The 62,340-nt window shown below is 34.5% G+C and overlaps 1 protein-coding gene, 3 long non-coding RNA genes and 1 pseudogene across 6 annotated transcripts; 1 reads left to right on the top strand and 4 right to left on the bottom strand.

Moving 5' to 3' along the window:
- Positions 1-13,793: 13,793 nt before the first annotated feature.
- LOC115965309 lies at positions 13,794-17,267 on the bottom strand. Its single transcript, XR_004086020.1, has 3 exons — positions 16,953-17,267; positions 15,461-15,639; positions 13,794-13,972 (listed from the first exon to the last, which is right to left on the bottom strand). It is a non-coding gene; the product is annotated as an uncharacterized LOC115965309 (long non-coding RNA).
- A 3,712-nt stretch (positions 17,268-20,979) lies between these two features.
- LOC115963206 lies at positions 20,980-24,340 on the top strand. Its single transcript, XR_004085744.1, has 4 exons — positions 20,980-21,371; positions 22,419-22,492; positions 23,263-23,392; positions 23,940-24,340. It is a non-coding gene; the product is annotated as an uncharacterized LOC115963206 (long non-coding RNA).
- Positions 24,341-35,363: 11,023 nt separating this feature from the next.
- On the bottom strand, positions 35,364-36,364 carry LOC115964568 (annotated as a pseudogene).
- Positions 36,365-39,951: 3,587 nt separating this feature from the next.
- Positions 39,952-45,860, bottom strand: LOC115963391. Of its 3 annotated transcripts, none has more exons than XR_004085812.1 (4): positions 45,522-45,860; positions 45,246-45,362; positions 41,552-42,462; positions 39,952-40,209 (listed from the first exon to the last, which is right to left on the bottom strand). It is a non-coding gene; the product is annotated as an uncharacterized LOC115963391 (long non-coding RNA). The 3 variants fall into 3 exon arrangements; XR_004085811.1 differs by lacking the exon at positions 39,952-40,209 and adding an exon at positions 43,882-43,932 and having other exon boundaries at positions 41,399-42,462; positions 45,522-45,854; XR_004085810.1 differs by lacking the exon at positions 39,952-40,209 and having other exon boundaries at positions 41,399-42,462; positions 45,522-45,846.
- An 8,488-nt stretch (positions 45,861-54,348) lies between these two features.
- LOC115964567 lies at positions 54,349-56,309 on the bottom strand. Its single transcript, XM_031083853.1, has 4 exons — positions 55,667-56,309; positions 55,398-55,577; positions 54,925-55,322; positions 54,349-54,864 (listed from the first exon to the last, which is right to left on the bottom strand). The coding sequence occupies exons 1-4, from the start codon at positions 56,307-56,309 to the stop codon at positions 54,349-54,351; spliced, it is 1,737 nt and encodes a 578-aa protein (XP_030939713.1).
- Between the last annotated feature and the right edge of the window lie 6,031 nt (positions 56,310-62,340).

Below are 62,340 nucleotides of genomic sequence, written 5' to 3'. Positions count from 1 at the left end.
TCGAATTAATTAGTCCAATTAGATGCAATATTCAACCAAAGCAAAACCTTATTGCTAATCTAGAGATTAATGCAGCGGAACATAAATTAGAAACTACGGGTGATATATGGGTCATTCTCTTGAAAAATCCACCAATAAGATTACAAGTAAAATGAATTAACACAATTCCAAATACCTATCTACAGTAAAACCTACTAATCCTAGCTCAGCTCCTACTAGGTTGGACTTACTTTTTAGTAGACTTTTTCGATAGCCTGGGATCTGCCAATTGATGTAACTAACTTCAAGGTGCATGGATCTACCAATCGATGTGATTGACTTCTCAATAGCAATTCGAGATTGTTGTAGCGGTTGGTGCAAATATCTTTGCAGCAACAAGCTTCAATGGCAAACTGGAATTAGCTTCCTAAAAAAACCTAGGCACAGAGAAACTTCTCTTAATGTGTATCTCTTATGTCCTTATATCAAGCTAGGTATTTTGGGTTGAAACAAAATTTTCTCATCAAATTTCCCATAACTCGATAAGTTGAGGAGTCTCAAGCTAGGTATCAAGATTAACTAAGCCTCGATACGTTAAGTAGGTATCGAGGTACAATTGAGGTGCTTGTTTCGATTGTCTATTGAGCAGTTTTCTTTTCTCTTCAGTATGAATCTTTAACACACTTTTGGACACTAAAAACTAAGGCTTAAAATACATCATTAAGTGAATTTTAAATCAGATTAGCCAATACTGAAAAATATGACCCTAACATGTGCAATAATCCATGTGGTTAAAGAGTATTGATATTCTAGTATAGTAAAAGATTTTTGTTGTAAGTTTTCTACTGGTTTGTAGAGTCTAGGAAAAGATTTTTGCTCAAATGTAAAACTTCTCTTATCATAGTGGATTTTCTTTGTTATTGAAGGCTTTCCTCATAGTAGTTTTTCCTTTGGATTTTTCATATATTTTTCACTTTGTCATCATATTTCTATCTCTTTATGAATGATTTTGTCACTTTTGTGCAATTGGTGACACCTTATTGAATTTGCATTTACGTGCTTTAAATTGCCTAACTCATATATTATAAATTGGCAAAATTGGATTGATTAAATAACTTGGTTAATTCACTTGTAATTCAATAATCAAGATCTAAAACTTAACATATTCCAATTTCTTTAAAAATAATCTAATAAAGAAGTTTCCCCAATTTCACATAGGAATTACCTCTTGTACACTTGAAATCCAGGAGCTTACAAACTACTAAACATAATACAACGTTATAAACTCTAACAGGTTAGTCTAATAGTTCTCGACCTCTCATGGGATTCATGAAAGCCTAAATTAAAAATTCCTACCCAATATCTTGGAAACACCGCCAATAAATTTATTCCTATAATTGCTTGATGTATAGAATAAAGGATTACATATACACGAAGGAATAATCTAGAAATTGAAGAGGTTTGGGGGCTCATGTTAGCACCAAAAAAGAAAAAAAAAAAAAAGACATTGTTATAATGAATTTAATATTTTTATATTCAAATAAATAAATAGGGATAATCGTACAAATCCACCATAAACAAATGGGTACTTTCACTTTGCACTCCAAAATATAAAAAACTTTTCATTACCATCCCAATCAATCATCAAAAAATATATAAAAGTAGAAACCTTATGTGAGAAAGCGTGAGGTTCTAGCAAGTGGTGCATTATTTGTAAAGAGAATTAAAATATTCTCAAGTGCCACATCTGAGATAAGAACAAATTAAATAATGACTTTTTTGTTTTATTTAGTTCAATGTTTCAAGACTTTTCTATTAAAAAATAAATATTCTTCGTTTTCTTTGGTTCAATATTTCAAGACTTTCCATACAACACACATACATACAAAAATCTTCACATTTTAATTCACAATTTTCATCTCTTGCACTTCTACCCCATTATATATACCCACCCATAGCCTTTCATGCCATCTCATGTCAAATACACACATGACTAAAAACGATGTCATTTACCTTCAATCTTTTGATGACACTTACCTAACTCTAACATTGCTATTTCATCTAATCCTAATTCGTATGAGTTGGCTACAACCAAGGAAGGGGGTTTGCATTTTGTAGACACCCAATTTTATAACTTGCATTTAACCAACCGGTAGATCTTTAGATTTGTGATACAAAACAAATCTTGATGTTCTAACGATCATAATGGTATGTCATGGGTTTTGATCGGACCACCTAATCAAAAGTTATCATACAAACAATTTTCAATGATCATGGCTTGCCTACACGATGGGCCTGATCGCATCCTATTCTAAACACTTAATTTTGATTGGTTCTCACAAGAATTAATTTAAAATTAATCAAGTGTGATTTTTGATTGGATTTCATTTTATTTCAATTTTTTAAAGAAAATAATAAAAAAATATATTTTTCTTTATGGCATCTTATCTGCTCTTTTGAAAAAAATTCCGGAGATATGATCCATGAAAAATTCAAAAAAAGAAAAGAAAAGAAAAAATGCTCAAAAAACGTCATTATCTTCAGCAGTAACTTGAATCGCATTTTTGGTCAGAACAACGTTGAAATTTGGATTTCTATATTTCTATAAAAGTTGTAGAGAATTAAATGTCCTTTCAAAAAACATCAATCCCGAATCAATTGGAATTTTGAGCAGCAAGTTATGGCCAAAATACGAAACAGGTGCAGAAGACAACACAAATTCAGCATTATCTTCAATTTTCTCTCAAAATTTCAAATGAGTTCAACGTCAAATCTGTTCAAGCCTATCCAATAGACTTATCCTTTCCCTTTGCTTCAGAAGAAATATTTTTGAAAAATAAATTGGGTAAAGAAACAGATACAGCCTATGAAAAAAATTCAAAAATGCTCAAAAGACGTTACTATTTTCAGCAGCAATTTGAAACACATTTTTGGCATGGATAACGTTGAAATTTGGCTTTCTCTATTTCTGAAAAATTTGTAGATAATTGAATTTCCTTTCAAAAACACCCACCTTGAATCAATTGGAATTTTGAGCGGAAAATTAGAGCCAAAATACGAAGCAGGTGCAGCATCATTTCAAAATTTGAATGGAGATCAACACCAAATCCGTCCCCAGATCATTTGAACAGGTTATCTCCTCCCTTAGCTTCAGAAGAAAGCTAATAAGTTAGCTTTAAAGCTAAGCCATCTCTTCCCCTATAAATAGAGAAGACCTCTTCCATTCTCTAGACCCCGAATTCCCTCTAAAGAGCTAGTGAGAAAGCAGGAAAAAAAAAACTATTGAGCAACTATTGTTTTTACTTTGGTTGTAGTTGAGTATTTCCTTGCTTTCTCCCTAGCCCTTTAGGTGATCATTTCCCCTTTTAATTTATGCTAGTAAGTAGTTAACTTTTTTTTTTTTATTCTTTATACATGCTAGAATAAATGCTTACAAGTCATTATTCACTTCTTTTATGCTATGCTTGGATGAACATGCCTATGTCTTATTGGTTTTCTCTTACATGCTTAGATGAACATTTCTAGGCCAATACACAATTTTCTTTTGAATGCTTAGATGAGCACTTCTAGGTTAAAACACAACTTTCTCTTTAATACTTAGATGAACATGTCTAGGTAGTTGTTTAACATTTTTAAATGCTTGAACAAACATGTCAAAGTATTTTGATTTTGTCTAGATAAACATGTCTAGGGTTTTTCTTTTACTTCTCTTCATAATTGCTTAGATGATCAAATATGCTTAAAGGTTTTATTTTTATTTGCTTCTCTTTGCAATTATGTTGATGACAAATAACATGACAATTTTGTTTTCCCTCACATGCTTAGATGAACATGTCTAGGCTAGGAATTCTTTAGTTATATTGATCTCTTGAATGAACATGCCATTACCTTCATTTTTTTTTTACATTAAAATTGTTATCTAACATGTTTTATTTTATTTTATTTTTTTTTTGTTTGTTTCTCTTTATGTCAAATTCCCTTAACACATATTTATTTACAATTCCTACAAATCACATGTTTATATGACATATTCTTTGTATTTGTTTGACATGACATGACATTGGCCACCTTAACCTAGGAGACCAGTTTTACCGGGCGAGATGGGTGCTTAATCCCTTCCCATCTCGTAAATTAGCCTTCGTACTAAGATCAAGGATTCTAGACTATGCTCTTGTATATACAATTTTACTTTTTTAGAATGTAACTAGGAAATGAAGCAATGTAATTTACTTTTCTTAGATTGTATCTAGGACAAAAAACTATTGTAAATTTTTGTTACAAAATTTGATGTAAATTGTCATATACATTAATACAACAGAAGTATTTTTCATTAAAGGTTTTCTTTTTTTTCCTTTTAAATTAAATAAGTGGCGACTCCATGTAAAACCCTCGATCTAGGGGGGAGCACATTTTTATAGTGGCTACTCCGCTGGGGATGTTGAAGGCTAGACTCTAGTTTAGGTTATGGTGGCCAACCATGTCATTTGTTTATTTATTGCTTTTAATAATTTGTCATATTTGCTTGTCATAACATCATTTGCATAATTGGAATTGGATATGAATTGTATATGCTGCTCGGAAACCACGGTAATTGTAGCCATGGATCGCGGTCCTCCTGGATTCATGTACTCGGTGGTGAACCTACCACCCCATCGCCTAAGACTTGCTTGATCTTTCTTGCGTTTCGTAAAGGACAAACTCTACCGTTTGGACAAACGTGGCGTTCATACGTCACAAGTTGGGAGGTACAATGTCCTAGCTTTTGGGGAACGTATTAGCCTACCTTTTACCTTCATGTAAGAAGCCATAGAACTAATCTTTAGGTCAATCCCATAAAATACATTGCATCCCATGCATGTGTTTGACTGTTGTTTGATCCATGATGTGCCTTAGTCCAATGCTTAGGCCCATCATAATTGTTTAAGATTTCTTAAAAAAAAAATAAAGATCTAACTTATGCATTTTGATTGAGACCAAAGAATCTTAATCAGGGTTCAAGCCCACCAAGTTCAAAGCATATCTAAAAGCTCAAGATCATCAAGCTTAAAGACATCAAGATTAAAGCCACCAATCTTAAAGTGCAAGGCCTTAGCAAACATCAAAACCAAGGCTTCCAATTAAGAAATGGCCAACAACCAAGAAGATCGACACATGAATGATCACAGGGAACAACCGTCTCTCACCACTCAAGATTTACTCAACACTTTGGTAGCAGGTCAAGCCCAACTCCAAAAGGACTTCCAAGCATTGATCCAACAAATGGGGAACAAAAACTCTCATGAATCCTTGAGGGCCCAAAATGATAATGGAACCAGAAATTCTAAAGAAAGCCACGGCTTGGTGTTGACTGAAAGTGAGAAGAAGATGGTTGAACGAATGGACCAAATGGAAAAGCTCCTAATGAGATCTAGAAGGGTCGAAGAAGCTATGGATCTGCATTCACTTTCGCTCTTTCCTCAAGCAAGGGCCCCACCAAAGTTTAAGATGCCAACATTGGACAAGTTTGATGGCATGAGCTGCCCTAAAGCCCATCTGAAAATGTACATAAGAGCATTGCAACCCTTGGGAGTTGATGAAGAGTTACTGGCCCAAATGTTTCAAAATACACTCACCGGAGCTGCCCTACGTTGGTTCCTAAATTTGGAGGATTCTCGAACTCGAACTTGGGAAGATATGTGCCATGAATTTTACAAGCAATACAAGTACAATACTAAGGTGGACATCACTCGGCGAGACCTTGAGACAATCAAGCAAGATTCTAGTGAATCTTTTCATGCATTCATCACAAGGTGGAGGACAAAAGCAGCCCAGATGACTGTTAGGCCCAATGAGGAAGAACAATTGAACATGATTATGAAGAATCTCCTCCGGACCTACAACAAGTATCTATTTGCTCGATACTTTTCCAACTTCAAGACCCTAATTGCTGCTGGAACCCAAATTGAAGATGCCATCAATAACCGTGGGATAATCGAAGATCTCATGGACCAACAAATCATTGCTGCACCAACATCTATCAATCAATCCAACTCTACTTCATGAGTTGCCAAGCCATAATGGGTTTTTCAAGAACTTTTTTTATTACAAACTTTGTCTGTTCCTTACATGTTTCCATTTTTCTCTTATCTTAATTTCATTTCTTGTTTGATGCATTTTGTTGTTCATGCTTTGTTTGATGCAAAAATTCAAAAAAAAAAAAAAATTTCAAAAACTCAAAAAAAAAATTTAAAGAAAACTTTGGACTAGGGGCATTGGGATCTTTAGTGACATTTCCGACACCTTTCAAAGCCCAATTGAAAATGGTTTCCTTGAGGCCTACAATTTCTGTCAAAATGGACTTGTTCATGATAATCCTTCAAAAATTACAAAAATGCTTTTCTTCAAAAAGAAAAAAATAATAAAATAAAATCAAGGAAAACTTTCAAAAAAAAATAATATATATCTTCCAACCAGGGGCATTGGGCCCTTTAGTGGATTTTCAAAAATGATGTAAAGCTTAACCTTCTCATCAAAGCCTAGTCCACTTGGAAAGAGTGTGAGAGGTCAAAATTTTCAAATGTTATTTTCCTCAAGTACTACATGGGAATTCCTTTGGCAAAGCTTTCGCAAATCATAATGCTTAATGGGCCAACCAATCAATGGCACCAAGAGAGAATTAATTTCATTTGATTCATGTAAGGATCTTTGCTGAATCACTTAGAACATAAGAAGAGAAGGTCCTAAAAGGCAATCAAAGAAAATCCAGTTATTAGGAAATCCCAACAAAAAAAGATTCCACCGATTAAAAATTCTCAAACAATGTACACTCAATCCAAATCTTAGAACATTTTTTTGTGTCACAATATTAAAGCATTCATAATTTTTATTCCAAAAGGAAGTTACTAAAAGAGTTCAAGTTACCGTGCCTATAAATAAGCCTTACTAGGGATAGGAGGCCATCTTTGGTTTAGCCACATTATTCCTTGACACCCATTACATATATTATCCATTGCTAGCCCATTTGAGCTATTAAACAGTTAGCCTTTTCTTCATGAACCCATAACAACCTAAACCTAAGGTGGGAAAATTCAAGTGTGCATACTCAAATTTTATGCTAAGGAGGACAATCTCATAGCTTCAATGAAGACATCAAGAAAAGCAGAGTCCATCAAGATTAGAAGAAAAAATGAAGATCACATTTGAGAATGCATATGATAATACTCCATCAAGGTGAGAAGACAAGACTTCATCCAGTTGAAAGCTAAGAGATTCCATCATACAGAAAGAGATGAGAGCTCATCAAGTCAGAAAGCATGAAGCATAAAAAAAAAAAAAATAAAATAAAAAAACAATGGTAGATTGAAAACCTAAAAGGGCAGTCTACACAAAAGGAAAGCAAAAATCGAGTGTGAGAGAGCCTGCTAGATTGAAAACCCGAAAGGGCAGTCTAGGCAAAAATTAAGGCACAAAAAATTATTTTGAACTACGGATGACTTGATCCTTCTTTCAAAAGAGGTACGTAGGTAGCTTTTTCAAGCACGGTCATATCAGATCAAAAAATTCATTCATTCATTTGCTATCAAAGAAAGAGGAATAAAAAAGGACAAAAGAAGTCCAATTGATCGAAAATCGAAGAGGCGGCCTAGTCACAATTGCCAAAAGAAGAGAAAAAGAAAAGGCGACCTTGTCATAGGTTTCAAAAGAAGAGAAAAAAGCAGAACAAAGAAGGTCGAAAACTGAAAAGGCGGCTTATTCACAAGTTCCAAAAGAAGAGGAAAGATTTGTCAAGATGAAATTCTAGAGATTTGAAAAACAAGCATGAAAGCACATTCATACAATAAATCAATGAAGAGAAAGGCAGAAAAATTCAATCACAACAAAGACCTCAGCACAAATTCAAATCAAAGAAGAAAATTTGAAAGCTCAAAAAAGAGTTGCCTAAGAAGGATACAAGGCAAACAAGCATGATATAACATTGATACAAATGATCCATGATGACCAGTGAGTAGATGACAAGAATGATGAGAATTTCGGCACAATGTCAAGAAAGGGAGAAACAAGAAAATCCTTCTAATGCCTAACTTTTCAGTATTGCACACTTGAGGGGAATATCTACAGGGGATTTTTAGGCTTTTTATACTATTTCTTTCATAACCTGAACCTAGCCTACATTACAACCCATGCATAAAGCCCTCCTTGAAGTTTTGCTAGTCATAGGCACACTCTTAACTCTGGCAATATTTTCTCTTGGATTAAAAAGGAAAAATGCTTGAGGTTATCAAGCCCATTGGCAAGTAATCTCCATGATACAATTCCTTAAATTCTCAAATGACTTGAAAGAATTCTCTAATTGAGGGCACTCCCTTTTTGTTTGTTTCCAACAAATGTGACTCCCAAATTTGGGGCACTCCTCTTTGTTTCTATCCCAAAAAAAAAAAAAAAATGTCTCCCAAACTTGAAGCACTCAAAAAAAAAAAAAAAAAAAACTCTCAATCATCTCTACATTTCATTTCTTTGATTGTCCTTGAAGACCTAATCCAACAATGTTTAAAAAGAAGCAAATTTGATTACATGCATTCAATGACTTTGATCTTTTTAGTCAAAAAGATTGACTTGACTCTTAAACAGTATGATATGCTAAAATAGTTGTTGAAAGGATTATCTCATGATCATTTGGGAAAGAAAAAGAATTTTCTCAAAAGGCACCACTATTCACCAAATGGTTTTTCAAGAAGAAAATCAATTTCTTTCAAAAACAAAATTTTTCATGATCAAGTCCATTTTGAAAATGCAATGCAAGGTTTGGTTGAAAGCCATGATCATCTTTTGGGTGGACTAGATGTCTTCCCTACAAACTTGAACTATGTCTAACCTAGTCCTCCTGAAGAAAGTTGCATAGGCAACCTATTAAAGGCTCTGTAAACAATAGGCACCAAATCAAGACAATTACCCAAAGTTGTTTGCAGATGGCTTTAAACTAGGTGCATTGGCCCATTTGCTTTTTTATCTGCATTAAGCATGCCTAAATTATGAGCATTGGTCCATTAGTTTTCATATGCAAGCTTTTCATCTATTTTTCTATGCAAGCATGTTTATACTAGGGGCATTGGTTCAAATTAACTTGTTTCTAACAAGCTTGATCAAGGAAAATTTTCATCTTTGCAGGAATTAAGCAAAAATCTCTCAACATTCAATAACAACTTCAAGTCCAGATCACCAAATCAGCTAAGAAGTCTCACATCTCACATGGATCAACTAAGAAGTCTCCCACATCACACAAGGCTCAACTAAGGAATCTCTTGCATTCATTGAAGTTGACTAGTATTAGGGTCCAACATCTCAGGCTCTAGGGTTTGACAAAGTTTTTTTTTTTTTTTTTTTTTCTTGAAAGTCACAAAAAGTTTTTAGAAAAATCCAATAAGATTTTCAGAAAATTCATAAATTTTTTTCAAGGAAACCTGAAAATTTTTTCAAAATTCTTACAAATTTTCAACAAAACCCATCAAGGTTTTCATACTTTATTTAACAAATTTTCAAAGAATAAAATTCTCAAAACCCGACAAGGTTTGTGAACAAAATTTTCAAAAAAAAACCCAACAAGGTTTGTCAACAATTTTTCAAAACAAGGTTGTCATGACTTTCTCAAAAAAAATCAAACAAGATTTTTAGAAAATTTTAGCATCTATCTCAGAAAACCAAACAAGGTTTTCTAATAAAATTCTCAAAACCCAACAAGGTTTGTGAACAAAATTTTCAAAAAAAAACCCAACAAGGTTTGTCAACAATTTTTCAAAACAAGGTTTTCACGACTTTCTCAAAAAAATCAAACAAGATTTTTAGAAAATTTTAGCATCTATCTCAAAAAACCAGACAAGGTTTTCTAATAAAATTCTCAAAACCTAACAAGTTTTGTCAACAATATTTCAAAACAAGGTTTTCATGACTTTCTCGAAAAATCAAACAAGATTTTTAGAAAGTTTTAGTATCTTTTTCAAAAGTTGAGGAAAATCCTGTAAGATCTTCAAACATCTCTCAAAAAAAGAACGCTTGACAATGTTACATAGTTTTCACAAAAAAACCCAACAAGGTTTTTATCAAATTTCCAAAAGAAATGACAAGATCATTCCAAGAATGCCCAACATGTTTTCACAAATACAAATTTTGATAAGAATATCAAAATTTTCAAGAGAAAATTCAACAAGATTTTCAACAAGTTTCAAGTTCAAAAATTTTCAAAAAATAGACAAGTTTTTAGAAAATTTGCCAAAATCTTCATAAGAAAGCCCAACAAGGTTTTTATCAAATTTCCAAAAGACATGACAAGATCATTCCAAGAATGCCCAACATTGTTTACAAATTTTGGTAAGAATATCAAAATTTTAAAAAGAAAATTCAACAAGATTCTCAACAAATTTTGGGTTCAAAATTTTTCAAAAAATAGACAAGTTTTCAGGAAATTTGCCAAGATCTTTACAAGAAAACCCAATAGAGTTTTCAAATAAAAAAGCCCGACAAAGTTTTTTTTGAGAAAATTGCCTACACATTTTTGGATCAAAATTTTTGGAAACCAACAAGTTCCCAAAACTTTAACAAATTTTCATCACACATTGGTTAAATTTCAAGTTGCAAAATTTCGTGTCTTTCTTTTACATTGACATTCACTTTTCAAGCTCTATCAATGAGGGGCATTCTGTAGACACCCAATTTTATAACTTGCAATTAACCAACCGGTAGATTTTTAGATTTGTGATACAAAGCAAATCTTGATGTTCTAACGATCATAATAGTATGTCATGGGTTTTGATCGGACCACCCGATCAAAAATTATCATACAAACAATTTTCAATGATCATGGCTTGTCTACACGATGGGCTTGATTGCGTCCTATTCTAAACACTTAATTTTGATTGGTTCTCACAGGAATTAATTTAAAATTAATCAAGTGTGATTTTTGATTGGATTTCATTTTATTTCAATTTTTTAAAGAAAATAATAAAAAAAATATTTTTCTTTATGGCATCTTATCTGCTCTTTTGAAAAAAAATTCTTGAGATATGATCCATGAAAAATTCAAAAAAAGAAAAGAAAAGAAAAAATGCTCAAAAAACGTCATTATCTTCAGCAGTAACTTGAATCGCATTTTTGGTCAGAACAACGTTGAAATTTGGATTTCTCTATTTCTATAAAAGTTGTAGAGAATTAAATTTCCTTTCAAAAAACATCAATCCCGAATCAATTGGAATTTTGAACAGCAAGTTATGGCCAAAATACAAAACAGGTGCAGAAGACAACACAAATTCAGCATTATCTTCAATTTTCTCTCAAAATTTCAAATGAGTTCAACGTCAAATCTGTTCAAGCCTATCTAATAGACTTATCCTTTCCCTTTGCTTCAGAAGAAATATTTTTTGAAAAATAAATTGGGTAAAGAAACAGATACAGCCTATGAAAAAAATTCAAAAATGCTCAAAAGACGCTACTATTTTCAGCAGCAATTTGAAACACATTTTTGGCATGGATAAAGTTGAAATTTGGCTTTCTCTATTTCTGAAAAAGTTGTAGATAATTGAATTTCCTTTCAAAAAAAACCCATCTTGAATCAATTGGAATTTTGAACGGAAAATTAGAGACAAAATACGAAGCAGGTGCAGCATCATTTCAAAATTTGAATGGAGATCAACACCAAATCCGTCCCCAGCTCATTTAAACAGGTTATCTCCTCCCTTAGCTTCAGAAGAAAGCTAATAACTTAGCTTTAAAGCTAAGCCATCTCTTCTCCTATAAATAGAGAAGACCTCTTCCATTCTCTGGACCCCGAATTCCCTCTAGAGAGCTAGTGAGAAAGCAGGAAAAAAAAGCTATTAAGCAACCATTGTTCTTACTTTGGTTGTAGTTGAGTATTTCCTTGCTTTCTCCCTAGCCCTTTAGGTGATCATTTCCCCTTTTAATTTATGTTGGTAAGTAGTTAACTTTTTTTTTTTATTCTTTATAAATGCTAGAATAAATGCTTACAAGTCATTATTCACTTCTTTTATACTATGTTTGGATGAACATGCCTATGTCTTATTGGTTTTCTCTTACATGCTTAGATGAACATTTCTAGGCCAATACACAATTTTCTTTTGAATGCTTAGATGAGCACTTCTAGGCTAAAACACAACTTTCTCTTTAATACTTAGATGAACATGTCTAGGTAGTTGTTTTACATTTTTAAATGCTTGAACAAACATTTCAAAGTATTTTGATTTTGTCTAGATAAACATGTCTAGGGTTTTTCTTTTACTTCTCTTCATAATTGCTTGGATGATCAAATATGCTCAAAGGTTTTATTTTTATTTGCTTCTCTTTGCAATTATGTTGATGACAAATAACATGACAATTTTGTTTTCCCTCACATGCTTAGATGAACATGTCTAGGCTAGGAATTCTTTATTTATATTGATCTCTTGAATGAACATGCCATTACCTTCATTTTTTTTGCATTAAAATTGTTATCTAACATGTTTTATTTTATTTATTTATTTATTTTTTTTGTTTCTCTTTATGTCAAATTCCCTTAACACATATTTATTTACAATTCCTGCAAATCACATGTTTATATGACATATTCTTTGTATTTGTTTGACATGACATGACATTGGCCACCTTAACCTAGGAGACCGGTTTTACCGGGCGAGATGGGTGCTTAATCCCTTCCCATCTCGTAAATTAGCCTTCGTACTAAGATCAAGGATTCTAGACTATGCTCTTGTATATACAATTTTACTTTTTTAGAATGTAACTAGGAAATGAAGCAATGTAATTTACTTTTCTTAGATTGTATCTAGGACAAAAAACCATTGTAAATTTTTGTTACAAAATTTGATGTAAATTTTCATATACATTAATACAACAGAAGTATTTTTCATTAAAGGTTTTCTTGTTTTTTCTTTTAAATTAAATAAGTGGCGACTCCATGTAAAACCCTTGATCTAGGGGAGAGCACATTTTTACACATTTTATATTGAGTGACAACCACTACAAGAAAAGAGTCTACTAGCGAGGCTCAAATACCCTCGCAAAAATTCAAATATCGTCACAAAAAGTTATTAGCAAGGGCATATGGCCCTCGAAGGCCGTCGTATTTGCTCCCGTCTCTAAAAGAGATTTTGCGACCACACCTTCGCAAATAAATAATTTACGAGGGCAACCCATCGTCGGTACTGAACAAATTCGCCCTCACAAATATATTACCAAACGATGAGAAAAGTCGACGACTTATTTTTGGCGAGAGAAAACAGTCGTCGTTAACAACTATTTGTAAGAACCTTTATACTCTCACAATTAGTTATTTACAAATTCCAAATTGACGACATACTTTTTAACGACAAATAATGACATCGCTAAAATTTATTTGTGAGGGCTTTTAAACCCTCGCAACTTATTTTTAGCGAAGAAAAGCTGACGTCGTTAATAACTATTTGTGAGGACCTTTATACCCTCGTAATTAATTATTTGCAAATTTCAAATTAACGACGAGACAAATAATGTCATCGCTAAAATTTATTTGTAAGGGATTTTATCCCCTTGCAATTAGTTAGGAATAATAGTGACGACATTAAGCTATCACTTAAAACGTTTTTGCAAGGGGTTAAAGAGAGTCGCTATTCTATAAATTGTGAAGGACTTTGTTGTCACTATAAAGTTATTTATGACCAAATTTTTATGTCATCAGTGATAATATTTTATTATTTATTTATTTATAATTTATTTTATATCATTTTTGTTTAACTATCATATTACAATAGTACAATAATTACTAAAAATTGATCCATCAAAAGATAAAAATTCATATAAGTTCAAACTTTAAAATATAGAATATACAAAGAAATCCTGAAATTAAACCTTGTTTTAAATTTAAACAACTAGAATTATGACAAAACCTATATTAATCTTCCTCTGAGTCACCCTCCAAGCTGTTTTCAACCTCCTTGTTATTGTTTGAGTTATCCTCTTCATCTCTGCTAGTATCATCCTTAAAATAAAATAAAAAAATAAAAAAAGAATTAAACATGAGTTAAAATGAAACAATTAAAGTGAATTTGTATTTGTATCAATGCTTCAATAAATAAGTACACAGATCACCATATCAAATCTAATCATATAATAATATATCATAAACAACAGTAATAACTTTTTTTTTTTTAATTTAACAACAATAATAACTTAATTTGATTACTTAACCACTATCAAAATTAAATATAAATTAAAATAATATAACAATTCTGGATTTATGTGCAACAGCCAACAAGGCCCCCTCTACACAATCCAAAGCTTGAAGTCAGGAAAAATATATCTTGGCCCTTGAAGTTAACAAAAATGAAACTTCAAGTCCAAACCTAGCCACTGGTTACAACAGGTTCACCCACCTTGGCCAATACTATTAATTATTGTTAGCAGTAATTTTGTCCTAAAACTAAAAGATAGGATAGGCCAACCATCAAAAAAGGATGCTTCTATGATGGTCTTGCTAGAGAAGAAAAAAAAAAACACCAAGGCACTTAATGAACATCAGGGAGAGACCCTTAACAGTGCATGAAGACAAGGGTTCAGAGCTGTGGTTTTACTAGTAGAAACAAAACAAGAAGCAATCAATATAAACATATATGGAAAAAATCACAAAGTTTTGTTTGGTTCTTATAAATTCTAACGGTTTTGTACCCAGAAAACAAAACTTTTTGGTAGGAAAATTGGTCAAGAATTCTTTCTTTTTTTTTTTTTTGGATAAGTGATAAAAGTTTTATTGAAGACGAAAAATTCTTTATGTTTGCGATGATGAACACAGTATCTTAAAAAAATTACAAGGTCATACAGAAGATCTAAAAGCGTTTTGGAACCCAAAAATAGAGGTAAAATGTGTAAAACCCCATGACCAAGAGCAAACAAACAAGGTACGAATCAACAGGGATTTCATCTGATTGAGAGACCCCCGAACATCCTCGAACATACAACTATTCTGTTACTTCCACACTATCCACATCAAGAATGTTGGCACCAGATTCCATACTTCCATTGAAGAAATGGTAAACAAATTTGATTTGGCACAATTAATAAACCCACAAAAGCAAAAGTTGATGGCTGTCGAGTATGGGTTTCTTTATTTATTTTTATAGGTAAGTAAAGCCTAATAGAAATTCAAACAGGAAACTTAAGCAAAATCTTAAATTATTTATTTTGGTGAGAAAGTTAGAGCAATGAATCTCAAGAATTCTATTCTTGAAGTAAAGATTTAGTCCTCAAATCTTAGCCTATCCTAGCTTGGACATGATGATTCATTTTAGTTCTTAATAATTTTAAGTTTGTGCAAAAAAGGTCCTACAGTTAACTCTAACATAAAATTTTTCTTTTTTATCTCCAAATAATTGTGAAACATAGACTAAATGTGTAATGTCTCAAATAATTCTGAAAAACTCTAAGCAACCAAACACTAATAGATGTTAGAAAGAAAGAGAGAGAGAAGTACCTCGGGGCTAGTCTGGGATTGCTTCTGGGACATATCAAGCTTGCCTTTCTCCAAGGTAACCGCACCAAACGCACAGTACTGCCCTTTCATAACTGGACTCAGCATAGAAGAAGAAGAAACAGCCAGTGGCGCTACCAAGCAACGCTCCAATAAACTCACGGAGGAGTCTCCTTCCACCACTGCCAACGACGAAGAAGAAGAAGAAGAATATTTAGGAATGCTCTAGTAGGAAGAACCTTCAAAGTTTAGTAACAAAATTACCAAAGTGCAAAATGCAGCATGAAAGAGTCCATTTTTAATATGGCCAACTAAATAATTCCAATCAAGAGTCTAACAATCAAATACACAGAATACAATTTCTGCTCCCATAAATATAAAGAAACAACCACAAAGACCTTAAAATATACAGACAAAAGCTTCACAAACTCAACCAAATGGATAATTAAATTTTAAAAGCAAAAATGCCAGGTTTTATTTAATATTGTTCAGAAAGAGCATTAACGATGAAAACAAAACATTGTGGGAGCAAACACAACAACCAATGGGCCATTACTACAGTGCACACAGCACATGTGCCCAATAAGGGTGCATTGGCATGTGAAGCTAAACTATGTTTCGTATTGGCGTGTGAAGATGAGCATCACCAACTTCAAGTACGGACTTAACTACACACAGTGGACCCTTTTTGTTCAGCATCCAAATCTCAACAATGTCACTCAAGTTTTTAGCTTTAATTGCCAGCCGCTCATGCCATACAAATCCACAAGTAAGCCCAACATGACTCTTTAACAATATTGTGAGGCACAGAAAAATAAGTGAAACAAACAATCAAATTTTGGAAATTGTCTTTTATTGCACAACTAATGCTTATATTGCTTATATTGTTCCACTACGAATTCTCTTTTAATCTCTTTCAATTGACACAAAAAAGAACCTCATGAACAAAACAAAACAACCAGCTGAGACCAGCAGCAATGCAGCACAAGTTTAACAGAATTCCAAAAGACTCAGGTTTATTCCAAACTCCAAACAGAGTGACACGCATAGCTAAACTCTAGACTCAACAAAAACATAAGAAGATAGCCTTGAAGAGTCAGTTTAGCTCCAAGCACAAACAGATGCAAAGTGGACAATCAGGTATGGGGTGGGAAAAATCAAACCCAAACATCACATATCAAGTCTAAGAGGGATTTCATCGAACATGTGGAATGCAATAAAAACAAATATGTAGAACCGTGCAAATTTCAATCTACAGTCAAAGAAACCCAAAAATTCAAATTAGGTCCAATTTAGTAACATCATAGATACAACAGCAAACAACTAAACACATATTGCAGGATTTGAATATTTATATGAGCTTACCAATAAAATCTATTGTGGCCCAATTCATTGTCGAATAACCTCATCATTGAAAAACCAAAAACCCAAGACAAAGATTGTATGAAAAAACAAAAATAAAAAGTGCTAAATAAATAAAGAGTGGAAGCTATACCGTCAGGGGTGTGCCAGGCGGCTGAGGGAGGAAAGGAGTCCGAGGATGGCCGCGGTGGCTGTGTTGTTGGAGGTGGTGGTGTCGGCGGCAGAAGGCAAGGCCGACGGAGTGTGAGGGAGAGTGAGGAAGGGAATGAGGGAGAAAGAGGTTGTTGGGGGACTGTTGGACCCGCGGCGGGGAGGACGGTGGTGGCTCGGCAGTCCGAGCGGCGAGGGTACGGAGACGAGAGTGAGGGAGAATTAGTTAGAGAGTGTTTGGGTGAGCCTCGGCAGTCCGATGGTTTGATTTGTGAGTGTAAAGAAACCCCAAATTTTTACCAAGTGTTTTGGTGGGAACCGAAGAGTTTTAGATGGAATTCAGAAATTTTATTGTGACAACATTTTGACCTATAGTGACAACATTCAGAATTTTAAAGCTGCTGCAATAAAGAAATACTGGGCTATGGTTTATTATGACGGGAATATAACTTTTTGTGTCGAAAAATAAGCCCGCCTTAATAGCTCCTTAAGGATTTTTTTAATAAAATAATATTTAATTCTTGAAATTAATAAAATATAATTTAATCCTAAAAATTAACAAATATATAATTTAATCCTAAAAATTAACAAATATATAATTTAATACTTCAAATTACTAAAATGCAAGTTAATACTATAATTGTCAATAAAATATAATTTACTAATTAATAACAATATAATTAATACTTCCAATTATGTAAATATATTTTAATACTACAAATTATTTGAGTATAATTTAATAATTAATAAGATTTAATATAATACTTCAAATTAATAAAATATAATTTAACACTACAAATTAATAAAATGAAATATATTAATTAATAGAAATATGTTTTCATAATTCAATTTAACAAAATTTAATTGAATTTAATACTTTAAACTAATTTAAAATATTTTAATTTAATACTTCAAATTAATAAAATATAATTCCTCGCTACAAATTACTAAAATATGATGTAATAACTAGAAAAAAAAAATGTGAGATGAGACTAGAGGACCAAAAAATTAAAATATAATTTAATATTACTTTGGAATGACTAAAATACCTCTAAAACTAAAAGAATGCCAACTTACCTGCATAACCGTAGAAAATGACCGAAACACCCCTACCACCCAAAAAATGGCTGAAACACCCCCGAAGCAAGAAAAATAGCTGAAATACCTTTTGTGGGGACATGGGCCCGAATATGTATTGGACCTTAGGCCTTGGGCCTTGTCCGAGGAGTCACAGTGGTCCGAGAATGGATCAATAGCAAGAGAGACATAATACTTTGAACTTCACGAGCAAACTATGACCGTAATGGCTAGGAGAGGTTGTCTAAGGAGGAATATCCCCTCAGCTAAACACAACGGAGATCAAAATATGCCCCCTGTCATCCAAGGTGACGTACTAGGAGATTTTATTGGTAAAGACATGCACTATGAGGGTACAAGAAGAATGGGAGCTAGAAAATATCTAAGGAAAAACTGCTGCCACCGCATTGAATACTTTGCAGCTAATTTTCTGGCCACATTTATGTGGAGAAGACCCCTAAACTGTGCTGCCTTGGTTACTCCAACTCACAGAGGGCCTGTAAGGGTGACCGATGGGACAAGCTCTCGAGTGGTGGCTTGGATGTTCAACAAGTGGAAAGCCAAGATCATTCAAAAGGAGATATATAATGTAAGAGGCCCTTAATGAAAAAGAGGAGGGAGAAAAAAAAGGGAGAAACACTGTAGCCACTTAGAACAGACTTTGTAATCACACCTGGAAGAAATATATATAAAAATTGATCTCCTCAGACTTTGTCAAGGATGATTTTCTTTACCTTAGATCAGTTTATTTTCCTTTTTCTGTCTTCTGAATTAATTATACAGGTTGTCCAACTCGTTAAAACCCAGTTTTCCAATCTACTCTCTACAAATTCATTATTTTGGGCTTTTTGGGCTTGAGTCCATCTACTTTTGGGGCTTAGGCGCAAAAATAGGGGCCCTACACCTTTGAAGCCTAAAAAAAGACCACAATACCCTTGAATCCTAAAAAAACACCAAAATTAGAGGAAATATAATGTATTATTCAACGAAAACGACTAAAATACCCCTAAAACTAAAAGAAGGCCAACCTACCCCACAAACTCAAAAAATGGCTGAGACACACCTACCACCCAAAAAATGACTAAAATACCCCCCAAAGCAAGAAAATAACTGAAATTTAGAATGAAGCCTGTAAAAAGACCACAATACCCTTGAATCATAAGAAAAAAACCAAAATTGGAAGAAATATAATTCAATATTCATTTGAAAACGATTGAAATACCCTTAAGACTAAAAGAAGGCCAACCTATCCTACAATAAACTCAAAAAATGGTTGAGACACCAAAATACCCCCGACAGCTGAAAATGAACCAAATACCCTATAGGCAAATGGCCGAGTTGGGTCATAAATGGGTTAGGTGTTTAATACTCATTTATGACCCGTTTATATATAAATTAATTATCTATTATCAACCCAACCCAACCCATTTAATTTGTAACCCACCCATTTAACTCGATATCTCTAAAATTATCAAATATGCTCAAAAATGACCAAAATATACTTAAAATCTCTAAAATGAGCAAAATACCCATGAAACCTCTAAAATGACTAAAATACCCCCAATGTCTCTAAAATCACTGAATATGCTTAAAAACCACTAAAATGACCAAAATAACTCCAAAATCTCTAAAATGAGCAAAATACCCCTCCCCCCACCCCCCAAAAACCTCTAAAATGTCCAAAATATCACCAAAACCCAAAAAATTACCAATATACCCCCAAAATATCACCAAAACATTTGTAACATTTTTTTGAAACATTTTAGGGTTTCAATTGGGTTAGGTTTCTATTGGTCTTGTATTTTGGAAGTCTTGATAGAAATGAAAAGGAAAAATGTATTAATGGTACTAAAAATTGTTCACAATATAATATGAAAATGATTATGATCGATAAACTTCAACAACCTAATTTTGAATGTTTAAATTTATTTTTTGTGATAGGTAACATGTCAATTTGTAATCCTATAGTAAATTTGTGTTATCCTTAGTATCACTAATAATAATAAAAAAAGGTAAACAACCATTATATATACACACACACCTACTCATATATAAATACATACATATACACATACACACATATATAATTTTATAAAATTTTGAGCCTTTTATAATAGGTGACAATGCCCTTTTTCTTATGAGTAAAATTTTGAGCCTTATGTGGTGGGGGCCTTAGGCTAGCCCTGCAGGGGCATGGGTCTACAATTTGACAGTTTTGAAAATTGCACCAAATTCAAAGTCCAACCATTGGATGGGAAGAGGACGGTAAAGAATGGGTATTGGTGAAATTAGGGTGTGATTGGATGGTTTGATTGTGAGAGTAGACTGATCAAAGTATGGGTACACGACATGTAACCTTCATGCGCCAATTTAGATTCCAATTCTTATAGTTGGATTTGCATAGCATGGTAAAATATTGGTGTTGATGAAATTTAAGGTCAATTGAACAACCAAATCAAGCTCAAATTAAACCATTTTCACATATAAGCAAACCCATCATTTGTTTTAATATTTAATAGTTGAACTATATTGTTATTTTATAGTATTTGATATAGCTCATTGTGGAGATTTCTAATTGTTCTTTTAACACATGACATATAATCTTTTTTATTATCTAATTTTGGGAAGCTATTCAATTTATGAATAATATCTAATTTATTTCATTAATTAACCTATGTATTTCTATTTCATATACATACTCCTATTTATTCTTGTTTATTATAAAAAATTATACTAATTGTTTAAACTTTTTTTTTTTTTTTTTTTTTTTTGAGAAACAATTGTTTAAACTTTAAACCTTATAAACTTCAAACCACATGCCACTACATATATTCTAAAATTTAAATTAACCAAAAAAAAAGTTTCTTATAACATGCAATTTCTTATAAACATTTAAACCTTAGCGCCACATGTCCATCGATTCCCCTTTCCCTCAAAATTTTGTTCACTTTTCCCTCTAACACTCCTTACTCCCAACTCCCTCGGAACACAATTCCCCTTTCCCTCTAATTTTTTCACTTTTCCCTCTAACACTCCCAACTCACGCCAACTGACAACACGCAACTGCGCGGCAAGATACTAAAAAAAAACAAAAGAGAAAAGCGCCTAAAGATCAAGACAATTGAAAAAAAGAATACCTAACTTTCTAAGTGAGACAAAGAAGAAGAAGAAGAGCAAGAGAACTGGCTTGATTGCTCTGGCCAGTAACTCTCTCCCGACGAAGACTTCTCCGATCTCGATCTCGATCTCCTCCAGTTCTTTCGCCTCCAAGGCTCAGACAAGCACGGCAACCGCATTTTCCGTGTTGTGGGAAAGTACTTTCCCGGTAAACAAACATGACTAAGACCTCCCTCGCTTGTTGCTTCACTTCGTTTTGTGTTTTTGTTATCTGGTTTTGTTTAATTTGTGTATCATTATTATTATTTTTTTTTAATATATGATGATTGATATTGATTCTTATTGTTTTTAAGCAATTTGAGCTAGTTTGGCATCTGGGTTTTTGTTGGTTTTGAAAAAATAAAGTTCCTCCTTTTTTGTGGTGTTGTAATTTGATTCGAATTTAAGTGATGTTGTGAGTAACTTTTAGGTTATTTTGGCATCTGGGTTTGTTTTGTTTTCATGTTTTATATGGAAGATAGTTTATTTTTGCTTAAGTTCTGTAAATCAGGTAAGGGGTTTGTTTGGTTTTATCTGAATTATTAGTTAGTGATTTTTACCGTATTCAATGAATTTTTTGTGTCACTGCTTATTTTTCTTATCATTCTCATTTTACTGGTACTTACGTTTAAATGAATGTTACATCTTGAATAATAAGTATTCTTTGAATGTTTGGGCTTATAGTCATATTAATCTGATATTTTCATAATTTGTTCCCATTGTCTTACAATACTTTGAATGCAAGTTTTCTGTTTATTTTTTGTTTCTAATTATATTAGCTGCAACCTCCTCACTTCTTCTTTGTGTATGTTTCATTAAAGTTATAGAAACCATACTTATGGATTTTGGTTATTAATTTTTACTGTCCCCCCATGTCTACTAATTTATTTCTCCATAGCTTTTGTTTTTATACCTTAGCAATAATTTATTAGCTAAAATGATTTCATTGATGAATAAAAACAGCGTGGGGGCAGTGTTGTAGATGTTTGTTGTGGTTCACATCGGACCATTCAAAACAAGGCTTTTGTTCATAAAATCAATTGTATGCCGTGAGTGATGTAAGAGAGTATCTCCTGTTTCTATAAGAAGTTTAAAAACTTAAAATTTTCTTGTTTGGGTAGTTTTATCTCCTAATGTTGTTGGATAACCTTTTTCTAAATGACATATTTTAATTATTTGATGCCCTTATGAGATGCCTCTTTCTTTTATGGAGCAGCTGTCGTTGTGAGTGGAGAGAGGCTGGGCAGTGGCAGCAGAGCAATAGCAGAAGCAGGAATTGGAACCCCACAGGTTGGTTAATGTGTGAACAATTCAATTGCATATATACAAATTTGGGCTTTGTTTCTTCTTTTCTTTAATGCCAATTCCTGTTGTAATTGGCGTCTTGGTGGGGTAATTATCTACTTTTTCCCTTTTAGTTAAGATGTTATAATGATAGATAAGGCTATTGGTTTTGAGATCCAATCTCTATCTCTCTCTCTTCTTAGTTATTTGTTTTCTGGTTAACTTTTGTTCTCTAGAATTATTGGTTTTCAACTGGAATTGGTATCTTCTTAAAGCATCAATTGTAAATTTTTATTGTTAGTTAAGAGTAAAGCTAGGTTTTTTTTTTTTTTTTACTAACGAAAATTGGTAGCATCTGGTCCTTTGTCTATGCACTGGTTCTTTTATTGTTTGAATGTAATAGTCAATACATTCTTTTTCTTTTTAGTACCATCTATAACTCAGTTTATTTTTTCCTTTATCGCCTACCTAAATAATTTGAAAAAATGATTATAAAAGAAATCTTTTGTTTGCTGCTGTATTGGTGGTGCAGAGAGAAATAGACAATTTGGCATGGTTGATCTGTGTTGTTGCTTAAGGCCTAACTAACTGAAAATCTTTGGTTTCTAATATTAAAATACTAGACTCTTTTTTTAAATTTTAAAATATAATTTCTGTGTGTTCTGTCACACTATTTTACTAGCACAATGCAGACATATAATATCACCTAGCAGGAAAAAAAAGACATTCATCATTTTGTCTTTTGGATGCTTATATGGTTTACTTGATTATTGTAGGCTGTACTTTGCCAAACTTGGGCTTAGATCCCCTCCAAAAGACTATTATGTGCAAGTTGACACAAGAAGTGACATTCTATGGGTGAATTGTGTTGACTGCAAGAGCTGTCCAAAGAAAAGCGGTCTTGGTGTATGTGCTTCTAACTTTTCATTTAAATTGAATTTCTCTGTCTCTTTGCTAAAAGATGGTTCCTTAATTAGGTACTTTTTATGAGCTCTCCTTAAAATTGCATGTTAGATACCAACGTATTACCATGTGACTTACACACACACACAATCTGATTGTATTATAGTCTGAGATTATTTCAATGACTTGATCCGTTGAAAGTTTGTAGTCAAAACTATTTGCAATTGCATGCTCCATCAATGTAGTGTGATGTATGATACAAAATAAAAATAACATTATTAACATTATCAATTACTATAAAATTTGTTTGTTTCCTTAAACGGCTATATCTTTTATCCTAAAAATACAATTTTAATAGCATTTGGATAAGATGGCACTTCCACTCTACATAACTATGGGGCGGTGGGTGAACTCATGAATTTAATCACTTTATGTTGGAAGTTTTCTCAGTACTAGAAATGTTAATTTTTTAGTCCATAGTTGCTCATCAACATTGATAGAGAGAGTTGTAATTAGTACTGATTTTGCCCTTGCTTTTCTTTGTCATCAGGGTATTACCTTTTGTTGCAGTTGGGGAGTAGTTTTGGTTTGCAATATAGTTCTTAACCTGTGTGGTTATATTCTGTGTTTGCAATTTGGGAGGGATAGCAATGAGCCAAGCAATAATAGCCTAGAAAGTGCTCTACTGATCTGTTTTCCTCTTTTCTTACCCCACCCCACAATCTGAATTTGTAACTCCTACCCTTTTTTGAGTATTTTACCAAATGACTTTCTTCTATTGCTCCCTTTATATGTGCTTGTTGCTGTCGCTGACACCATTATTAATTTGAGATATCAAAATGATTGTTTATCACTGAGAGAATTTATTATTTGCCATGACCTGGCTCCAACGTCTTACTGTAAAGTATTCTTTGAGGAATGTGACAATCTCAGATCAATTATTTGTGTTTTTATTTAAGTTTTACTTTATACATGGCATGCAAGCCATACTAGTACGAGGGATATAAGGTTCATAATAGAATGATGAATTTACAGTCAAGTACCCCTTTAAGAATCCATCTTAATTTGGGATCATAGTTTTTTCCTCATTAAGGCCAACTTCAAACTTGTACTATGTTCCAATCTTCACACTTGTACTTTTTAAAAAAAAAAAAAATGTAAAAGGTTTGGTGTTGCTTCTTACAAGATGGCTGAAGCATAGACATTGATTTTCTTTAAATTGCCATATTGGAGCACACTTCTGTTACGTCACAATTTGGATGTGATGCATGTTGAAAAAAATATATTTGACAGTTTGATTGGGACAATTATGAATATTAAAGATAAGACATGGAAGGAACTAATTTATTATTTTGTGTTCATTCCTGTCCAGGGCACAACATAAATCAAAATATATTTGTAGGACAAATCTGATGTTGGACATCTATCTAATAAGCATTTTCTACAAAATGGGAAGGAAACACAGGTTGTTTGTTTGTAATTGCTAAAAATTTCTTCATGCTTCTGTGTTAAAAGGACTATTTAATGTAATTATTCTTTGTTTCTAATAAAGCATTTCTATCCTTTTTAGCTCAAATAAATAAATAAAGAGACTTGACTTATTTGATAATGTTTATATTGTGATTGGCTTATATTTCAATTGGACAAGCTCGCTTTCCTTGATGGGAAGAAAATTTTATTAACTTTTGAGATGAGAGTACAAAAGGCTGCTATTTTTGAATTTCAAGCTACCATTTTGAAGTTGAAATTGGTATAGGAAACGCGGATCTACGTTCACTTTTTTTTTTTAAGAGCATGAACAGTAACATCACATGAATTTACTGTACAAGAGACAAAATTCACTGTTCACGCACTATTCACACACTGTTCATGCACTGTTCACGGGTCTCACAGCACTATTCACACATTTAAAAATGATTTTTCTACAGTATTTTCAGTTTTCAGTTTCAGCAAAAATAAGTTGTATCCAAACGGATCCATAATTTTTTTTATGGATAAAATTTATTAGAAAATAAGGATAGACCTTTCATGTATAGGATGTATATAAAAGACATTTTTTTTAGGCTGTAAACAAAAGGTTCATCTAAAGAATACAAAGTGTTATATGTTTATGTATTTCTTTTTATTTTTCTTTGAATTTTAGAATAACTAATAATGTCATGACTATTTGCGAAGGCCAATTGTGGCCCTCGCAAATAATTTAGTATTAGTGAGGGTATATTTTTAACTCACACAAAAAATAAACTTTTTGCAAGGAATTTTTATTGTCCCTCGGAAATAATTTGGTAGGAACATTTCCCTCCAAATTTTTTTACATTTTAATGATTATTTGTGAAGGTCGATTTTAACCCTCGTAAATAATTTAGTATTAGTGACGGCATTTTTTTAATCGTCACAAATAATACACTTTTTGTGAGATATTTTTAATTGTCTCTCGCAAATAATATGGAGGAAAAATTTCCCTCCAAAATATTAGTATTTGTGACAGCTATAACGCATAATTGCGATAGCTTTTTTTGTTGGTCACAAATATTTCACATTTTACCAAGTATTTGCGAGGGCTTTATTTTGCCATCACAAATAAGGTTTTTTGAGAGGGCTTTTTGGGTCTGTCAAAAATTCTTGGTCGCTAATAGGCATTTTTTTTGTAGTGAACGACAATTATGATTTTTATGTTAAGATCAGACATTGTGGATTTGTGGATTTTGTAAATAATGTGATTGACTGTGGTTGTTTAGAATGTTTATTTTGTTTTAGAATTAAGGAGAAAGAGAAAGACATATACCATATCAACTTTTATCCTATAATATTCATCGTTTTTTTTTTTTAAAATTTTATTTCTCATTACTTCAATTGAATAATTATAATGGATATGTGTGTGCAATTTATAATTGTTGTTTTTTATGATGAACTTATTACTAATAAAATTCTATAATGATTATGTTATAGTATATATATAACATTTTCTAAAGCCATTTTACATAAAATATAAAAGCATTATCTATGTATCGCACTGGTAACTTACTAGTTGCACCTAAACATGGATATTTTACCCCATATTTTGAATGATGATTAAAATTAATGGTCACATGTAAGTCACGTGATAATAAAATAATTAATTCTCTGTTCTACTCTTTTCCCAAGTTAATGTACTAAATTATTCTTAATTTTTTCTATTTTCACATGGATAAAATTAACTAGCTCATTGTTCTTATATATTGAGGCTTACAAACTACTATAGAAATTGACAAAACTGAAATTGGTTTTCCCAAAAAATCCCCAAACTCAAAAGGTTGAATTAGGTTTTCTATAAGAAAATTAGATATTCTTTTTAACCCGTCATTGAACATAAAAACGAAAGTTGGAATTGGGATTCTAGAAAGTCCCCCAAACTATCAAGCTGGGTATTCCAAAATCTAAATAAACGTGCTCAAAGAATAGAATTGTAGTTGAAAAAAAGTGACATATTGTTTCTTGAGATGTCACTAGAGTAGATGTGAGAGAGCAAAGAACATTGAGTGCTTGATGAAGCAACTGACCAAAGTGGTTTCATGCACGAAAACCTCACTATGCTCTCACATGCGCCACGGTCTCTGCACTTGCGAGTTCATATCTATTGACTCTAAACAGTGTTATGAACCAATTATATCTTTTTTCACCAAATAAAAAAATTGGATTAATTGTATAGATTCACCATGACCATCCCAATTGCATATTTTACACGGAAAATTACAAAAAACTTGCCATATGACCGCCCCAATTGCACCAAAGCTTGCAAATTGCACCTTATATTTTGATTGGTTGTTAAAATTAATGGCAATTTGTTAGTCGTGCAACCATAAAAGAAATGAATTCTCCTTTTTTTACTTTTTTTTTTCAAGTCTTTTTGAACTAAAATTGAAATCTTAAAAAAAAAAAAAAAAAAAAGTGCACAAAGAAACCATATAATAATAAAAATAATGCTAACCAAACACTATACAAAACAATATAAAATAAAAACTTATATTGAAAAAAAAAAAAAAAAAAAAAAAAAAGGAAGATCTTTGTATTAGACCAGCATTGAACATAAATGAAAAAAAGAATTGAGTTTCTCAAAATATCCCCCAAACTATCAAGCGAGTAATCCAAAATCCAAAGAATAAAAAAAAAAAAAAAAAAAAAAGGAAGATCTTTGTATTAGACCAGCATTGAACATAAATGAAAAAAAGAATTGAGTTTCTCAAAATATCCCCCAAACTATCAAGCGAGTAATCCAAAATCCAAAGAAACAAGCTGAAAGGATAAAATTGGATTGAAAAAAAAAATGATTTTTTTTTGGAAGGCCAAACAAGCAAAAAAAAAAAAAAAAAAAAAAATGAAGAAGAAGAAGAAGAAGAAGAAAGCATGACTTTAATGTTTCTTGAGATACCACAATATATGTAGGTTTGGCATACTTTAAGTACTTTTTTAACTGAATATGTCATTCTATTTTAAATACATAATAGCAAGTGATACTGGGTTTTAATTTCCATATTTTATTTAGTTAGTAAGTGATATGACAGTTTTTCATTAAAACAAAAGGAGATTTCAGTTAAAAAGTATTGGAGTTAAGCCAAACCCAATCTGTGTAATGTTACAAATCTAATGTATGATTTAGAGATGTGACAACTGGCGCACACCCATAAACTTTTTCACAACTTTGCTATATGGCTATTCGTGAGTGGTGAAAATAAAATAGTGGGTCCATGATTTCGCCACTAACGAGTCGTTACGTAGCTAAGTTGTGGAAAAGTTTATAACACTAGATATACTTATGCAATTAATAACCCACTTAATGTCAGTAACTATTTTTTAAAAGGGATTCAATAATAAGTATTAATTCTTCCTAAAAAAAAGAAAAAAATTAACAGGTATCAATTCCATCGAATATTCTCTCATAAAGAAAAGTTTTTTTTTTTTTTTTTTAGAAACTTTTTTGAGAAACAAAATTTGGTAGTGCATACTCCCTTTCCTGTCTTATAATTGAGTTTTTCTTAGCTTAGAGATCTTTCCCAGGTTAATGATTAAGGGACATTGAAGTGCACACTCCCTCTTTTATGTGAAAGGTACATAATAACACCAATACTTGTTTCTATGACTTTTTTTTTGAAGGCCAAACAAGCAAAAAAGAAAAGAAAAGAAAAGAAAGCGTGACTTTAATGGTTCTTGAGATACCAAAATATATGTGGATTTGGCTTATGTTTAGTACTTTTTTAACTAAAGGTGTCATTTTATATTAAATACACAATAGCAAGCAGTAGTGGGTTTTAATCTCCACTTTTTATTTAGTTAGTGGGTGATATGGGAGTTTCTCATCTATATACATATAACCGAACCTTTTGAAACTTTCACAATTTTCCATGTTAGTACAATATTTAAATAAAATTATCATTTTATTTAATTAAAATTATTTTTGTTTAGTTCAAACTTAACCAAGAGTGAAACTCTATCTCTTTAACAAGTCCAAGTTAAACTCAAACTCAAACTCATTATTAAATAAAATTATTTTTGTTTAGTTCAAACTTAACCAGGAGTGAAACGCTATCTCTCTCAATGTTATGAATACCGTTTCGGAACCCATTTCAGTTTGTCCAATGGAATGGAATATTTCGATACCGACTTATTTCAGCGTACTGTTTTAGAGTGTTTCGGAGTTCTTTAAAATATATATATATATATATATATATATTCTTATACAACATAAAATTATCAATTCATCAAAAAAGTATTACTAAATATCAAATATTACAAATCATTTAATATTAAGCCTTAACATCAATATCACATCCAAGATTTATAACAAGTCATTACTTACACAATAGTAATTAATAAAATAACCCCATAAAAAAATTAAATAAAATAATACCTTTACTGATTGCTATTAATATAGTGATTTAAAAAGAAAATCTTATTAAAGGGGTTTAGATTGTTTATTTTTTAAAAATTCATATTTGAGTTATTATGTAAAAAAATGAATTTTTTTAAAGCAAAATTTTGTAAATAATTGAATATTTTGGGAATTTGGGATAATTATAATCATGATTCATGAAGCTTCTAGGAAGCTCCACCCCCGCCTACTCCCACGTGCATTGAGCCATTTTCCCTTAATAGTTAATATCAGAATTTTTTTTTTCTAAATAACAATAAATATTAAATAATTTAGTTAGTTGTCACGTTTGAAAACAATGTTGAAAACTAGCATCTCGAGTGTCTAAAACTTGAGTTCTAAGATAAAACTCAAGTTTTTAAGTCTCGATTTGTAAGAGGATTGATTTAAAGTGAGAAAAAAATCGACGTCAAAATCGAGTTTTAAAGACTCGATTTCCATAAATTGCAGAAAAAAGCCACTATAGGGCTTTAAAACGTCATTGTAAGGCTTAAAAACGCCACTATAGGTGAAATTTTTTTTGCATGAAACTCGAGTCTTAAAGATTCGAGATCTATGTGGCATTTTCACACTCCCAAAGCGAGTCTTTTGGACTCGAGTTCTAATATGGATCTCGAGTTTCTAAAACTCGAGATGTTACTTTTCTTAAATCTTTCATACTATTCCTAACTTACTATTTTGAATCACTATTCACATTTTTTCTGCACAAAACCTCGTTAACATCACTTTTCAAAGCTCTATTTGTCATTTACAAGTCTCATAAATGAAACTCTTTCACTTTGAAAGTTCTAGAGAGTAGAGACAACTTAGACAAGCCTTGAAGAAGAGATTTCAAATGGTAAGCAAATTAACTTCCACTTCATCCACATACTGCCAAAGCTTGGATTTTTGCTTTCTTCTTCTTCTTTTTCTCTGGTTTTTTTTCCCTAACAAATCATTTGGTATTGATCAAAGATTCTGCTGTCTACTTCTCTGGTTTTTTTTTTTTTTTTTTTTTTTTCCCTAACATATCATTTGGTAATGTCAAGTTTATGTTTGAAATAAGATGAAAAATTCAGGAAAAAAAAAAAAAAAACTCAAAGTGCATGCTGGCGGAATGAATTGATATATATATATATATATATAATTTTTTTTTTAAAAGCCAAAATCTGGTATTGGCTGAAATTTGTATTTTGGCCAAAATTTGCCGAAATGGCCGGAACACTCCGAAATAGCCCAAAATTTGACTTGAGGTGGAACGGGAGGTATTATGGTACCGGTTTGTATGCCGGTACGAAATATTTCGGCTATTCCGATCGGAACGGAATGGAATCAATAAAATAATCTCTCTAACAAGTCTAACTTAAACTCAAATTCATCATTATCATTTTATATATATATATATATATATATATATATATATTTAGATCCCTTAAAACACAATTGGATTAACCTAGTTAACTAGCCAAGTTATTACTTAGTCCAAATTCCAGATCTAGGTTATCACAATCAAACAATTATATCATGCATAATAGCGGAAATATAAATAACACAATGATATGATGACTCAAGAAACCACACCGGTAAAAACCTGGAGAGGATTTAACCTAGCTATCCTCAAGGTAAACTTGAATCCACTATGAAAGAATTGAAGTTTTACAATAGGACTTAGACCACTAACATCCTATTGTTACCCACCAGTAGAAACTTACTGACACGACCACGTGCAAGCTCCGAGACCACAGACTCCTTCTTTCCTGGATTCTCTAGCAAGTACAAGCACACCCGCTTGTGTTTCTTTAAACTTTTATTACAGCAACTGAATGATCATCAAGCTCTCGATCAAATCTCCCTCTTGATAATTCTAAGTATGTGTGAAGGCAACCACCTCTAGATTTCACAAGAGATTCACTCATATAGCAAATAGAGCAACCTCAAAAACGTGGCTAGGGTTTGCCTTCTATACTTAAGGCAAAATATAAAACCATACACATTTTAATAAGTTAGGGTTGAGTTGGAGAAATCTGCAAAAAAAACATTCTGCCCGAGATTTGATCGATCAAGCCTGTTCTTTGATCGATCGAGCTAGGCCGAAAGTCACTAATACTTTTGCAGCCACTCGATTCCAACTTTACATACAATGCACACACTTCGAGCGAGTTTAAAACAAGACTAACAATTGTTTTTATCATGGTTTGCCAACATTACACATTAAAGTTCTAAATACATTAGTTCCTAAGCCTTTAGAACCTAACATATATCATATATTATTATATATTAAAAGTTAAGCTTAAAAGCCGTGGTTGCGCCAAGTAACTTCACCAAATTGTAGAAAATTTTTTAGATTTTAAAAAAATATATATAATTTTTTTCTCCTATAATTTCTAAGTTGATAAATTTTTTAACTTGATTACAATCAAAATTCTTCATCTAATCCATCTACTATAATTTATAAGTTGATAAAAATCTTAATTTGATTACAATTTAAATTCTTCATCTAATCCATTTAATCCTTATTTTTTAAGTGTAGTGTATTATAATCCAAATTCTTCATCTAATTCTTATTCGTACGTGTAGTGTATTAACAAAAAAAAAAAAAAAAAAAAGACGAAGCAATTTTAATAAAATATGCAACTTATATTAGAAAATAAGTGTTTTAACAAAATATGCTACCTACATTCAACAAAACATAAAATTTTAAAAAGAGATTAAATTTAGTTGGTTTTCTTCTTTGAAAAGTAAATTTAGTTGGTTGGTGCCATACAACTACAACTTACAATTATGCCTATCTAAATATTATCAACAATGCCTAAAATAATAGGATAGAAAGAAAAAAAGAAATCCAAAGCATAAAATATTAAAATGTGTAGTAGTGTATGTATGTAGAAGTATAGTTAATCCCATGAATTAAAAAAAAAAAAAGTAAAAAAAATAAAACCACTTTCAGTGGGAGGATATACACATGGGAAGCAATTTGTTATCTATTTTTTTTCAAATTTATTTTGTTTAAATTTATTTATTTTTTTGGATATATATCAAAATTTTGGATTAAAAAAAAAAAAAAAGGTAATAACATTTACAACTTGATCTTTACGGTATAATAGGGAAAAATATTGAAACTAACGTTAATAACTTGATTTTTATGGGTTTTTTTTTTTGATAGGATGATTTTTATGGAATTTGATTTTAAATAAATTCCTTTTTTTTTTTTTTTGGTTGCTTATAACAACTTCTTTACAATTTAAAATTATTGTTTTATATTTTTCAGACATCTCCTTTTATTTATAAAAACCCTTTTTTTTTTTTTGAGAAATTTATTTATAAAAACTCAATCTTACACAATATGCATTCATTATATAACATAAAGTAAAAGGTTACATATTTTTTTTAAAAATAGAGCAAACGATTACTTTATTTTTATTATATATTTAATTTTAATTAGTATAAAATTATAATTCTTTATTTTCATTAATTTACATATGATTCTTAATAAAGCCGTACATCGCACGGGCCTAATACTAGTATATATATATATATAAAACCAAAGTCTCTGAAACTCTCACAATTTTTCACGTCAACACAATATTTAAATAAAATTATTTTTGTTTAGTTCAAACTTAACCAAGAGTAAAATTCTATATCTTTAACAAGTTCAACTTAAACTCAAACTTATTATTAAATAAAATTATTTTTGTTTAGTTCAAACTTAACCAGAAGTGAAATACTATCTCTCTAACAAGTCCAACTTAAACTCAAACTCATCATTATCATTTTTTTTTAAATAAAATTATTTTTGTTTAATCAAAACTTAACAAGTCTATCTCTCTAAAAGTCCAACTTAAACTCAAACTCAAACATTAATAATTTATATAAAAACAAAAATTATGATAGGACTCAAAAAAAGAAAAAAAGAAAAGAAAAAGAGACTAATGTTGAAAAAAAAGAGGGTTTGGTTTTTGGGTTGAAATTTCTACTAATTATTTTTTTATATTGTACATGGCAGATAAAACATCTCTATTTTTTTTGGAGAAAAAATAGAAAATGCAACCTATGTCTTCCAATCTAGGGAACGATAAATTTTTATTTGGAATGTTATATATAAATTTGTTGAATTTGGTTTTGAAGTATAATTTGGGGATTCTATAAATTTTGAAGTTTTAAATCTTGAGGTTTTTGGTATTTGCGTCTCAGTAGGTTGATCTTAATTCTTTATCTTAAATGTTTTTTTATTTAGATTCATGTGATTTTTTGTTTTCTTATTAAAAGTTATGATTTTTGGTTGATTAATTATTTGTTTGGATTAATTTCAATTAATTATTTGTTTGGATTCAACATAAAAGATAATGGAATTAGGTATTATAATTTTGATATTGTTCCATGTTTTGAATTGTCTATATTGTTATTACTACGAGAAAGTCATATTAGTACTCAAATTTAAAACTTGGTTTGTCTTCCTCATATCATGGTCTTTATTTATGTATTTGCAGTTTATATTAGTTTTGGGTGCATGTGTGTGTATATATAACTATTGGGAGATTTGCTTTATTAATTTAAGAACTATAAATGATTTTGTAGGTTTTGGTAATGATGCACTTGCAACTCAATAACGTTCAATATTAGACAACACTTCTAAACTATGGAAAAGTATAGAAGTTAAATATTTCTTCATTTTTTTTATAAAAAAAATACTAACTAGCAAATTGTCTATTTACTCTAGCGGTGTCCACGAGTTGGGCGGGTCGGGTTTGTGCCCAACTCGGACTGGACTCGACCTTCTCAAGTGGGAAGATTTCAACCCACAACCGACCTGTCGGAAGTTTCAAATCAACCAGGTCGAGTTGTATCGGATTTTGGTTGTGAATTGGTCAGTTTCGGGTTTTTCGATTTCGTCGGATTTTGGCCAAAATCTGGCCGGATCTAGTTAGATCTGGTCGATATTCCTTTGTATCTATGGAAATTTGGCCGAGATTTGGCTGAGTTAAAGTCAAACTTGCCGGAGTTTGGTCGAGTTTGAATAGATCTAGGCTAGATTCGCTGGATTTAAGCATATTTGAGTGAGGATTTGAGCAGATCTAAGTAAAGGACGGCCAAACGTGGTCGGATCAAAGTTGAGAAGCCCAAATGTGGCTAGATTTTGGCCTTCTTTTTGAGGTTTTGTCGGGCAGGTTAGGTAGATCAAGTTTTTCAAGACAAAACCCGTCACTCGACTCGCTGGAGTCAAGTTTTGAAGATTAGGATCTGTCGTTGACCTGTCAGAGGTGTTAGTCCAGCCGTGATGGGTTGGTTCTAGTTTGGTTGGTCAATTCTAACGAGTCTTCGGGTACTCTGGACAGCCCTAATGCTCATTGTTGGATTTTTTGTTTTTTTGTTTTTATAGAGTCAATAGCTTTTTCGTGCATTATACGGGTTAGCGACTAGTTAAAAAAAAAGTAGATTTTCGTTAAAAGTACTAAAGGTAAGCCAAACCCAGTATATGTAATATCCTAAACCTAATGTATGATTTAGAGATGTGACAATCGGGGCACACTTATAAACGTTTCCACAACTTTGCCACAACTTTGCTATATGGCGGTTCGTGAGTGATGAAAATAAAATAGTGAGTCCATGATTTCACCACTCACGAGTTGCCATGTAGCAAAGTAGTGATAAAGTTGTGGAAAAGTTTATGGCACTAGATTTACTCACGCAATTAATATCCCACTTAATATCAGTAACTGTTTTTTAAAAGAGGTTCAATAATAAGTATCAATTCTTCCTAAAAAAATAAAAAATAAAAAATAATAGGTATCAATTCCATTGAATATTCTCTCATAAACAAAGGTTTTTTTTTTTTTTAGAAACTTTTTTGAGAAACAAAAGTTGGTAGTGCATACTCCCTTTCCTGTCTTATAATTGAGTTTTTCTTAGCTTAGAGATCTTTCCCAGGTTAATGATTAAGGGACATTGAAGTGCACACTCCCTCTTTTATGTGAAAGGTACATAATAACACCAACACTTGTCTTCAAGGAGCCCAATCCTTAAATTAAATGTAAGATAATAATAAAAAAGTTATCAAGAAAAAAATGTATCTATAGGTATTATTACATAGTATTAATATGTGGAGGATTCTTCTGCAGGAGATCTTGGAGGTGACGAGAAGAAAGGTTTTGGAGGGATTTGCAATGCTTCTATGTTTCCTTCTAACATTTCAATTACTTTACTCATGGACTGCCTATCAAATGGATTTTTCTGTATGCACCACAAACCCACTAAGATCATCTTTCTCACCATTGCAGTTTCCTCTATAGTCATATTAATGGGAAATCCTAAATCATTGTACTACTCAAGGCGCTTATAAATCAAATGTGGAAAATATATCTCATTGGTATTACTTATTCCAACATCAATGTTCTTTTTTCCTCCAACCATCTCCAAAATCATCATTCCATAGCTATAGACATCAAATTTGTATGAAACTACTCCAAAGTTTCTACTGAACACTTCAGGAGCTATATACCCTATTGACCCTCTGGCTACTGCCATTGATATGTTACTCTCATTCCTTGGAGAAAGTTTAGCAAGTCCAAAATCAGAGATCTTTGGGGAAAATTTTTCATCCAGAAGAATGTTATATGGTTTTATGTCAAAATGCAAGATTCTAGTGTTGCAACCATGGTGCAAGTACTCAAGCCCCAGAGCAATACCAATTGCAATTTGGAACAATTTTTCCAATCCTAAGGGCATAGTGGTCGTTTCCGTGTTGTCACTATGTACAAACTTTTCAAGTGATCTGTTTGGCATAAACTCATAGATGAGAGCTCTTTTATGACCTTCGAGACAAAATCCAAGAAGTGTGACAATATTAATATGGGAAGTTCTACTAATGCTTGCAACTTCATTGATAAATTCGTCTCCATTTCCTTTTGATGCATTCAAGACCTTCACAGCTACAGGAAGACCATTGAGTAGCTCTCCTTTGTAGACACCACATAACCTCCTTGACCTAGTTTAACCTTAAATGAGTTGGTGAATTTTTTGACATTTGAGAATTTATATCTGTTTAGCGATAGTGGTCCATAATTTCTAACATGTTCATTCTTTGTTTTCTTCATAAAAAATGGTGTTGACGTAGTCGATCTCTTACTTCTAAGACAACAAATTGTGATACTGGTAAGTAACACTCCAAGCACTAAACCACCAATACCTGCAGCATAATTCGAACATGATTTAGTTGGTGGAAGTTATATCCTCTTAAAATCTAAAACCTTCTTTTCTCAACGCCCTCTAAAGTAGCAAAATTAACACATGAAATTGTCTGCACTAAAATTTTCTGTAAAATATTGAGGAAAGATATTAAGTCTTTAGAATTTGCAAAAGAGCAAAAAATCCCTGTTATGAAAATATAAATATAATTTTCAAGTTGGACACACTTAATCTATTTTCCATTGGCATATCTTACCTACAAACAACCTTGTATGCATGTTCCTGCTATTTTCTGCAGAGAAAATATAGTATTTATTAGTAAATACATAATGTGCATATAAATGAATTACTTGTGAATTTCTTGGGTTGCACTATATCACATTTCTACTCATAGGCATAGAAAGATGATATAAACTTGAAGAGGAGAAAAATCACCCTCGTCCATCAAGCCAACATCATCCATCAAGTCAGCATCGTCCATATGATGAACGACTACAACATACATTAAATGAGTTCTTTATAAATCACATGAGTAATGTTTAACGCGCCAGACAGACAAAAGCATAATAGCCGAACCAATGGGCAAAAGACCATTGGAGTCTATAACACCTCTACATTCATTACTGATGAGTGTTAATTTATCAAGATCATTTATCTCTCGATGGACAAATTAAATGCTATTCAATGTAAGGTGTAACGTACGGACATCAATGACAAATGAAGTCATAAAAGACATTCAATGCCTCAGACAGCAAAAAAGTAACGTACGGGCACCAACGGACAAAGAGCTATTGGCAGACAATAAAAGCCAGCCATTAATACCAATGGCTCCATATCTCAAGAATGCAGATGTTCATTCAAACAATGAAAACAAGGGCTATAAAAACCCACCCAAACCAAAGGCAAGGAGGTACATAACTCTCATCCCAAAAACTATTCCCAAGTTGAATTCTTTTACAATATACTTCAATTGAATCCCATTTTAACTTAATTATCAGAGGGTGTTTGGAAAACACCACATCGGTGTATTCATATTTCTCTATTTTATATCTTATTACAGGTTCATTTCTGGACGAATCCAACACCTTCATCCATCTGTATTAAAAAGGAGTTCAACTGATGATTTTCAGCACCAAAAGCTATAAAGCCAAAGAAGAACAACACTGAAAGGTTTGTCTCTAGACAAAGCCAACGCCTTTATCCATCTGTATCGATGAAGAGTTCAACTGATGATTTTTTTGGCATCATCAAAACTTATTCTTATTCACATAACCATATTATTCCCTTAGAGTCTTGGCATCACAAATGACATAAAATCACTATTTACTCTTTTATGAAATACAAGCAAAGCTACACAAGTCATTGAACCATTTCGTATTCGCACTAACTTTAGACCTAGCAAATGGGTCGGGTTGCACCAGCTCAAGTTAGGTCTTATTTAAGTTCAGGTTAAAAAGAAGTCGATCTAAACAAGTTGAGAGGAGGTTAGGTCAATCATGTTATAGATGAGTTAATCAAGTTACAAGTTGAGCTATATTTTTTTACATGCCAAAAGATAAATAATAAGAAGCATATTATATTGTGTTTGTTTTCTTTTCAATAAAAATAAGAGAACAATTAACAAAATCCCCAAAAATAAAATTTAAATAATATGAAATTCTTATGTTTACACAATCCAAAGTTTGGTAATGATATAATAACCATAAATGAATGAAAAAAAAAAAAAAATACTAAGTTATCAATCTCCTCAGGTGCACATGTTCATGTTGCATGCAAAATAATAAGTTAAATTACCTAGAAATATAACTAAATAAAAAGCTAGAATATAATCATTAATGAGAGTTCAATTAAAAAAAAGACAATCAATATAATAGATTAATCTAAGTACATAAATTTGAAACATGTAATTTGATTATTCAAAAATAAATAAATAAACTTAAAAGTTTCATACTTGAAAAGTTGGGAAAAAATTGGCCTTTGCCCTTTTTAAAAAAATAATCCAGCATTTTGCCCCATTTTCCAAACTAATTAGGGAAATGCTCCTCTTTTGAAACTTAATTTTCTCAAAATCGAGTTAAGCCCTATAGTGGCATTTTTAAGGAACCTATAGTGACGTTTTAAGGACACATAGTGGCGTTTTATAACTCGAGTTAAAAAAAAAAAAAAAAAAATATTGCATGTAACTCGACTTCATGAAGATCGAGTTACAAAATGTCACTATAAGTCCTTAAAATGTCACTATAGGCTCCTTAAAACGGCACTATAGAGTTCCAGATTTTTTTATTTATTTTATTTTTTTTATAACTCGATTTTGAGAAAATCGAGTTTCAAAAGAGGGGCATTTCTGTAAATAGTTTGGGAAAGGAGACAAAATGTTGGATTTTTTTTTTTTTTAAAGGGGCATTTGCCCATATTTTCTTGAAAAGTTGTATACAGCCTTACAAACTTGATTGTGCTGTACAAAACCATATAGAATTCAGCTTTCTTTCTCTATTATTATAATTATTTAAAACTTGAGTTTATAAAATAAAAAAAAGTAAGAGTTTGAAACTATGAAAAAAAAAAATCAAGCGATTGAAAAAAAAACGATTAGTGGGGGGATGGAGGCATTAGGGATTTAGTGGCATGAGAAAAAGACAAAATTTAGCTACAAACATGGTTATAGTAAATGACTACAACCTCCACTAAAATAATTAACGTGGCTATATATTTTGAAATCTAATCATTGGATTGCATGTTTTTATGTTCATAACATGCATGTCAAATTTTTTGTCAATTGGATATTATTTATTACTCGATCCATAAACCTATTTTTTATGTATAACTAGTGTATAACCCCGTGTATATGCATTGGGTACAATTAAAAATAATCGTAATTACATGATTCAATTTCTACATAATATTGACTTACATCTTTTTTAAACTATACATTTTTAAAATATTTAATTGAATTTAAACTTTTCGGTTTTTGTATCCAATAATGCCCTTACTAAAAAATTTAAAAAATTAGATGGACACAGCACAAATTTAGACGTTAATTGGATTTTGACTTTTCAATATTTACACTCAATAATTCACTTGGTCCAAAAATAAAAAATTAGATAAGACACATGACGCAAAATTAAAATTTTAATTGAATTTTCTCTAAACTTAATTTAGATTAAATATTTTGTTTAGCTAATGTTATAAAATTTATAAATTAATAAAAAAACTTATCAAGAATATCATATTGAATATGGAAATAACTATCACAACCAAATTTATAAATCATTGAATTATAGTTTTTTTTTTTTTTTTTAATGATATTTGATAACTAATAGACTGAATATGTACATATATATATATTTATATAAAATTGTGGTTCTATGGAAGAACGAAGTTGAATCAATTTTTATTTTATTATTATTATTTGGATATAGAATTCTACTCTAGCCATTGATAATGAGGAGATATAAAATAGAATTTTAATAACATTAATTAATTAGAGATTAATAATAAATAGTTTTAGAAGAGTCGTATAATAACACATATAATTTCCATCACAATATGATTCTTACAAATAGATTTCTTTTAAGCATATTATAAGCAACTAAAGTGAACGGTAACTTTTTCTCAAATAAAAAAGGTTAATGGTAACATCCCTTGGGATGTATACAAAATATTTCTAGCAATTAAGGTAAAAAAAAAATCCTAGCTAAAAGAGAATGCTGAGAATATCCTTGGAAGCAATTGATCAAATGAGGCTAAGTTAAAGCTGCAAAAGAGTAAAGAAATCAAATTTAGCACCAACTTTTATAAGACAATAACAACTATAACAATTGTTATCAAAAAAAAAAAATAATAATAAATAAATAACAATTACAACCCATCGTCAAGAAAATTTCCTCAAGAGAAAAATTGTTTTAGAAACCACTTTAAAGAAACTATAGAGAGCTTTAATTTCACAATGAAATATTTTAATTATATATGGTTTCATATGATCTAGAGGATAAGTGATTAGAGATGGCATCACAAAATTGTCCCTAACCACCATATATGAAAGAAAAGCCAATAGGCAATAACAAAATGCTATTCTAAAAGAGAACCAAATAATAGCATCTGAAATCTACTAAATGAACAAATAGAAAAGATGAGAACCAACTTAGAAAGCAAAAATTATAATAATGATTAGAGCACAACTATCATTTAAAATCAATAGCCAAATGGGTCTTCTGAATTAGAACCTAATAGTAAATCTGGCGATCCCCAAATTCATCAAAAACACAAAATTTAAACTCTAATCAACCACCAATCTATCCAAACCTATTGTATCTGAAATTTCAACTAAAAATTTTCTCAAATTTGAATCACACACACAAACCAAAATTCAATAATATCAATCAAAACAATCAACTAGTACATACAATTCAAAAGACATTAATTCAGATTTAAAAAGTAGAGAAAAAAAATGCCGATGTGGAAATTTGTGGAGCTAGCTAACGTAGCATCATATTATGAAGCCAATCGAAAGTCAGAGGCTTCAGTTTTATAATATATAAATATAGATAAGATAAAATTATTGAACATCATGAAAGCTACACAATTTTGAGAAAAAATATTGATGAATTGATAGCAAATTTCAATGTCATAGTTATAAAACTAAACATTCCCAGATTTCATCACCAACCAAATGGGCCAACTATACGTACCTGGCTTACATAGCTGTCTTTATCATCAACGACAACACATAGGTCTCTCACACTCTCAAAATATACAATTCATTTATCGTAATTCTAAAAATGCTTTGAATGTTCTGTCCTATGGGTAGCATAAAAAAAAGTATCTCACTTCCCTATTTTTAACACCGTGAGAATCATGAATAGAATTACTAACATAGGTTGATATTAGGCATCAGATTTATAAGCAAAATACCATTGCCAACAGTAATCTGCAAGAATTAAAAAAATCAGCAAAATGTGAGCTCATCCAAATAGTTAACCTACTGATATGAAATCATGCTCTTGTTGCATATGGTCTCCCAGTCAATTTTCACATCTTGTTTTTCTACAATCCCCAATAACAAAAGTCACATGTCCTGCAAATCTATCCCATCCTACCTTTTTGTTTCTCCAAAGGTTGCAATTGCTAAATCCTATGTCAATTGTCCCTAACCTTCCCATACTTTATTCAAGAAACTCACTTCCAAAGGTGATTTCTTTCCTGCTCAAATCTCCACAATTGCTTACCCAACAAAATTGGGTTTAAAAGTATCCCAACTTTCTCACCCATAATCTTTCATTCCAAGCAATCTCAAAAAAAAAAAATTGATAAATAGCACCAACATAAAGAATAGCTTAGAAATCGTCAAAAATTAATAACAAAAAGGTAGGATGGAACCCTTCACTTACTAACCCAACAACTTTTGAGTGTAAATATGCTTTATTAATAGAAAATTAAATAATAATAATAATTACCAGAGCCAAAGTTTACCTGTAAAAAACAGCAAAAATCATTCAAACAAAACCCAAATAACTCAACATAACAAAGTATTTAGCCTTTTGAGAGAGACAATTAGACAGCAAGGATCCAAGGTCATACACAAACCCAATTGGCCAACACAAATTAAATATACCAATATGAATATGTATGTTGAGCATACATAGGCCAATCCCACATACTTATACTTAACCAAATATTGATATCACAATTCACAACAAAATTTAAAAGAAATCTGTAAATAGCATTGTACGTGCATAAACAATTGGGCTCTACACATCCAATCCAAAGTTCAGTTTAAGCATTTCTTCAAACACTGGTGTTCCAATAATAATCCGCCAAAATTAAAAACCCAAAAGGAAAGAAAAGAAAAAATGGTGTTCCAATACCGAAAAGAGAGGGAGAAAGATTAGGTACTGTTGTCTATGATGCACCTTTCTTCGTAGTCATTTGGCCAATCTGATTGCTAAGGAGGACAATGTCAACGTTGTAAGCTCTTTGTGATGAGCTCTTCAATTGTGTAGTTGTGGCACTGCAAGGTTGAAAGATAAGTGGAATGGAAAAATTAAAAACAAAACTAAAAGATACATGGAGACCATATCATTTATCTCAAAATCTTTAGTTCAGACCTGGAGTTTTGTGAGTTCATTTGAATAATGGTGTGGTTGTTAACAACACCGCAAAAGATTGATTCATAATTTGGTTGTCCCCATTTACCCAAAACTGCTATTGAACTTCTATCTTAGAAGACCCAAAATATCAAACCTCCCATGACTAAGATACATCAGTAAAAACTATTTAATCTACAATATATTAAACACAAATTGATATTAATAGAAAAGGATGAAAAAGAGAGATAGAAATATGTGTTCATAACACCCAAACGAACTCACTGAAAGTTGTTCAAACACAAACCCAGCTAAAAGAATGACCTAATATACAAACCCATGACCCACATCAACATATGTAAACATATTACTTCAGAATATTTAGAATTGAAGTTTATTTGAGTTGAGGTCAGAAACAATAACAAATCTTATGAAATTCGCAGGTTTATCCACCATTCTAAAACTCCAATAACAATGATTTTTGTAATGGGTTTTAATAAACAACTAATTTAACATATTTAGGTATTCAATTGTAATTTAGAAATAACATCAATTTTTGTTAGGTGTCTGCAACTGGATAATATAGCCCATCTTTGGTAATAACTCAATTAAATACACTTTCCAATCTCAATCCTAAATCCAAAATGAAAGAAAGCCAACAAATTCACAATATTCTAAGTATGAATTAAAAGCAATGAGAACAGAGCTAAAGTCTAGAACCACATATTTACTACACTCTTGACAAAGTGACCCTCCTCAGCCAAACAAAAAATCTTAAATGTTTACATCTCAGCACCAACAAACCAAACAAAGAAAAATATTAAATGTTTCTTATTTATATTTCTGAGGTCAAAGATTAAACCCATCAAATTTCCTGTCATGCATGGGCTAGAACATAATTTCAAAAAATCATACACTCGAAACTGGTCCTTGCAGTAATAAAAATCTGATAGTGAAAGAACATTAGAAAATTCTATATGGAGCTCAACCATGAAGAACATCTCCTCCAATGCCTCAAGCAATCTCTTCCTTATCTTCAACACTACCAAACACTACAATAACAATCACCAGATTGATAACCTCTAAATATTTGCTCTATCCATGACCATCCTAAATCTCTTTCACACCATGTTGCTAGCACTGCAATGATATCCACCACCCCTAACTCTATCACCACAGCTACTATCATTAACGTAACGCTTCTCTTATTTACATATGTGCTGAATAACTATGATTTGTTTTACGCATTGAAACAAAAGGAAAACAAATAAATATTTGAAGTAAATATATAAAATAAAAACTTTCAAAAGGGTTAACTAATTGGTGCCTTCACAGAATCTTACCTTTGTGTTGCCAAAAAAAAAAAAAAAAAGAGGAAGTGCAATAGTATCACCCTGTAAAAGAGAACTGAACAAAGTAAGGCAAAATGGCATATCTCACCATACAAATGACATTTTGTAATAAGAAGACTACTTTTAGCCCATCCCAAATAGGTGTCAGTACGCTATTATTATTGTTATTGTTATTATTCCTAAATAATATCTGCCAGAAATGTCATTAGTTCCAGCTAGAATTTCATGATCTTGACTTTTTTTTTAAAAAAAAAAAAAAAAAAATCCAAAATCTTAATCACATGATTAGGTTATGAATTGTGAAATATAGAAAAAGAATACAATTTTGAAAATAGTTTCTCTTAAACAATATAGGATGACTCTTATAATCTTTTAAAACAACTTTAAAAAAAATCAAAACATAATGCAGCAAAAAAACTACTTGGCAATATGATATTTCTTTCACGGACTAATTGAGCACACTAACATACCATACACAAATGATACATGTTTTTAATAAAGATGTTCACAAAGAACACAATTGAAGGATGATTCTTTCATATCCAAGTGAGAAGCATTTAAGAAACAGGGCACCGAATGTCCAAGACAATACTTCCTAATAACTACAGTGACGAGTTGTTAAATGAAACTGGTGCAATCAATCATATATTTTGTACCATGTTTCTCCGCATATTTTCAATGGATTTTAAAAAGGGACCATTCAAAAACAACAAAGGCAAATTCAAAATCAAAGCAACCCAAATATGCAAAATTGGTTCTAGATACCTAAAACCAATTTATGCCAAGCCAGCTAACCTAAACAAAATTTCCAACCAAAATCGCTTAATCAAAACTAAATCTAACCCATCTATTTAAACTAATTAAACAAAACAACAAATATTCACTCTGCAATTTGAAATCATTTCAGAAATATCAAACAAAATCTATCATAGAACTAATTTAAAATAGATAAAAATTGAACAGAACATTATTAACAATTAGTCATATGCAATAGAAAATTTTAAGAACTTAGCACAATTATTTTTTCCTATAATTTTAACCAACATGAGATCAAAACATGCATAAAAGGAAATAAACAATAATTGTAGCAGTAAGTATATGACAAATTGACAATCAAAATCAAATTAAATAAATCAAACTTCTTCAATCTCCCTCACGCTCTCTAATGGAAGGAGATGTCTGTTTTTCTGTCCTCTAATGGTATTTAAGAGTGTGGTTTAGAGGAAAAAAAAAAAAAAAGTAAAAAAGGAAGATAGATCTTGAATCAAAATCAATTCAGTTAAATACCCCAACCTAAGACTAAATCAACTCAAACGTTTAAAGCAATATAAAAATTAAAAAAAAAAAAAAATTACCGATAAAGGTTTCTAGCGTTCTGACAGGAAGATGATAGATTTCTCTTGTTACCAATGCTCTATCCAAATAACGAATTCAGATTCTCTCTTATTTCTCTATCTTTGCCATCTCCAAACCTAAATCATATATAAGCCCAAATTTCAAAATAACAAATCAAAACGTAATGTAACCCAAATGCCTATATAAAAATCAATCCAACCAAATTTCTCAAAACCTAAATCATATTTCATACCCATACCCAGATCTAAGAAAGAATGAAAAAAAGAAAAACTTACCGGTGGTAGTTCTCTCTATGTTTGTATCTCAATTCCTGCGTGCACCTTTAGGTTACCTCCAGTTCGAGTGGTATAATTCTGGCAAGTGAACGAACTCTGTCTCCTTCTCATCTCTGTATCGCAAGGTTTTTTTTTTTTTTTTTTTCCTCCTTCTCTATCTCTGTATCGCAAGCATCGGTGTTAATAGTATTCATACGAAGAGAAACTGAAGTTAGAGTGAGCTTGACTTTTGATTGGGAATACATCGTTTGGGTTTGTGTTTTTATAAAGACAAAGACTCTCCAAAAGGTGTACCGTACATTTTTTTTAAAGAATAAATTGTAAACGTAGTAGAATTTTAAGGGATCATTTTTTTCTAACATGGCAGCACTTCGTTAATGGCTTTTGCTATTATGGCAGTGTTTGGATTCACGTTTTGCAACCACGTTTGGCGTTTACGTTTGGAAAATGCTGGGACCCATGCGTTGTGCTGAGGAAACGCAGGCTGAGGAAACGCAGGCTGAAATGAAAACGCAACTCGCTACGCACCGTTTCATTAATCCAAACGCGTGTTTAATACTGTTTATGGACACCAACACCAGGCTCTTGAGCATTTCATTAACCTCATGGAGCTGAAACAATCTCAATAGATACGCACCGTTTTATTAATAAACCTCCAAGCTCGTTCATGGCGTGTGCTCTGTGTTGTGTTAAACGGTGCGCGACGACTCTGATGAACGGTGCGTGTTGAAGCACTGTTCATGGACACCAAGCCTCTCCCTCACTTGCTCAACAACCAAACAAACAATCACCACCACGCCACCACTGCCCTCTGCCGACCAAACCCACCGGAACCAAAAACCCAAAATTAAAAAAAAGAAAAACAAAACAAAACCCATCAAAGACCCAGTAAACCCAAAGCAAAAACAACCAAACAACCCACTACCCACCACGCCACCACCATGCCCACCACGCCACCACTGCCCTTTGCTCACCAAACCCACCGGAACCAAAAACCCAAAATAAAAAAAATAAAACAAAACCCACCAAAAACCCAACAAACCCATAGCAAAAACAACCAAACAACCACTACCCACCATGCCACCACCACAGCCCACCACGCCAACCCAACCAACCAATCCAAATCCAACCCAAACCCATCAGAATCCAAAATAGCAATCCATAGGAATCCAAAATCCAACCCATCCAAACCCAAAAGACAAAAATTAATAGCAAAAAATCAAACAAACCCATTGGAATCCGCCGTGCCCACGCCGTGACCACTTCATTTTCTTCCACGCCGGGCTCACGCCGATCTCTGCCACGCCGGGACTACATCGACTCCACCACGCCGTGAACACTCCGAATCCAACCCAACTCCGGTGGCGAGCGTGAACGAGAGAGAGATGTGAGCAAGGGAGTGAGAAGTGAAGTAACAGAGAATCAAAGAAAAAAATAAAGGAAAGGAAGAAAGGAACTCTCTGAAGGCACAAGGGAATGGTGAGGAGTGAATAGAAAAAGGGGAAAAAAAAGAGCTAAACTTTGCCATTTATTTGCTACAGTTTTTTCAGCTTTGCTACAGTAATTTCAGCTCTGCTACAGTATCCGCGTAAAAAAATATAATCCACGTTTTTCCACTTATTTGCTACAGTGTTTTCAGTAATAAGTTTTCAGTTTCAGCAAAATAAGTTCTATCCAAACAGACCCTATATATAGTATTAGGTTAGATTAGATTAGATTTTATATTATAAAATAATTTGAATTTAAATATTTAATTAATGACACAACCATTGATTTTTGATATTTAGAAAATTTTGCAAGTATTGAGAATATTAGAAGAAATATAATCCAATAGTGAATTTCTCAAATTTCACATCCAATAGAATTGTAGTTATTAGCTACAATCAAGTTTAAAGTTTAATGTTGTCTGTTAGTTTAATTATTTTTCTTTTGGTTGAAGTGTGGTGAGAGATTTGGTAGATGAATGGGTATTGAACTTAAAAAATGTGGTGAAATGGGAAAAAAAAAAAAAAATTCAAATGGTGTGAAAGACAAAGTGTCATGAGTAATTTTTATGTTGTTTCATTATTTTCTTTATACATAATTACATATAAAAAATAACTATTTTCTTTTCTCTCAATTATATAACTAACCCATATTTTTGGAATTGTCTATGCTCTTGGGCCTAGCGGAATTTTTTTAGGCCCACTAAATCGATCCACATTTACCTATAGTTAGTGTCTTGGTCTAGTGATAAAGAATTATCATCAAGAGTGGACGTTATAAGTTGAAACTTTCTAAAAAAAGAGAGCATAAGAACGTTATGCAGATTTTTTTTTTTAATGAAAATAATGGTATGCTGATGGGAATGACGATGCTGCATCCCTAGACGAAGATAACATTTAGTGACGGAGGAAGCATCCTTGACGAAGTCATCAGGAACAACGAGGGAAACCATCGTCACTGACGAAGACAGAGAGTCACTCAATGCAGTCAATCAATGACTTGAGCGGTTACGAAATCAGCCCAGCAGACCGTTGGGAACCTCTTAAAAGTCTCATTATTGGACCAGGGGCGTTACTTGAGAAAGCATTTATCACCCCAACGGCTAGCCCCCAAGGTGGCAAATATAAAGCTCCCACACAGTCAGTAAAAAGGTACGAAATATACACACACAGAGATACATCTTGATTGACGATTATTTTTCTGACTTTGGCATCGGAGACGCTGTGGCAGGCACCACACCGGTGATCATCGTTGAGCATATTCTCTCGCACCACGAAGGATTCCATCCGCTCACTGTTACTGACGATCCTGTGCATCATCAGTTTGGCGCCGTCTGTGGGAACATCTTTTCGGATTCACATTCGAAAACGTAGCTTCCATCAATTCTCTATATCCAGATGGAATCCAACCCAGACTCAGCAACCTTGGCCCAGCAAGTTCAAGCCCTTACAGCCACCATTGAGGAACTCACCAGACAGAACCAGGAAATGAAGCTGCGGCTCCAGCAGGTTCAACAAGCTCAACAAGAAGAAATCCGGTCCAAGGGTAACATGGAGGGAGAGGGAGAGGGGGATAGCCAGCAGAGGGAAATCCCCCGGAGACCAACTACTCCGGACGAACAGAACTCAGATCTTCTTCGGGAAATGAGGAAAGAGATGGACGAATTAAGGAGTGCTATCAAGGAAAAGACGGACCGGAGTGTAGACAAAATGGTAAAGGCTACAGATTCGCCCTTCACTGCAGCAGTACTCGATTGCCCCGTGCCGTCCAAGTTTCGCCTGCCTCAATTAGAGCCATTCGACGGACTCAAGGACCCTCAGGATCATCTTAATACCTTTAAGACGACTTTGGGTCTCCAGCAGCCACCCGACGAGATATTGTGTCGTTCCTTCCCTACGACTCTCAAAGGAGCCGCAAGAGAGTGGTTTACTAAGTTACCAAACTCGTCCATAGATAACTTCAGTCAGCTGAGTAGTGCTTTTTTGCGCCACTTCATAGGGGGACAACGCCCAAGGAGGCCAGTAGATTATTTACTCACCATAAGACAGGGAGAGAAGGAGACTCTGAGGTCATATGTCAAGCGATTCACCTGGGAAACTCTGGAAGTGGACGAAGCTGATGACAAGGTGCAGCTGACGACCTTCAAAGCAGGGTTGAGATCCAGAGACCTTGTGGCCTCTCTTGCAAAAAACCCCCCGAAGACAATGGCTGAGATGCTCTTGAAGGCACAAAAGTACATGAATGCGGAGGATGCTCTAGCTGCCATAAAAGGTGCTGAGAGACTAGGGGACAAGTCCAAAGGAGAAGACGACCGCAGAGGGCAAAAGAGAGACAGACCCGAACGTCGGAACAACGATGGGAATAGACGGAGAGACGACAAAAATCCTCGTCAGGTAAAATTCACTCCTTTGGTTATGCCTGTTGACAAGATTTTCACGCAGATCAAGGACGAGCATTATCTCAAATGGCCCAGGCCATTACATTCGTCCCCCAACGTACGTGACAAGAACAAATATTGCCGGTTCCATAGAGACCACGGTCACAACACAGAAGAATGCAGAGACCTGAAGGAACAAATAGAGGAATTAATACGAAAAGGAAAGTTACAGAAATATGTAAAGAAAGGGGAACATGGCAAGGTCAGAGACGACAACAGGACCCAACATGAATCCTTTACTCGGGATGACGACCATCCGTCCCAACCTCCACGCAAAGTGATCGGGGAGATAAATACGATCGCGGGAGGACCATCCTCAGGAGGGTCATTTAGATCACTCAAAAAAGCATGCCATAGACAGGTGAACAGCGTCCACACCATGCCTCCGTCCAAGCACCGACGAACGTACCAAGACATGTCCTTTAATGAAGAAGACGCCAGGGGGGTAAAGCAGCCTCACAACGATCCCCTGGTCATAGTACTGAATATAGAAGGGTTCAATACCAGAAGGATCCTTATTGACAACGGGAGCTCAGCGGATATCATCTATCTCCCCGCCTTCCAGCAGCTGAGACTGGATCCAAAAAGGCTCCGTCCTTTTGACTCTCCGCTCGTCAGCTTCAGTGGAGACAGGGTCTACCCCAGGGGAATAGTGACTCTGACGGTGACGGCAGGGACCTACCCACTGCAGTTGACCAAACAAGTAGACTTCCTGGTGGTAGATTGCCCTTCGTCCTACAATGTCATCATTGGGAGGCCCACCCTAAACAAGTGGAAGGCGGCAACGTCAACCTACTGTTTGAAGGTGAAATTCCCAACAGACAACGGCGTGGGTGAAGTGAAGGGTGACCAAGTCCTGGCAAGGGAGTGCTATCAAGCCGTACTGGCAAAAAAGGAAAACCACACGTGGACGATCGAAGAAAAAGAGGAGGACGCGATGGAGACCCTGGAAATAGTAGAGTTGGTGGAAGGAAATACGGACAAGACGACCAGGATAGGGACGATGTTAAGCCCCGAGATGAAGACGAAGCTCATAAAATTCCTTAAGGGGAACCTAGATGTCTTTGCATGGAGTCACGAGGACATGCCAGGCATATCTCCAGAAGTTATCCAGCATAGGCTGAATGTGGACCCCAGTAGGAAGCCCATTCAGCAACGACGAAGAACCTTCGCTCCAAAACGAGATCAGGCAGTTGCAGAGGAAGTAACCAAACTCTTGACGGCTGGATTCATACGGGAAGTATATTATCCAGAATGGCTCGCCAACGTCGTCCTAGTGAAGAAAGCGAACGGAAAGTGGAGAATGTGTGTAGACTTCACCGACCTGAACAAAGCATGCCCAAAGGACAGCTTCCCTCTACCAAGGATAGACCAGCTCGTGGACTCCACCGCCGGACATAAGCTGCTGACATTCATGGACGCCTTTTCAGGGTACAACCAGATAAAGATGGCTGAAGAAGATCAGGAGAAGACTGCCTTCATCACGAGCCAAGGACTCTACTGTTATAAGGTGATGCCTTTTGGGTTGAAAAATGCTGGAGCTACGTACCAAAGATTGGTGAACAAAATGTTCAGCCAACAGATTGGCAGGAACATGGAAGTATACGTGGACGATATGCTCGTCAAGAGCGAGGAGGAGCTCGCTCACCTGGACGACCTGCAGGAGACTTTTGCAACCCTGAGAAAGCACCAGATGAAGTTGAATCCAAGCAAGTGTGTTTTTGGGGTAGCCTCGGGTAAGTTCTTGGGATTCATGGTATCCCAGAGAGGAATAGAAGCAAATCCAGAGAAGGTACGAGCTATCATCGACATGGCTTCACCTAAGACCGTCAAGGACGTGCAAAAACTTACAGGAAGGATAGCAGCCCTGAACAGGTTCGTCTCTAGGGCCACAGACAAATGCCTACCCTTCTTCAAAATCCTCAAGCAGGCCTTTGCTTGGACCGACGAATGCGAAACAGCATTCCAGGAGCTGAAGCAATACCTGAGCAGTCCACCTCTCCTAAGCCCGTCCAAAGGAGGGGAGAACTTATACTTATACTTGGCAGTATCAGCCTCGGCAGTAAGCGCAGCCTTGATCAGAGAAGAATGTAAGAAGCAACTCCCGGTGTACTACGTCAGCCAAGCCTTTCAAGGAGCTGAATTCAGGTACCCAAGGATCGAAAAGATTGTGTTTGCACTTATAGTAGCCTCGCGCAAGCTCAGGCCGTATTTCCAGTCAAATCCTATCCTCGTGATGACGGATCAACCAATTAAGAAATCAATGAACAAACCAGAAGCCGCAGGGAGAATGGTCCAATGGGCAGTCGAACTCAGCCAATTTGACATCGAGTACCATCCAAGAGCAGCTATCAAGGCACAAGCTCTGGCTGACTTCATCGCCGAATTCACTCTGCCAGACGAAGATGGAACTACTGACGAAGTCGATAAATGGACAATACAGACAGATGGTTCGTCAGCCCAAAAGAGAGGGGGAGTAGGGGTCGTCATAACCACCCCCGACGGAGAAGTGATAAAGTATGGGGTTCACCTGAAGTTCCCAGCCACCAATAACGAAGCCGAGTATGAAGGAATATTGACGGGCTTGAGGCTTGGGAAAGCTCTTGGGGCCAAAAATTTGCTAATCCAGAGTGATTCAAAGCTGATAATCGGACAGATCAGTGGAGAATACGAGGCAAAGGAAGAGAGGATGCAGAAATACCTTAAACTGACAAGGCAACTAACCCAAGAGTTCGACACAGTGGAGTTCGTCCAGATACCAAGAAGCCAGAATGTTGGGGCCGACGAAGTATCGAAACTAGCGTCGTCAGAAGAAGGAAAGGCGAGCACAGACATGACAATAGAGATCCAGAAACACCCGAGTATTGAAGAGGTGGCGGCGTTCTCCATCCAGAGCACAGGCACCTGGATGACGCCCATAATATCCTTCCTCCAGGATGGGCACCTACCTCAGAATACTGACGAAGCCAGAAAGGTGAAGAAGAGAGCAGCCAGGTTTACGATCCTGAATGACGTCTTGTACAAGAGAGGCTTCTCTATGCCTTATCTAAAGTGCGTTGACGAGGACGAGGCCAAATACATCCTAGAAGAGGTACATGGAGGAATCTGTGGCAACCATGCCGGCTCCAGATCCCTAGTCCACAAGGTGATAAGAGCGGGGTATTTTTGGCCAACCATGCAGGGAGATGCTGCTGATATCGTCAGAAGGTGCGACAGATGCCAGCGGTATGGGAACGTGCAGCGGCTCCCAGCGGAGAAAATGACGACCATAGCCTCCCCATGGCCGTTCGCACAATGGGGAATCGATATCGTCGGTCCTCTGCCCCAAGGTAAAGGTCAGGTAAAATTCCTTCTGGTTGCTATTGATTATTTCACAAAATGGGTTGAAGCAGAGGCCCTAGCAACCATCACTGAGGCTCGGATCCGGAGCTTCGTGTGGAAAAACATAATCTGCAGGTTCGGGATTCCCTTGACGATCATATCTGATAATGGGAGGCAGTTCGACAGCCAAGGCTTCAGAGACTTCTGCTCGGACCTCGGGATCAAGAATCAGTTCTCATCCCCTGGACATCCTCAGGCAAACGGACAGACGGAAGTAACGAACAGGACGCTGCTCAAGATAATCAAAACCAAGCTGGACGAAGCAAAAGGTGCCTGGCCAGAAGAACTACCTAGTGTCCTGTGGGCGTACAGGACTACAGCCAGAACCCCAACAGGAGAGACACCCTTCAGGCTTACCTATGGCACAGAGGCAGTAATCCCAGTAGAAGTTGGAGTAACAAGCATCAGACGAGGAACTTTCAGAGATGGACCCAATGACGAGGGACTGCGGTTGAACTTGGATTGCCTGGATGAAGTAAGAGATAATGCGTCCGGTAGAATGACGAAGTATCAAAAAAAGATGGCCGAGTACTACAACAAGAGGGTTAAACTCAGGCGTCTGGACATAGGGGACCTCGTCCTTCGCAAAGTCACTATAGCGACTAAAGACCCCACTCAAGGGAAGCTGGGCCCTACATGGGAAGGGCCTTATCGCGTCATCCATTATTCGAGGCAAGGAAGTTACCACCTGGAAACTATGGACGGACAAAAGCTCCCTCGTCCATGGAACATTGAACACTTAAAGAAATACCATGAGTAAATGTAATACACGAATGCATTCGGTATTAAAGTTAATAAAAGTATTTTTCTTCTGATGTTTTTGCGCAGGCAGCATTGGTCAACCATAAGGCCAATAAAAAATTGAAGTAACAAGATTCCGCCTTGACGGATGTAAGTTACTGACGACCATATAAGTATGATTAAAAGACTAAGTAACAAGATTCCGCCTTGACGGATGTAAGTTACTGACGACCATATAAGTATGATTAAAAGACTAAGTAACAAGATTCCGCCTTGACGGATGTAAGTTACTGACGACCATATAAGTATGGTTAAAAGACTAAGTAACAAGATTCCGCCTTGACGGATGTAAGTTACTGACGACCATATAAGTATGGTTAAAAGTCTAAGTAACAAGATTCCGCCTTGACGGATGTAAGTTACTAACACCATAATCGAACAGCTAAAGGACTAAGTAACAAGAGCTCGCCTGGACGGACCTAAGCCGCCAGACGGCACCCCCTTAAAGTCACAAGTGGCAGGGGTCAGTGGACGGAGAAAAGAGTGCAATGCGTCAAATCAAAATAGGATGCAACAAAGCACAAAATTATAAACAGATGTAAATCAGCCAAAGCATCTAGAAGAAAAGTAAGTAAACTTCATTCCAGCCCATAACCACTGGGCTACTATCATTGTTTTCAAAATAAAATTAACTGTTCTGAAATTAGACTTAAAAAAAAAAGGGCCCCAAAACAAGAAGGGCATCTACCAAATACAACAAAAATTTTTCTCTAAGTAACAGGGTCAGGCATCAGCAGAAGCGTCCACGGTGGCAGGGGCATCGGTGGCAGGACCTGGAGCATCACCATCTGGGGCAGAGGACTGAGCAGCCTCGTCCAAAGCCATCTCCTTATCTACCTCCTCCAAATCCAAACTCTCCATGTTGACCCCAGAAGGGTGCTTGACGAGGTACCTCCTGAGCAGCTCAAAGCCTTTGAAATACCAACTGAAGAGTACAGTATTGTACTCGTCAGTGGTCTGGAAAGCCTCCACCGACCTGGCGGCAACAGTTGCAAGCTTCTCCCTGGCTGAAAGAAGCTGCTCATCCTTTTCTTGGGTCAACTGGCGTTCAACCCTGAGGTCGTCATCTAACACTTTGACCTTCTGCTTCAAAGAGGTCGCCTCGTCCATGGAGGTAATCAGGTTCTTCTTCAGGTCGGAGTTCTCTTTCTCCAGGGCCTCCATTCGGGTCGTCAGAGACGCCACCTTGGCCTCTTGAGTGATATACTCAGCAGTAATGTGGAGGCTCTCTCCCAACACCTGAAAAGAGGTTGTAAGTCGTCAGTAAAAAAAAAAAAAAAAAATTGACGAACTCCGTACCTGGACGAGCTTATGAACATGGCGGGAGGCAACGTCATTTAAAGACATGTCTGAGAGAGCCTTTAGGTCCGCTGGAGTGATGACCTCATGAGCCTTGTCCAAAGCTAACCTCTCATCATCCCATATTGTTGACGAGGAAACATCAGCTTTCTTCTTCTCCTTCCCTTTACCAGCTACACGCTGCCTTTTTGAGCCGGGAGTGACGATCTCCTCTATTGATGCAGTTGGAGAGGAAGTTCTCGTCGTCTCAAGGGCTACGAGAGGAAGGGTGCTCAGGGGAGTAGGAGTAGAGCCCTGCCCGGTCACACGCACGATCTTCTTCCCTAGATTGGACAAGGGCTCGTCCTTCTTCGACCTCATCTTCGCGTACATGTCCTTGTTAAACTTGGTCGTCATCTCTGCAAGAAGAAAACATTTATCAAAAATGCCTAAGTACGCAAGGAGAATCAAACATTGACGAAGTCAGAACTTACTCTTTTTTCCTTCAATACCAAGCTGACGAAGAACAAAAGGAGAAGGGTCAGGACCGAGATTGTAAAATGCAAGAGACCGGGGGTCGACCAGCTCGTCCCAGCTCTCAATCGTCTCCGCGTACCCGATCGCAGTCTCTATGCGTTCCTTGTATCTGCTCTTCAATCCAGGCCGTCTCTTAGCTACACCAAACAAAGAAACAAAAAAGTTAGCAAAGGCCAAAGCCTCAAAATTGGCAAAATTGAAACAACGGGGAGAAATACTGACGCACCTAAGGTCGGGGTTCCCCACCGACGGAGCAACCTTGGGATATCACCCCAATCACTGCTGGATTGAGTCTCGAAGTCGTCCCCAGACACAAAGAAAAAGCGCGATTTCCAATACCTGAAGGACGAGGGCAAGCCCTTGACGATCCTAGTCTTTCTCTCCCAGGGGACTAACTCATAATACCCCCACTCTTTGGATTCTTTCAAGCGGTACAAGTAGGTGAGCTCAGCCAGCCGGATCATATCCCCGTTGGAGGCCAACCATATTTGCATACAGTTGATCACGATCCTCCACGAATTAGGCATGAGCTGCCCGGGGGCAATACCGAAATGATCTAGAAGTTCCATCAGGAACGGATGGACGGGGAATCTAAGCCCGCAGGTGAAAGATGACTCATAAAAACACACTTCACCTGGGGAAAAGTGGCAGGCCCTATCTTCTTCCCTGGGTAGACGGACACGAACCCTAGAGGGGAACTGAAACCGATCCTTGAATCTATTCACGGTCTCAGCGTCAAGGCCACAAATCTCCTCAAGGGCATGAAAAGCCCTAACCACCCGTTGGCTAGAGACGGCTGTATCTCCTTCAACCGGGTCGTCACTAGAAGACAACCCAGTCTCGAGATTGCTAGATCTAACCTCAGACATTGACCCTCTCCTAGCTAAACCCTCGAACCAATTTAGTGATTGACGAAGCAAGGGCAACAAGTCGCCCAAAACCACGCTCAGACAATTACCCTCAAACACAAAATTTTCCAGAAACGGATAGGTGCCCAAAGACCCCCCCAGACGCGCGAAAAGGAAGGAGACCGACGGACAAGCTATCCTAACCTCCAAACTATCAACCATGGAAATGCAGAAATCTAAGGGGCAGAAAGATACAACTCAAACTAAATCCCCAAAAAGAAGAAAAGCAGAAACCAACAACAAAAGAAGAATAAAAGGAAACATAGAATCAGAGATTATGCAAAAACAAAAAGAGGAAGGAAGTGAAAAGAAAGAGACACATACCTCCAATGGCGGAATGGCAAAAGCACGACGCAAGGCGAGTCGGAGAAGAAAGACAGTCTCAAAAGAATGCTCGGAATATCACTGAAAAACTTTCTGTCTTCGCTCTTTGAAAGGTGAAAGAAAAAATTGAAAAAGAGTAGTTTTAAACTTAGACCAAAAAGCTATCAGAAAACCAGCGGGAAATCCAAGGGTCACACCATTAACTCCACGGATCGTCACGCGCCACGTGGCCATGATTTCCTGTAGCGCCGCCACTAAGCATTAAATACGGAACAGAACCCCAAGAGTCACAAAAGAAGCTTTTCATCTTCTGTGATCGTCATAACACGTCACTGACGAACCCAGAACCTGGGGGGCAATTGATGGGAATGACGATGCTGCATCCCTAGACGAAGATAACATTTAGTGACGGAGGAAGCATCCTTGACGAAGTCATCAAGAACAACGAGGGAAACCATCGTCACTGACGAAGACAGAGAGTCACTCAATGCAGTCAATCAATGACTTGAGCGGTTACGAAATCAGCCCAGCAGACCGTTGGGAACCTCTTAAAAGTCTCATTATTGGACCAGGGGCGTTACTTGAGAAAGCATTTATCACCCCAACGGCTAGCCCCCAAGGTGGCAAATATAAAGCTCCCACACAGTCAGTAAAAAGGTACGAAATATACACACACAGAGATACATCTTGATTGACGATTATTTTTCTGACTTTGGCATCGGAGACGCTGTGGCAGGCACCACATCGGTGATCATCGTTGAGCATATTCTCTCACACCACGAAGGATTCCATCCGCTCACTGTTACTGACGATCCTGTGCATCATCAGTATGCAATTGTTAGAACTATCATTGGTATTTCTCAAGAAAAATAAAAAAATTATTGGTGGAGCACAAGATATAGTATAATTGGTAGAACATAAAATTGTTAAAATGGAAAAAATAAAAAATAAAAAATCAAGCATATGGTAAGCTATAATTTGTAGAGTATAAAGTAGAACAGAATAGACGTTTATATATAGCCTTATTACTATTAGCTAAAGAACAATTGAGAACTCAAATATATTTCTCAAAAAAAGAGAACTCAAATATATGTTTCAGCTTAATCTATGAAAGTGAGGAGAAACAAGCATGCATACCGTTACTTGAACAGACCAAAGGTTGCTCTCCATCATGGCAAAAGCAGACAAATGTATGTGAGAAGTCAGAACCGCATATCCCACCTGAAGCCTCACACCCGCCACAGGTAATCGCCCAGGAATTATGGTAGTCCACATCAAAACCTTGATTCAATACATTCTAAAGTCCCACAGACTCGTCAATAAGAGCAGTCCGTAAAATTGGAACTTCAATACTTGTATTGCATCCCTCAAAAAGGTCGTGGATACCTGGGATGGATTCGCTTACAAAGTAATTAGCGGTATTATCTAAGCTACAGGAAAAGTTCTCTCCATCCAATCCGTTAACTCCAGAAGGACAACCATAGAACAAAGTTAGGTTTTGATCGGTTGGTATGTAATAATTGAAGTTATTAAAATCCAAAGTGGTATTGACGAACTTTGGGGGGCATGGACTATTCCAGAGGTCCAATCTTGCAATGGTCATGACATATTGAGATTGGTTGATGTTTAGTACAAGGAACTCTGGTTCTTCAATTCTGATAATTGGGTATTCATTGTCGCGGCACGTAAGCTTGAACTCTTGAAAACCGCAAAGTTCAGATCGATTCCCTCCAAAGAAAGGGTACGGAATGTTTTTGATCCTTCCACAATCAAAGGGAATGCTGCACTCAACAAAGCGTACGTGCATTGTCGGTGCAGTAAGATGGTGGCAGTATTGTTAAGAAAAAGGAAAGGGTGATGAGGGAAGAAAGAGCTAGATGATGGGCTTCCATGTGTTATGTGTGTGTAGGAGATAGAGAAAAGTATATATAACGCTGCCTAACGTTGAACGAAGACTTTTCTTTTGAGAAGCGTTGAACGAAGACTGGTAAGTCCAAAAGAGATTAAAGAGTCCACTCCACAGATTGATTTTTAATTAAACGGGATTTGTCTGGACTCTGGAGGCAAATTTTCCCACTGACTTTTCCACGCCATTCTTTTATGTCTGAGACTTTGCCGTTTTATGGTTCACAAGTCCTAAAGAAAATGATTTTCCTCAATTCCAGAAAGTTGCACGCATGGCCCCGTTGCTGAGTTCACCCGGTTACCAAAAATAGGAATAAGTTTATTCAACCAATTAATTGGGCTGGGAAATTGGATTCAATTTCAACCATCTTTAAAATAAATAATAATAAGCTATTTACGCCCATCTTTAGATGAAATTAAAAGACTTTCTTTTAAGTTTTGTGTTAAAAAAATAGACCCCAGTGACTTTTCCTAGAATAGACAGAACTATCTTTCTAGGCAAGTTCTTTTTCTGGGGCACTTTCACCTACAAAGCTATGACTTTAGTCGAACTACTTCAAAGGTCTGCTCGCCTCCACTAACACGGAAGCATATACCTTGATTCAGGTATATATATCTTCTCGGTCACAGCAAGTGGGTCTCACTCACTTGCTATGAATGAGAAGATACATATACCACACGGTATACCTTCTTCCATTAACATTAAGTTAATAATGAAATTAATTTTAGAGAGAGGTTGTTTACTGTGTTTATCAACAAAAATGAGAGCATTATTCTCATACACTTCTTATTATTGTACATCATCGATTCACATCAACTATTTCATATTTTAAATGTGGACATTATGTCTAAAACTATAGATGTTATATTAACAGAGTGTACATTAACAAATGTAAAAAGAATAATTACAAAACTAATAAATAACCAATTGGAACAGAATAATTACTAAAAAAAAGTATTTATTGCAACGAAGCTATTGCAAAAAAAAAAAAAAAAAAAAAAAAAAAAAGTGATAATAAATCATTATTGGATTTTCAAGTTAATTTTTGTTGCAACAGGGATTTTTATTTAAGAGTGTTACTTTAAGACCATTGTTTTCAATTATCTTTTTAAAATACCACTCAAACCAATTTAGAAATAAACCTTTTCCTTGAAGTAATATTACTTGTACATATATCCCTAATTGACATAATTTTTGCTATACACCAATATATGTGGGTCCATTCATTTTTGTCATTCTTTGACTTGTTTATCAATTCCCACATCTCTCTGAAATAAAATTTTTAGAAACTAGATAGTTTATTGATTTACTTATTTATTTATTTTAGACACATAAATGGTTTAAATATAATAGAAAAAAGAGAGGGAACACAAAAGAGCTAGAAATCATAAGAAAAGAATAATCTAAGACAAGTCCTTTTTAGAGCAATGTTTTATTTCACATTACCTCTTACACATAATTGTGCACTTTTTGAATTGAAATTGTGGCTTAAAGTCATGGTTTCAGTGCAAAGTATGTGTACAGTTGTGTGAAAGTGAAAGTGAAAGTGAAACAATCGAGTGTGCACTAGTAAATAACTCTCCCTTATAATTCTTCCCACAAAAGTCACCAATATGAATGTTTCAATAAACATTTTTATACTCCACTTTTCTTTTTCTTTTTCATAGAAATTTATATTCTCCATAAATTATAGAATATTATGCGGTTTTATTATTATTATTATTATTATTTTATTGAGAGTCTAGTGAAACATATATATATATATATATATATATATAGTAGATTACTCACGTTAGAAAAAAAGATTTTTAATCAGCTTTGTGTTAATTAGTCTTATATTAAACTCTTCTTTAGCATAAAAGATAGTGTTTTAGCCTATAATGTTCCGTGCATGATGACTATACTTTAGCGTTAAACTAAGATATTAATTAATTTTTTGTGTAAGCGAAAATTGAACCTAGATCTAAATCTTATTTGATGATTTTTTATGCTCATTTTGGCAGAAAAGCCCAATAACAGGAAGAAGCCCAACAATATGGGAAGAAAAGAGTTAGTAAATTAGGGAAAAAAAAAAACCATTAAATCCAAATGGCAGGAATAATGGATCATAAGCCTAGAAAAATAATAAATAGGCCTCAAAGGAAAGCAAGTGGGCTCAATGGAGTTTAGAGAAAGAAGTAGTAAACTCATGGGCAGTATGGAAAGCAAGAATGGGCTAAAGAAGGCCTGAAGTAATGAAGTAAGTGAGTGAGGGATTGATGAAAAGCCCATGAACCCCAAAAGTAAAGGATATGGTAATTGGGCCGGGGAAGCCCAAAAGACTTAACAAAATCCCATGGGAATGCAGAATTAGAATGAGCAAAGGATGCCTGAGGAAAGGAAATAGGCCGAGGATGCCCAATAAGGAAGAAATGGGCCAAGGAAGCCAGTAATGGGTCAAGAAGGCCCGAAGTAACATAAATGTAAGCCCAATGACAACATTGGGTCAATATAATTAAGTGAAAGAAAAAGCACACAGCAGGCTCAAAAGAGGTCCAGTAAGCACGGATCAAATAACACCACAGCAAGAATAATAAAATGTTCTAGTAGAAATGTTAGCAAGTCTACGGAAGGAACAAAGAATGGGTTAAAGAGAGAAAAGCCCACAATCAAGCAAGGCCCAGTCCATGAAGAAAGTAAGTCATAAAGAATGAAGGCTCAGAAACCTGCTCACGCCACAAGAGGTTAAGAATGAGTAGTAGAACGCACAAATGGGCCTCCAGGCCATGGCAAATGCATGAGTAGTAGACAAGCTTTGGACACACATGAAAGTGGTGCACGTACAAGGCTCAAGCACCACCAACCTGTACCCAACCAATACAGGAGTGGTGGGCCATGGGTCAAAGGTAAGAGAGGAAAGGATGAGTTAGAACTACTAGGTGCATGCCATGAGGGATAGTAAGAAAGAATGCCCACCTTGTTCCGGATGGGAATGCCACGGTGAACAAGCAAACAAAATAGAATTCTTTGTTTGGTAATGGGATGTGGCATGACCAACACAGGTAAGTGGTGGTGGTAGCTGACAAATTAGTGGGTGGTCTGGAAGGACACTCACACCCAGACAAAAGTGGTTAAAGGGTGAAATAGTAAAAAACCAGTAACAACAGGCAATATATAAGGAGCCTCCGCCGTGCACAGGGAAAAACATCAACACAACAACAATCACAATAGGAGAGTCACAACATTATAACAATCACATCACCACAACATCAGAAAAAACAACATCACATGAGCAAGAACTAAAATGAAAAGAGTAACGAAACAAGGAGAAAAAAAAATAGAGAATAGGCAAGAGTGTGGTAGCAGGCATGCACCAATAGGATAACCTCTTCTTTCCCTCTAAAAGCCTACCCTCTGTTAAGGATTAAGGATTTTCTGGGCATAAGCTATTTAGGCCTATTCTTTCAAAGTGAGTAATTTCTACGACAAGATCTTCCTGTGAGGTTATCCGTATTGAGGAAGTGTTTCCCTCCTTGGTCTTAGTTCCATAATGCAACTAAGCACGACAGACTAACCATTTCTTCTTTCATTTTATTGATTAAGTTTCAATGCTATTTTCTCTTTTTACTTTGCCATTTTATTCATAGTGCATTTCTATTGCCATAATGCTCTTTTATTTATTTATTTATTTATCATATTTGGATTTCTTTACTTATTTTAGCTAATAGCAAGCGCATTGTTACTATTTATACTTGTCTGTTGTAACTCTTTTATAACAGTTTC

The sequence above is a fragment of the Quercus lobata genome, chromosome 10 (genome assembly GCF_001633185.2).
Source record: "Quercus lobata isolate SW786 chromosome 10, ValleyOak3.0 Primary Assembly, whole genome shotgun sequence".
Taxonomy (NCBI): domain Eukaryota; kingdom Viridiplantae; phylum Streptophyta; class Magnoliopsida; order Fagales; family Fagaceae; genus Quercus; species Quercus lobata.
This window is presented reverse-complemented; position numbering and strand designations above follow the sequence as displayed.

What these genes read in the sequence shown, in the direction of transcription:
- LOC115964567 (XM_031083853.1), bottom strand. Translation starts at nt 56,309, where the DNA reads ATGTCTGAGGTTAGATCTAGCAATCTCGAGACTGGGTTGTCTTCTAGT. An exon ending in GTGGGGAACCCCGACCTTAG is followed by an intron (nt 55,578 to 55,666) that starts GTGCGTCAGTAT and finishes TGTTTGGTGTAG; the next exon opens with CTAAGAGACGGCCTGGATTG. An exon ending in TGGTATTGAAGGAAAAAAGA is followed by an intron (nt 55,323 to 55,397) that starts GTAAGTTCTGAC and finishes TTCTTCTTGCAG; the next exon opens with AGATGACGACCAAGTTTAAC.